This window comes from Schistocerca americana, chromosome 1 (assembly GCF_021461395.2).
Source record: "Schistocerca americana isolate TAMUIC-IGC-003095 chromosome 1, iqSchAmer2.1, whole genome shotgun sequence".
NCBI classification, from domain to species: Eukaryota; Metazoa; Arthropoda; class Insecta; order Orthoptera; family Acrididae; genus Schistocerca; species Schistocerca americana.
Window position 1 is genome coordinate 452,558,938 of NC_060119.1, and position 72,089 is coordinate 452,631,026.

Sequence of the window (72,089 nt, forward strand, 5' to 3'; positions counted from 1 at the left end):
CGATATTATGACGACTGTGATATCCCGATCGCAAAGCACACGACTTTGGAACTCAATGGGACATTAAGACCACTGAACCTACAGAAGGGGCAAATGATCAGGTGAAGTCTGTCGCTAGGTTGTTGACGGCCGAATTGTTTACAGCTACCTTAGTTCTCAGGCCAGGGTGACACTCTTATAGTTGACGGAGAGATTTTATTAGTAACGTTTTCTACGTTTGCTCCCTAATTGCGTTGTAGGGTATGTAAACGTATAGCTGTTGGTGATGTTGGGAGTGGGGGGGGAGGGGTGATCTATGTGTCCTTTTCAGCAGTCATCACAGTCCATTGCTTCCACAGATACGTATGAATTACAGAAATTAAAATCCACGTGACGGCTTTATATTAACCATTTTTGTATTTATAAATAGCCATTAGCATTTTTCCTTCAGTTGTTACAGCGACGAATGTATCGGCACACTTTTTTCGTTTATTGTTTTGATGCTATGATTTGCCTTTGGGGTATTTTCTATAACTTTTGTTGTTCTGTTCTCCTCAGTTAGATGAAATACGATACTGATAATTGCGGAGCCAGTTTTTTCAGTATGCAGCTAATAATATCAATTTTAAACTTGCCATAAGCGTTTCGTCTTTATTGTTCGAAAAGTACCATCAGATTTCCTCAAATATATATATATATATATATATATATATATATATATATATATATATATATGTGTGTGTGTGTGTGTGTGTGTGCTCTGTCTGATTCGTACGAGACACTCCTCTTTCAACATAGACACAGTTTATTCAAATTTTTACTTACCAGGTTTGTAGCTGTTTCTCTACGAGAGTGCTCATTTTGCTAGTTTTAAAGCCGCCCTTCTGCTTTCAGTCTTTTGAGTATCACTATCACAGCACTGGGAATATAAACTCGTATTTTCTTCATGTTTTACTATGAATGTTATTGCCGACTACTGAATGTTGTGTCATTGTCAACTGTCGAAGGTACCTCTGCTATCTGTGATCTGTATGAAATTATGAAAATAAAATGCGTAATATAACACACAAAAAGGTAGGAACAATGGATATCACATACACGTAGGATACAGGCTCAGTTAAAAAATTAAAACACAGCTACAGACCACATAAAACATACCCAGAACGCATGAAGCTCAAAAGCTCCCAACCGACAAATACCCACAATACACAAACGCAATGTTGACACCACACAGAAAGAAACGGCATGGTGTACTATGAGTTACACATACAAACTAACATACAGAGTGGCAAACATACTAAGGCAGCAGGGTTTCAACATAGCATTCAAAACCGTGTATATCATCCAAACAAAAGTATCCCTAACAAAAATCGAGAAGGGTAAATTCCCAGGAGGAGGAATTTATAAATTTTTTGCCAATGTCGTGATGCGCTAAACACAGAAATATCATGTGTGAATTTTTAAACACGTTACAATAAAGTTATCAGGGTACTGGAGGCATGAAACAAACCATTCAACTTTCTGTGAGCACTTAAAACAAGACAATATCATCCTACGAATATATAACAAGACATGAAAATAATCAGGATGAATAACCACAATAAATGTCTTATCAAAAACCAGGATAACCAACACATCCAGAAAACTATCGCAAAAAACCAAAGGATGATTAACTACCAAACAAATGCAAACAAAAATTCTCAACTAAAAGTTATGAAAGAAATGAAATGATAACATACAAATGTTAAATAAAGAATTAAAGGTGCACATATGCATCTAAATGTACGAGTATACCAATTCCGAGACATACGTACAGAGGTCACAGGTATCACCAAAGCAATAATATTGAATTGTTGGCTATAAAATCAGAAACACGAACAAAATTTGTGTTCATATTCTAAGAGCTGTAATTCTAAACAGGGTATCTGACGATCAGCTGTAAAATCAGACAAGCGAGCACTAATGTACAGCAACAGCTACAACACTTGAAAGGAAAAATTTGGGCTAGCATTACGTTACAGTAGTACTACGTCATAGTAAGTGAAAAAAGACCAGAGGTATTTATAGTATGAAAGTACAGTATCTAGAAATAGTATACGCATAATTATCTATGTATTTCACGAGTCTGATGATGTTTCCCAAAAAATAGAGGTGAATCACATAGAAGGACATGAAGTGATAATTATCAACGGTTATCCTTAGGGACTCTGTTCAATGATTTGAAGGCCACTAGAGCGGAATCAGTAGCATCACAACTACACTAAACGGAGACGTGCTTGTGTCATTTACCCGTGTCTGAGCGGCTCCGTCAACTATTGATGCTAATTATGATGTTTGCGGCTATAATCAGCTAAATACCTTTTTTGTTGATCTGTAAGACACTCAGTTGGTGAATTTTTAACTCATTTTACGAGTGGGCTTCAACTGACACATATCGTCCCTCGTAACGACCAACGCGTAACAACAGAGGCGCAGAGTCAGGAGAGAGTGCCTGGTCCAGATTTCCGGGGACACACTTTGCTACGTTGTGCACAATAGGTGCATCGCAGTGTCGGTGTGAACTGCTACGGCAACTGGAAACGTACTACGAAGTTGAAGTGCACATATCAGTGCGATTGTTGTGGTCAAAACAATTCTGGCAGCATTTGCACCATGTGCAATGTTGCATCCAGCCATGGCGCCAACAATCCGATCAAGACCGCAGAGACAATTATGATGCTGATCGGGAAGAAAGCTGTTGATATAAACCACAGACTACAGTATCCAGGTAGTCTAAGAAATGATTCGCAGCAATCAAAGATTTCATCATCAATGATAAGATCTGCTGCATTTGTATTTTATTTTTTTTTTTTTAATTTCCTAAATAGAAAACGAAATCCGGTTTCTGCACGTGTGTCCCTTGTTGGAGTGCACATGCAAAATTATAAATATATAATGACGCCTATCCAAACTGTTAGCATTAAAAAAGGCTAAAGAAAAGTTACAATGAAATTCTTAAGATAAAGCCTCATTCATGTACATAAAGTGAGAGAGCATAAAAATCGAATAACAGAGGTTAAATTAGTCTGTGTGTGTCATCTTTTCGGAGATGGTTGCCAAGGGCCAGACCAGTATCAAGCAATAATCTACAGATAGCAATGTGCCCCTGTTTTGACCGGAGCCGTGGTTGGAACCTTCCTACACGTTGATCAGGGGCGCAGGAAATGGCGTAGTAAATCGCCGAAACTGGTTAACAAATAAAATAATAGCCTGGAAATTAGAAGGCTGAAAGGTGTTTGATTTGATATTCTGAGGTTAAATTGGGTTAAAATAGTGTAACACTAGTACAAGACATAAACAGGAGATCCTCTCAGGTCCGAGGACTGCTGGAAAGCTTCTCGCAGGGCAAAACCTACACAAAAAACATCGGTCCCAGATTAAAAAAAGTGGAACCACCCTAATAAATTATGTGACCGAATATCTAATAATCTTCATTCCAGATTTACAAGGGTCTAAGCTCAAGAGCGTGCCAAACATGGATCCGCATAAAGTTGGATAGGGAACGACACGAAAAAGAGGGTATATAGGCATGTGTAAACACTCATTGTGATCCCTGTGTAAACCGGTGTTATATACACTCACGTCAGATCCGTGCCGAGCACACAGCAAAGTTAAAATGCCTGCGGGAGAGACAGTGTAGCCGTAACGTAAGCGGTTGCACTGCCCCACCAATTGACGGCCATAATCTGAGATGTCATAACCGTTATCGTGAGGACTAAGAACTGAAAGATATCCATAAACTCCACTGAAAGCTAACTTCGCTAATTTAGCAGAGAGGCACTAATATTACAGATTACAGCACGTGCCGTAATCCTAGTAGAAACCAAGAAATATACCTAAAAACTTCCTATAACGCCACTGAAGAATTCATGCAGCACCCTGTGAGAGCATAAAATTATCACTAATTTGCACGTATTCAGAACCGTCGGTAAACTAAAGCAAGTGGAACAACCTATAAGGCCCTCTGTAACCAGCCAATCATATAGGTCAAGCAGCTTCTTAAAAATCATCAGGGACGCACTATTTTAACCTCATTTAATCTCTGTTATTCGATTTTTATGGACTAACTTTTTATGTATGCACTTTTTTTTTTCTTAAGAATTATAGTGCAAGGTGAGGCACGTTGTTCAATCTTCGGATAGCTAAGGAAATCTAAGGACACTGTTGGTTAAAAATCGTTGAAGTCTCCCGAAAATGACTGAAGTATGTAAATCGTAATAGATGTTGTTTATGAATAACCTTTCATAGCGCAAGTCAACAGATTCTATTCCATAATTATGTCATAGAAACTTGTGCATTTTGAAGAGCGTACGCAGAGGGTGAGTCATTTCGGAAAGTGTGGTTCTTAATCTCGGATAGAGCTATGTCATAAGGCAAATTCGAGATTGCATACCTATAGGAATATTCTTTCATTACAAAACGCAATGTTGAGATATTCCAATTCGATTACAGTAATGACACACTTATAATTACATTGAGGCTACATTTGCAGTTTTCGCATTTGTGCGTCATTCAGCCACGTACGTAGTTCGTGTACCAAACGCAAACATCCTAAACATTCAGTATTCTCCAGATTTATCTTCCTGGTATGGGATATAGCAATACATACATTGCTCACTTCCACTGTCTTCACCATTTGTCGAGACAAGGGGAACAGAACTTTCGGAATCCGCAGCAGATGGTAGCTCACACGTCGATTTTCTTCATCGCCTACTTATTTTAGCCACCTTCGTGTTCTTCTGGCTGGCCTTTTCTCTGCTTTGATGTTTTCCCCTTTTTGTAGATTCTCTGAGTTCTTCTAAAACTGCCCCCCTGGGTTTTAGTTTGTCTACAGCTGGAGAGCGCATTTTCTGCCTATCCTAGAGCCCAGTTTCTTTTCTAAGTTTCCTACTTTTGCGTCCCTAAAAATGTAGAATTTTGGCACTTGAAACACTTTGCTTAAGAATCCTATTTATAATGGCTCCCATGGCATTACTCATATTTTACCCAGCACATTTTCTTTCCAGTCATCTCCTGAAAACAAAAGAAATCTACAAAGCGGCGCACTTGTCAGATGGTCGAAAATAGGCAACCTTGCAGTATTCGAAATCAGGTACCTGTACCACACGACCGACTGGCTGAACAAGCGAAACATGTAATGAATTATTTCATTTAAAAGCTACTCACATATTACATTAAATATTATATATTACTAACAAATAGGAGTTAAATATCAAACTACTTACAGTGCACCTGTGAAGCTTACGTTTTGTCTACAAAATACCACATTGAAATGTAAGATATTAAAAACGAGATCAACTCTGAGAAAGCGATAAGACTGATGCGCTTGGCCCTTCTTGATTTTTGTGTCGTCAGACTTCTGACGGGTTTGATGCAGCCTTCCACGAATTCCTCTCCTGTGCCAATCTCTTCATCTTAGCATAGCCCATGCAACATACGTTCTCAATTATTTTCTGGATGTATTCCAATCTTTGTCCTGCCCTCTACAGTACCCTCTAGTACCATGGAAGTCATTCCCTCATATCTTAACAGATGCCCTATCATCCTATCCCTTCTCTTTATCAGTGTTTTCCACAAGTTCCTTTCCTCTGCGATTCTGCGCGGAGCCTCCTCATTCCTTACTTTATCAGTCCACCTCATTTTCAACATTCGCCTATGGCACCACATCTCAAATGCTTCGATTCTTTTCTGTTCCGGGTTTCCCACATTCCATATTTCACTACCATACAATGCTGTGCTCCAAACGAATATTTGCAAAAATTTCTTCCTCAAATGAAGGCCTATCATCGATATTAGAGAATTCTCTTATTCAGGAAAGCCATTTTTGCCAGTGCTGCTGTGCTTTTGTCGTCCTCCTTGTTCCCTCCGTCATAGTATATTTTGCTGTCTTCGAGATCTTCAATCCTGACGTTAAGTTTGTCTCGGTTCTCATTTCTGCTGCTTATCATTATTGTTTTTCTTCTATTCACTCTCAATCCATATTCTGTACTTATTAATCTGTTTATTCCTTTCAGCTGATCATGTAATTCTACTTCTCTTTCACTCAGGATAGCATTGTCATCAGCCACCTTGAATTTTAATTCCGCTCCTGAACCTTCCTTTTATTTCTATCGTTGTTTCTTCGGTGTAGAGATTGAACAGTAGAGGCGAAGAACTATATTCCTGTCTTATATCCTTCTTAATCCGACCCCATAGTTGTTGGCTCTGGCACATACTGTATGTTACCCGTCTCTCCATGTAGCCTACCCCTAATTTCTCAGAATTTTGAACATCGTGCACCATTTACAAATCCTATGAACGTCTCTTCATTATTTCTTAGCCTTGCTTCCGTTGCCAATTGCAACGTCAGAACTGCCTCTATGGTGTCTTTTCCTTTCCTAAAGCCAAACTGAACGTAATCTAACACATTGTCAATTTTCTTCTCCATTCTTCTGTATATTATACTTGTAAGCAAGTTGGATGCAGGATTTGTTAAGCTGATTGTGCGATAATTTCGCGTTTGTCAGTTCTTGCAGTCTTCGGAATTGTGTAGATGATATTTTCTCGAAAGTGACATGGTATGTCTCCAGAATCATACATTCTACACGCCAACGTGAATAGTCGTTTCGTTGCCACTTCGTCCAAAATTCTGATGGAATGTTATCTGCCCCTTCTGCATTATTTGGTTTTATGTCGCCCCCCCCCCCCCCCCCCTCTTATTCGCACCCAGTAGAGATATTTAGTGTACTCTTTCCATCCATCCGCTCTCTCCTCTGCACTTAACAGTGGAATTCCAGTTGCGCTCTTAATTGCCACCCTTGCCTTTAATTTCACCGAAGGTTGCTTTTACTACTCGGTCCTTCCGACAGTGATTTATTGTTCGATATCTTCACATTTTTCATGCAGCCATGGCGTCTTAGCTTCCCTGCACTTCTTATGTATTTCATTCCTCAACGACTTGTGTTCCTGCTTCATGGATTTCCTTGAACAGTTTTGTACTTCCAGCTTTCATCGACCAATTGAAGCATTCCTTCTGTTACCCATGGTTTCCTCCCTGTTACCGTCTTTGTACGAGGCGTGTTTTTAAGTAAGTACCGTTTTGAAATTAAAAAAAGACGTGCTAAGATATATCACTAATTTTAATTTTCACATGAAAGCCTGTACCTTAATCTACGCACTGACGCCATTACAGTCTGGTTCTTCCTTGTTTACGTTGTGTACTGAGTGTTTAAGATGCCTCCGATAATCATGAGTCCCGCCGACTGTGAAGTACGGGCTATTATAAGATCTCTTAGTGCTAAAGGCCTAGAAGCGATCGACATTCATCGTGAGATCTGTGCAGTTTACGGAGAAAACATTATTAGTGATGGAATGGTAAGAAAGTGGGTGAGACCAATTAAAGATGGACGCACAAATGTGCATAATGAACAACGGAGTGGGCGTCCTTCGGTCGTTAATGAAAGTTAACGCAAGAAGTGGAATATAAGGTGAGAGGAAACAGACGCGTAACGATTTCCTCCTTGTGGGATGACTTTCCTAATGTTCCTCGTAGTGTTTTGTATGGCATTGTGACCCAGCACTTGAATTACCGAAAATTGTGCGCACTTTAGGTACTGTAAATGTTGACGGATGTGTTCAAAACCAAACGTTTAACAGTACATTGACTTTCCTTGAGCGGTACCACAACGACGGTGATGATTTCTTAAGCCAAATTGTTACGAGCGATGAAACATGGGTGACCTACGTCACACTTGAATCAAAACAACAGTCCATGGAAGTTGAGCAAGGGCATCGTTTTGCTGCAAAACAATACCCGTCCGCATGTGGCGAATCAGACCAAAGATCTTATCACATCTTTTCGATGGGAAATTCTAGATCATCCTCCGTACAGCCCCGATCTTGCGCTCAGTGACTACCATCTGTTCCTGCACTTGAAGAAACACCTGGGCGGTCAGCTTCTTCAAGACGATGAAGAAGTCAAAACAGTGGTGATGCAGTGGTTAACAAGGCAGGCAGCAGACTTCTATGAGGAGCGTATTCAAAAACTGGTACAACGTTATGACAAGTGCCTCAGTATGGACGGAAATTACGTAGAAAAGTAGATTACGGTACAGGTTTTCATGTAAAAATAAAATTATTGAGATATTTTAGCACGTCTTTTTAAAATTTCAAAACGATACTTACTTCAAAAAACACGCCTCGTATCTATGCTTTTCTCTCCATATTCTGTGACTGCTCTCTTTAGAGATGTCCATTCCTCTTCAACTGTATTGCCTACTGAGCTATTCCTTATTGCTGTATCTGTAGCCTTAGAGGGCTTCAAGCGTATCTCGTCATTCCTTAAGATTTCCGTATCACAATTCTTTATGTATTGATTCTTCCTGACTAGTCTCTTAAACTTCGGCCTACTCTTCATCACTACTAAGTTGCGATCTGATTCCATATCTGCCCCTGGGAACGCCTTACAATCTCTGTCTGACCATGATGTAATGTAATTGAAATCTTCCCGTATCTCCCAGGCTTTTCCAAGTATACCTCCTCCTCTTGTGATTCCTGAACAGAGTAAGCTGAAAAACAGAACTCAGTCATGCTCCTCTCCTATTCCTTGTCGCAATGGCATATTCTCCTGTAGCCTTTTCTTATACTCCGTTCCCTGCAACTTCATTCCAGTCCTCCATGAACATTAGATTTTTATATCGCCTTATGTACTGACTATTACCCTTTGAATATCCTTGTATACTTTCTCTTTACCTTTAGCTTGCAATGTCGGCATTTATACTCTAACTATTGGTGATGGTAACCGTCTGACATTTCTCGCCCCAATTGGTAGAATGTTATCCTTTCGTTGGTTATTCGATCTTTTTCTCATGGACACCTCTCCCTTGGCAGTCCCCTTCTGGATATCTGAATGGGGGACTATTTCGGAATCTTTTGCCAATGAAGAGATTATCATGACACTTTCTCCATTACAAACCTCATGTCCTGTGGATGTTGTGTCTTTAATGCAGTGATTTCCATGCCTTATGCATCCTCATGCCGCTGATCATTGGTGATTCTTCCGCTTTTAGGGGCAGTATCCCACCCAAGGACAAGAGAGTGAGCTGAACCTTTGTCGACTCCTCCACCCTCTTTGATAAGGTGTTTAGCAGAACTGGATGACTTCTTTCGCCGAAAGACTTCTTCTGTGCTGATTATAAATCAAAGTTTAAGCGGTGACGGGTTTCGAATCCGGGACGAGGACGTTTTGATTACTAGCCAAATACGCCACCTCTAGATCACGGGTGCACTTGGCAGTTAGTAGGAGACTACTTTCCCCATCGGCAGAACAGTCCAGGCAGCAAATATCCACCTATCCGGAATTAGGTCACCATCCGAAAATCGGGCACCATTCCCTATGTTCTGTTTACCTACTTTAATGCTAAGAACTTGGATAGGCTACATTATTTATTTATAACGCCGTAAAGGCAGCTGTAGATTGTACACAGATACCGAAATCGAGTTGTGCTTACATTTTAGGAAATAAGAACTTTTACAACTATAGCGGTTCTTTATCACTGATTATTAATATGAACAGCTGCTGATGTCAAGAAATACTTGAATAAAGATTTTCCGACGATGAGGAAGTGCACACAGAGTTTCTCGAATTACCCCGAGGCCAGGTTGCGAATTTCTATCTTTAAGTAGCTAAAAAATTATTTGAATTTTCATTCTGTTGTTGCAAGAAACTTAGTGAATAATTTGAAAATATTTTCATGTATCCTCGTCACTTTGAACTATAGTGCAGCAACCAATAAATGTTACTTGGAGTATCATAACAACGGTTGAAAGTCTCCTAGTCGTCCATAAGCTTTGCACAAGAGCCGCTATATCTACGACGCTAGAAACACCATTAACCGGAAGCGGCACTACACTACCGCTTGTTTTCCTTGCTAATTAATTCTGAAAATAAGTCCAGCCAAGTACTGCTGTAAGCCGCTAGCGTACTGCCTTCACACTTGGCTGCAAACAATCCTCTCCGCGGAACATCCTCAACTGAGAATTATACCAGTGGTTGAAAATACCGCTACAGTTGCAATGCTCTTTTATTTAGAACACGACTGGTTTCGGTCTTTTATACGCCCATCTTCAGGTATCGTAACTTGGTGCTGTGACCCCGAGCGCCGCGGTGGACTACAAGGCACGGTGTCTTGACACCGCGGAGCTTGGGGGGACAGCACCAAGTTACGACACCTGAAGATGGATGTATAAGAGCCCGAAACCCGTTGTCTTCTAAATAAAGGAACCTTACAACTTTAGCGATATTTTTAGCCTCTGGCTTCACATTTGGGTTATTTATGCTGACAATGTCCACCCCCGGTAGCTGAGTGGTCAGCGCGAGAGAATGTCAATCCTAAGAGCACGGGTTCGATTCCCGGCTGGGTCGGAGATTTTCTCCGCTCGGGGACTGGGTGATGTGTTGACCTGATCATCATCATTTCATCCCCACTGACGTGCTAGTCACTGAAGTGGCGTCAAATCGAAAGACTTGCATCCGGCGAACGGTCTACGCGATGGGAGGCCATAGTCACACGACATTTATTTATTATATGCTGACAATGTGATACGTCACTTGTCCCACATTTTACTCCGGTTAATTGATGGCAGAGTAGGATGAAGTTAATTCGCAGCAGGAGCACCTGTCGGCGGCATTCGGCGGAACGCACAGTGCAGCCGGCTCTCGGCACGAGTGCGGCCGCCGCGCTGACGGCCCGGCCCTCGACGTCAGATGAGGCTGGCAGCTGGAGTGGCCGCGGTGGATCGCGCGGGCCGCGCTCTAGTGCTGTCCACCTGTCGTGCGAGTCTCTTGGCAACCGGCCGCCACAATTATCGGAGTCGCCGGCCGCGCCGGATATCCGGAGTGCGCGCGTGTTGCGAATAATTAGGCGCATCGGGATTAAAACCGACAGTGCGTGCGCGTCCCTCGCGCTCCTGACCCCGCCAGGACCGGAAATTTACTGCAACTGTTTAGCGGGGCGAGAGAGCGTAGTATTTCCTAAAGCGACCCTTGATTTTGCTTGCCGTTCCGAGTTGGCCCAAACAGCGGGTCTCATTTAGCTGGCCAGTTTGTTCCGAAATTCGTTCCCGAAACCCTCCTCCCCCGCCCCTTTCCGCGTCCCCACTCCGGCAGGAGTATTCGGTGCGCCGGTCGCGAAAACCAATTAACTCCGGCTAGAACTAATTTACAGGCGGGTGGAATACGAATAAATAGGCTATCGTGGCCCGCCGCTGGCGGTGTCGCCGGGCCGCTACCTCGGCGCGCTACATGCCTGCCAATTACAGCCGCAGCGCCCCGCACACTGCGATGCACTGTGGATCGCGTCTGGCTCTCACCGTGCGCTGACCACTATGGAGGCACCGCGCAGGTTGTTGTAAGGCGCAGAGATGGCTCAAAGTAGGCGATAATTACTCTGAAACCATCTTTTACAGTAGCTCAAAACGTAACGCGAACTTCAATGCGAGATGATTTTAATATTTTCCGTAATGAAACTTTGTCCCGAAATCTGACAGATAAAAAAAAAATAAAAAAATAAAATAAAAAAAGCTGGTCATTTGTAAAACATGCTAGCGGAAAGACGCAATTAATACCTTCACCGCACTATAAAAATGGTGATGTTCCTGATGACAGTGCAATTAAAGCAGACTTTCTAAATAGGACTTTCGAAATTCCTTCACCAAGGAAGACGAAGTAAATATTCCAGAGTCAGAACAAAGGACAACTGCTAACATGAGTAACATGGACGTAGATATCCTCGGTGAAACAAAGCAGCTTACATCTCATAATAAACGCAAGGCCTCCGGTCCTGATGGTACACATGTCAAGTTCCTCTCAGAGTATGCTGATGCAATAGCTCCACATTAAGCAATCATATACAACCGATCGCTTCTTGAAAGGTCCGTATGCGAAGACTGAAAAGTTTCGCAAGTCACACCAATACACAAGAAAGGAAGTAGGTGCTGGCCGAGCGGTTCTAGGCACTACAGTCTGGAACATCGCGACCACTTCGGTCGCAGGTTCGAATCCTGCCTCGGGCATGGATGTGTGTAATGTTCTTAGGTTAGTTAGGTTTAAGTAGTTCTAAGTTCTAGGGGACTGATGACCTCAGAAGTTAAGTCCCATAGTGCTCAGAGCCATTTGATCCATTTGAAATAGGTGCCATCTGTTGAATTACAGACCTATGTCGCTAAAGTCGATGCGCAGTAGAATTTTGGAACATATACTGTATTCAAACATTATGAATTATCTCGTAGACAACGCGTTCTTATAGAACATAACTAGGTCTTTATTGTCACGAAGTAATGAGCGCTATCGACTGGGATGTCAAATTTATTCCATATTTTTTAATTTCCAGAAGGCTTTCAACACTATACCTCACCTAAACAAATTGTACCTGTGCATATTTGTCGCAATTGTGCTAGTGGATCCGTGATTTCCTGTCAGGAACGCCACATTAGTAGTCCCTGGCGGAAAGTCTTCCACTAAAATATAAGTAATATCTGGCGTTCCACAACGAAATCTGCTGTTCTTGACCAATTATCGATTTGGGAGACAATCTGAGTAGCACTCTTAGATTGTTTCCATACGATGCTATCATATACCGTTTTATAAAGTCATCAAAAGGATTTAGACAATATGAAAAGTGGCAATTGACTCTAAACCGGTGGGGAGTGGCCCCGCGGTTTGAGGCCCCATGTCACGGATTGAGCGGCCCCTCCCGCCGGAGGTTCGAGCCCTCCCTCGGGCATGGGTGTGTGTGTGTTGTTCTTAGCGTAATTTAGTTTAAGTAGTGTGTAAGTCTAGGGACCGATGACCTGAGCAGTTTGGTCTCTTAGGGATTCACACACACACACACACACACACACACACAAGGTTGACTCTAAATAATGAAAAGTGTGAAGTCGTTCACTTGAGCATCAAAACTAATCTGCTAAATTTCTGTTACAACATAAATCACACAGTTCTAAAGGCTCTACATTCAACTAAATACTCAGGGATTACAATTACCAATAATTTAAGTTGGAATGATCACGTATATAATGTCTCGGTAAAGCAAACCCAAGACTACAATTTATTGACAGAACATCGAGAAAATGCAACAGGTCCACTACAGAGACTGACTATAGTACGTTTGTACGTCCGCTTCTAGAATATTGTTATGTAGTGTGGGATCCACATCAGATAGGATGGACGGACGACATCGAAAACGGTAAAAGCAGGGCAGGTCGTTTTGTACTATCGCGAAATGAGGGAAATACATTAATTTCGGTAATAACAATTAAAACAAATCTGGTATTCTTTGCGGCAGGATCTCTTCAACAAATTTCAATCAGCAACTTTCTCCTCTTTGTGTCCCATTTTCATGGGAGGGAATGATCATCATAATAAAATGAGAAATCAGAGGTCGCACGGAAACAATTAAATATTCGTTTCTCCCGGGCTTTGTTCGAAAGAAGCAACAGTAGAGAAAGAGCCTGAAGGTGGTTCAGTCAATCCTCTGCCAGGCACTTGTTTTTGAATTGCAGGGTAATCATATAGAAGTAGATGTGAGATGTAACAAATCTCTCTACTATAAAGCTGAAATCAAACATCAATAAAAGATTTGGACGAGTACTTATTTAGGCCATGTATCCACTGCAACTCGCAAGTGACCACGGCGTTCTCAATCGTGGTTTCTTTAACAAAGGCGCCTTACCGACCAGAGTACAGACTGCACTTAGAAGTTCTGCACGCTCAGTGCTGGGACATGATTTCGATTTACCAGCATGACACAATTACAAATAAGTTAACTACAAAACATTTTCTTGCAGAATTTCCATGTTAAAGACTGAAGGCGTATGTGTTGCATTGTACATAATTATTTATAAATTGAGTTTACTTTCCGTTATGTGATGTGACTGGTTGAAAGCGTTTGTTACATTTTCGCTGTTCGTACAGTAAAACTGCTGCATCAGGTATGACGTCATAATTTATTACTACTAACGCTACTCACAACACATTGCGAATGCAGTATGCACATATACCATCAAATGCACTGGGAAACGACTGATGCTGTGGAGTATTGGAAATTTGTTGTAAGATCTTATGGGACCAAACTGCTCAGGTCATCGATCCCTAAACTTATACACTACTTAATCTAACTTAAACTAACTCAGGCTAAGGACAACACAAACAGCCATGCCCGAGGAGTAGGGAGCATGGAGTCAGAACAATAATTTCACATAAAGTTTAAGGGCCTGAACGTCGGGGAGCATATGATTCTAAAACAATGCTAGACAAATAAGTTATTGCCAAATGGAAAAAGTGACATTGGCATTTGTTTTCGCTCTCATGAAATTTGACGACTACTTGAAAGGGCAAAGAATTATTATTTTAGCTGGTCTGATACCTTAGCTCTTTATTTAAATGCAGCAACACTGTTTCTCAGAGGACTAGGTAGTCACGTTAGTGGTAGGTATTACTCCTGTTAAGCGTTAACTACGAGACAAAGCACTGCAGTACAACACAGTAACACGCCGATGTTCGTATCTGAATCCTGGACAGGCAGGACAACACTGTACGATGATGGGCACGAATTCTGCTTATAAATGGTCACTGAGACAGACGAAGTGGTGGAGTAATTTCCTAGCACTGCCATAGTCAAATTTATCTTCAGAGATGAGCTGTTTCCTTCTAAAAAATCTTTCATTTAATGGTAGTTAACTGACATATATAAAAAATAGCCTCATTGTATTGGGTGCAGAAGTATAATTTAATATATCTTAACGTTCAGTACGAAGGAGTTAGTCAACATTCATTCAGAACTTTTTGTCTGAAAGGCTCCCGCTTCCTCTGCTTTCATATCAGACCAGGAGCAAATTGGTTAACGATCTCGTTAGATAGTGTGTAGCCGATAAACTTCCTACAATCCTTACAAAAAATATCACGTAAGGTATTGAAGACTTATCAATACGATATATCAGGAAAGCCTTAGTCTCATTTAAAAAAACAAGTTCTCCGTCCAACATTTCGTCACCAAACTCTATTATTTACAGTCTGAAATACAATTCTAAAAACACAATCAAAATTATTCGAATGAGAAGAATCGGATAGGTGTCGAACTGAAATGACTGGCAGGGCAATATTTTAGATATTATAATAATTATTCAAGTAGTGTAACAAACAGAACTAAATTTACACATTTCCTACTAAACATAAGACAAGTGAGAGTGAGCTCGCAGGCCCCAGATAATAGAAGTGCCGTTCTACTTCAGTTTTCCCTACATATTTTACATTCTTCTAAACAAATTTCACAGAAATTAAGTAGTATTGTGATTCCTTAAAAATGTTTACATAGGAATGTCTTTCCCGTAATGTCGGCAGTTCAAGAGTTTACCTTTAACGTACAGGTTTCTTCTGATACGTCACAGTATTCTGTCACTTTAAAAGTAATCATTTAGGGACACTTTTCTGTGTGACGCCAAAAGATACGCCGAAATACAATGTCCAATATATAAAAAATTGCACTGGGAGTAAATACATGTTGGAACAGAAGAAATTAAACAATTGTCTTTGAGGTAGTTCTCTTCCTACACGCTGAGAATGGAGGAACTTGTCTTCATACCTAGGACTCTACAACATAAAGCACTAAGTTTGGGGTACCAAGGTCGCCGAGGCATCGTGCTCACTAAAAGGATCACCTGAAAACGTGTGTCTGAAGGGGGATGCAAAAATGTATTGAGCTAAACCTACAGAAATCTACTCCCTGTCACTGTAACTAAGCAGCATTGCCCGAAATGTATTTTCCGTTGCTAAAACCCATTCAATCTTGTCTTGGGTAACGCTCGACCTTGCAAAACTATTTTAGATGCTCTGTGGCTCATTGTGGTGAATGCATTTAACAGGTTTCTTTACATCACAAAGATGTAGCCGACAACATCCTCGAATAAAACTGAAGCCTTATGGGGAACTTTGGTTACATGTAATGGCGCATCATTTATCTCTCAGTAGTTTGAGAAATATTGTAAGAAAAACGGCGTCATACATGTTAGTTCAATAGCGTATCACCCTGACTATGATGGTCTGGCTGAAAAATTCGCGTGAAGCTTCATGGCGCAAATACTCTAGTAACTCATACTTACAATTAAGCCGCTCTCTTAACTGTGTTTATCTCCATATTTCGGAACACACTTGAAGTTCATAAATGCCCAGCTGCGAAAACACGTGGTTGATCAATAGTCAGATTGGTGGAACATACCGACCTACCATACTGAGTACACCACGCAAAAATGTAAGCTGCGTGTCAGTGTGTTTCGTCAATACTACGACAGGCCAAGTGAATGTGGGTGGGGGGCATGCATCACCTTATTGTTGGGAGACTACGGTTGAGATACAAACGGCAGATCAGGCCAGATGCACTTAAACTAATTACTGCCATAGCATGGGCGTCTCAAGCTACAGAACTGCTCACATGTTTTCTTACTGTATCGATTATGCTAAGAGGCCGCACGCGTAAATGCAAAATCTGTGGGGTACCTGTACAGCAAGCATACGCAGCGGTTTGACCCCGTAATTCCGGTCTGGCGTACAGAGGGCGCTGTCTCAGCCACATTGGTCACATGGGCGGAGCTAGAGTAAAACACCCAGAAGAAGCTTAGGAAACAGAATGGAAGGTTACACACGAAGACGCAGAGTGTCCACGGTGTACTGTAACACCACCAGAGATCCCTTACTCACTACCCGCCGTGACCAGAAGTAACACTCGATGGCTCTTCACACTAAGACGCCAGGACAAACACCGCTGTGTCTCTTCGAAACTGGAGGAATGCGAACACTTCCGGAGTCACTGCCATATTCACCGTCGATGATCACCAGGGATGGAGCGGAACCTCCATTTATCACTGAAGGCCCAATGCGATGTCAAAGCTTACCGATGACACCATCCGTAAGCAGGCTTTGTGATGTGTTAATGGCAGCCTAAGAATGGAACGGTAATTCCCTAGTGCAGCTGCTGTTTTTCACCGATCAATGTTGGAAGATGAAACAGTGTGTGGCAAGCCACTGTCACATCTGGATGCTCCGTAAATTAGGATATTGCAGATTCATCTATCCAGCCAAATGTCAACACACAATAAGGCGCCATTCAAATTGTGTCGGTTACTGATAAACCTGTCTCACATAAGTAAGCGGTATCTCGGTGTCCTTCATTACGATCACTCAACGTATGAAGCTATTCACGCACCTTATGTACTCCTACCGGTAACAAAGCTTAACATGAACAGCAGTTATACACACTGGTGGCCGTCCTACGTGTCGCAGACAATTATTTAACATACCCACACCGACATGTACGTGAACGAAGTCACACCACCCTACAGCCATATCTTCTGTATGCTTTACTTCATTTATGGGCAACGTACGGGGAGGCATGGGCAACTAAAAGAGGTCCAGACGAGTGGACACGACTGTACGTGAATCTATGCAGACAATCACATGCCGTGACGTGCTCACCCATGCCGGCCGGAGTGGCCGTGCGGTTCTAGGCTCTACAGTCTGGAGCCGAGAGACCGCTCCGGTCGCAGGTTCGAATCCTGCCTTGGGCATGGATGTGTGCGATGTCCTTAGGTTAGTTAGGGTTACTTAGTTCTAAGTTCTAGGCGACTGATGACCTAAGAAGTTAAGTCGCATAGTGGTCAGAGCCATTTTGCTCACCCATGTGTACGCCCTCCTCATAATCCGCACCGGCTCAGAGCGTAATGCAGGCTGCGTCACTGAGAGGAGCATTACAAAGGGATGATGGTACTCACAGTTCCAGGTATTCGTTATGGAAAGTTAGGTGTTAACAAAGTCGTGGAAGCAGTGTGGTCAGCTGTTTGCTGGGAATTAATCTGAAAATGGCTTCAGATAGAATCTGTTTTGAACAAATCAAAAAACACTCTGAAAAGCGCCCGCACACCTGAACATGTGGCTGCAGTTCAACAGAAAATGCTTCAGAGTCCTACCAAATCAAACTGACGCCTGTCGCAAGAGACCGGCATACCACTCCGATTATGTGGACGAATACTCCTCCGGAACCTGCAGTCTGGTCGCGGCTCTAGCTGACCACCAAGATCACAGGGTCAGTGTGGAATTATTTTGCGTGGGAAGCCTGCAAGCGCAAGATGTATCGCGACAGCCTTCATAGTCTTCAAGAAGTGCAGCAGAACATTTCGGATGAGACTGCAGCAATTCCAACAGTCCAACTTCAAATCGCCTTCAGTAAATTGTTGACCAGGGACCAAAAGTGCCAAGAAACAACGGAGGTCACTTTCAACATCTGCTATAGTCAGGTTAGTATTGTATTTCCCTTTCCCTTGCTGTGTTATATTGAGCCCTGTAACTCTTTTCTCCGGACCCCTTTTATTTGCCCCAACTGCATATAAATGCTGAGCCTTGCGCATGCTAGTATCGACACCTGCAGCTCATTAAATTTCTGTGGACGGGTTTGCTGGCGTCCTGCGAGATGCTATGTAGCTGCGCACCAAGCAGATTCAACCAAGCGCGTTCTCTCTAGTAGTCTCAATGCTTGTTGCTGTTCCGCGTGGTAAAGAAATATCTCACCGAGGACAGAAGACTGATTCGTTGTGTGATGGATGGCGATCCTGGGGAAACTGGCCTACCATATTTGAAGAATTAATCCTTCCTTCTGCATTGTGGTCAAGGGTTTGCGTCTTCAGAGATCGCATGTTTCTTCTTTTTATTGCTTTTGTTACATGTAAAGTACAGTTTGTGATTCGCAAATAACCGAGAGGAGGCTTTCGTAAAGCGAGTTAATTTGGGTTCTCGCATTTAACGCTGTATAGTTTTGATAAGCGATGCCATATTAGTTTTATAAGCTGGAACATGATAGCTAACAGATCAGTGTACCAGAAAGTGTAGAATATATTCTTATGTATGTTATTATATTTTTATCTAAATCGCTACTGAAGCGTCTTGGAATCGCATATCATCACTTTCATTTCCTTTTAAATCTATCTAAATGTAACTTGGTCTATTTATAATTTATTGAATTTATCACTGTAATTACTTATACACTTGGTAAGCCCACCATAGACTTTAGCTGCTGGGTTCTTCTTCTTATTTCATTTTGTAAAACTATGTAATTTACGAATATGTATATATAGGTTTGTATAGTGACATCTAACGTGCTTACGACACAAACATGCTGCGGCTTGTGTAGTGCATTTTGTCATGAACAGTACCGCTTTTGATGATTTTATCGACACTGTGGCCTATTACAGTATATACCACATTTTAAATACGCGGGACGATTCTACGCTGATTTTGTGTGCATCCTGTGGCAATGCCACTATGGCTGTGGCAATGCCACATGTTAGAACATGAACAGATCTGTTCGTCACATTTTAAGCGCATGTTTCCACATGTATGTCAGTAATACTTTTCATCAGGGCCTATTTGATTGTTTTGAGATGCAGAAAGTGCGCTAATTGTATTTCCTTTTACCCATGTTTTGCTGCAGATCTGCAGATGAGCATCGCTGACCGAATGTGTTAGTCTAAAGGCTTAACAATTTTGTGATCATAGACGAAAATAAAAATTTATATTAGTTTTGGTCCATAATGTGGATCAACGTTCCGAGATACCAGTACAAACCAGAGTTATTTTAAGCCTACCTGTAAAAGGAAAACAGAAATTAGACTTTAATATTGACTGTTCTAGAGAAGTCTTATTTCTGTACTTATTTATAAAAAGAAATTAACCTTTTTAAAATTGTGTGCTTTCTTTTAAAGGCTAATGTGTTGAACTTATTATGTATGAATCCTGCTCGTCTTTCTTCTCTTTTACGTGCTCATGTGTTAAAATAACCACAAAGAATTTCAACATCATTGAGTCACTGAGGCCTGGAAGGGTCTTTTGAGATTTTAGACGGTGCGAATTGTAATTCACGTCTGTTGTTGTCACTTCGTGGCTGTGTGAATTTAAATCTTTCTCTGGGCGTATTTTGAAGAACCATCAGAGGCGAATGAAGGCGCCGAGGAATATGTGGCCTGGGCTCGAGCCGGTCACTTTCTGCCAACACCTGATCGATAACAAAATGTAGTTCTTTCAGCTCCTTCAATTGAGATTTAATGTTGTCAGGGTTTTAGTTGTTGCTTGAGGCTTTCCCGACGGACATGTTGTATATATGGTTCTCAGGCGAGACGTCGGATGTCATAGTGAAAACTCCACAATATTTCGTCAGCGCAACTGGCCGACATCTTCAGGTGCTACGAACACACTGCTAAGGCAGGGCAAGGGCTCCCCATTTATGCCAGTTTTAGGCAGGAAGTGCGCATGCGTGGAGGCGCCAAATTCGATGGCCAATAGCGACGGTATCAACTGATAGCTGGAAGGACAGTAACTCCACCTACAGGATGAAGAACCAAATACTTCGGCGCATGCGCGGAGGCTGCCGCCGCTGTTTGCGCTGCCATCGGCAGCCCCAGCGACCTCTGTCGGAAGCCGCAAGCAGTACAGCGCGTCCACGTAGGCGCCTTGATTATCCTCCCGTTGTCAACAGAATATTTATGTTGCTGGCGAATCGTCGTCCGTCTTATGACTAAAAGTATTCCTCTCTGCTCGAAGCGACTTCAATATGGCCAGTGCTGGATCCCATGCTGAACTAAGATGAAAGCCCGTGTCTCTGTTTACAAGATTCGTCGAGCTACGTATTTCCACTGCTTCCTTAATAACACTGTCCCAGTACGAACTCGTCGATGCGAGAATTTTTCTATGTAGGTAATTCATAGAATGGCCTGTACTGAGACAATGCTCGGCCACTGCAGACTTTTCTGGTTGCTCCAGACGAGTGTAGCGTCGGTGTTCAGTGCATCTCTCTTCTACAGTGCGACAAGTTTGTCCGATGTACGACATGCCGCAGCTACAAGGAATCTCGTAAACACCGGGTCTTCTTAGGCCAAGGCTGAGTTTTGCCGGCGGACGAAAAACACATTTAACTTTATGCCTCTTCAATAGTCTTCCTATTTTTGAAGAGACATCGCCGATGTATGGCAAGATGACCATTCCCTTTTGTTCTTCGCCTTCTTCCACTTCCTCACCTTGGGTAACCCACTTTGGTTGTAAGGCACGGCTAATCTCCCGTTTGGAGTATCCATTTTGTTGGAAAATGGTACGCAGATGGAGTAGCTCATTGGATAAGCTGTCTGAGTCTGATATGGCTCGTGCTCTGTGGACCAACGTCCTCAGTACGCCACTTCGTTGCGAAGGATGGTGACAGCTGGTGGCCTGTAAGTATACGTCCGTATGTGTTGGTTTACGGTACACTGAGTGACCTAACGTGCCATCTTCTTTTCTCCGTACCAACACGTCCAGAAATGGAAGTTCGCCGTTTTTCTCCATCTCCATCGTGAACTTGATGTTGGGATGAAGCGAGTTAAGATGCCCAAGAAAAACATTCAGCGATGCAATGCCGTGAGGCCAGATAACAAAGGTGTCGTCCACATATCGCCAAAAACACGTAGGTTTCAAATCCGACGTCTGGAGCGCTCTTTCCGCGAAGTCTTCCATGAAAAGATTAGCCACAATGGGAGACAGGGGAATACCCTTTGCGACGCCGTCAGTCTGTTCAAAGTATTGTCCATTATATAAAAAGTATGTCGAGGTGAGCACATGTTGGAATAACTCTAAACGTTCCCCATCAAGCTTCTCGCTAATGAGCAACAACGATTCCTGCAATGGTGCTCGAGTAAAAAGTGAGACTACGTCAAAACTCACGAGTATATCTGATGGTGCGAGTCGTAAGTTCTTGAGCCGACGAATAAAGTCTTGTGAGTTACGGATATGATGCTCACACTTTCCTACTAAAGGGCTTAATTGCGCTGCTAGATGTTTCGCGAGATTATACGTTGGTGCCCCGATATTACTCACAATAGGGGTGTTCGTGTTGCCCTCATCATTTTATTATCATCATCATTCGTGACAGTGGGTAGACTGGACTGTGTAAATAAAAAAGTTCTACTGTGTAAAAATTGGAAATTTTTACGGGTGCTCATGACCTCGCAGCTGAGCGCCCCACAAAACCAACCATCAAAGAAGAGTTCTCCCACGCATGTTTCGCGAAATGAGTAAGATCAGAAACCTGGTGAAATTGAGCTTAAATGGAAGTTTATAGACAGTCCCTCTTCCTACGCATGATTACCGAATGGAAGAAGAAGTGGTGAAATAACAGTGGTACAGCACTACAAGGTGGTTTGACGAACAGTGAATAATGCTTCTTGAGAGTCGAACTATCGCTGCATTGTGGACAGTAAACATCAGTCGCTCTAATTCCGTTCTGCGTCTTCTGCTTTTCACAGATTTTTACATCTAAATCTCCAACTGTACTCCACTACCCACGTGATGGTGTGTGGCGGAGGGTAGATTGTGTACTATTGTCACTACTCCCATTCCTGTTAGCGAGATATGTGTAGGAGGAAGCATATATTGGTTGAATCTTCCAGGAACGTATGTTCTCAAATTTTAATAATAAACTTCACCGAGATTCTAAAAATGGTTGAAATGGCTCTGAGCACTATGGGACTCAACTGCTGTGGTCATCAGTCCCCTAGAACTTAGAACTACTTATACCTAACTAACCTAAGGACATCACACACACTCATGCCCGAGGCAGGATTCGAACCTGCGACCGTAGCAGTAGCGCGGCTCCGGACTGGAGCGCCTAGAACCGCACGGCCACCGCGGCTGGCCCGAGATTCTAAACGGCTGTCTTACAGCGTTTGTTACTGGAGCTGACTGATTATCGCTGTGACGGTTTCACGCTTACCACACGCACCCATAATAAAACGCGCTACTCCTTATGGATATTTTCTGTTTCTTCCATTTATGCGATTGGTACGTGTCTCAGATTGAAGCGCAGTATTCAAACATTTTAAAGCTGAATATTCATGTATTGGTCAGACGAGCATTTTTGTAAGCTACCTTCAATGTGGGTGGACTACACTTTCTGAGGATTCTTAAGCAAATATCAGTCTGGCATCTGTCTTAAATGTGACTTATGTGGTACCATTTAATCTATGCATAATTCTAGATATGGTAGCGAAGTGACTGTTTCCGGTGATTCTTCTGCAACGCGTAATCATACATTTAGTGGGTTGTTATACGTATTTACGCAATATATTGTATTTGCCTTTTCTTTATTTTTATTTTTATTTGTAGCCAGTAGATGGACCAAGTGTCGATCCTCTACCTGTCGTCGTGGATTTCGCTACGATTTTATAGCGTTGCGACTTTTCTGTGTGTAACAGCATCAACCTCCAAACGCTATATCTAACATCCGACGTTACCCACTTGATAATTTATATGGAATATATAGAAATGAATGTTTACTTGTTCGTCATATGCGTTCTTGCACCATTTATCCGATTAAGGTGAAACTTATGTCCGTGCTCGTGAAGTTTTCTGAACCACTACCCATAACAATGAAGGTGAAAATGAATGACACAGAAGCTTAACCCAGGGATGTCTAGAGCGATTTCCATCAAATTTTGCATGTACATTACGCATTATTTGTATAATTATTTATATAAAAGTATTGTCGGCGTAATACAGCCCAGGTACCTTAACTACCGCTAGGATTGGGTCGCCGAGTGAGAAGACGTGACACGTAAAAGTAGTCGACAACGCCCGATGTTACAATCAAATACATAGTTTTCGCGGTCACTAGACTTTTTGGTGACAGTCACGATGGAGTTCCACCGTGTGGAATTGGGCAGGAGGTGCAAAGACAGTAAGATATGAGCACATCTAATTAACGCCTGATGGAATTTGTAATAAAACTGGCACATTTGCTCTATGGATTGGGCGTCGGAGTTCAGAAAGAGCTGAATTTTGAACGATTTTTGATGATCACCCCAGAGGACATTTTCGGCTTCCAGAAATGTCGGAACACGTGAGCATTAAACACATTCCAAAATTCTACAACAGACGGGTGTGAGAGATATAGGCCTGTAGTGTTGGGGATTGTTCGACAAACCTGCTACGGCTTGTAACGCACTAAGCACTGAGAGCAAAACGGCGCAGTTGTTGACTGACGGAACGCGGCGTGCTCTCTGGCGCTGCTGCCTCGGAGCACGCGGAGGACAATGGGGAGTGGCCAGCCGGCAGCTGAAGGCGGCGCGGCGCGGCGCTCCATCTGTAAACAGAGATGCGGGCCCGCTCGGTGACACGGGGTATGAGGCGCGTCGCCCGCGCACAATAGGCTGCGCCCCCGCAGCCACTGTGCGCTCACAATGCGCGCCGCCTGCCGTTTACGCTCTCCCTAATAGGTTTATGGCGGCGTGCGTCGGCGCTCGCGCTGAATTATGTTTACATCTCATCCGGCGGGAGCTGTTTGCGGTGCAGCCTCGCTTCCAGGACGCGGCAGGCTGGCGCGCACGGCCTCTAGCGAAGATATGCAGTGCCAGCGACGACGGTGGTGACGGCGAGGAGAGCCTAGAGGTGGAGATCGACTTGGAGTCTACTGTGCTGGTACCGCTGCTACTGCAGTGTAATTACAGTATATATTCGCGCAGCTAGAGACGACTCGTAGATAATATTTGGCCTCGTCGTTCCCTACAGTCAGCGCCGCCCCATGCCGAGTCAGATGCTTTGAGTGTTCAAGATGTGCAGGCTGTGTTAATACAAGACTCCTAGGCTGCCTCCCTGTTGTGCTTGGAACATTTTCATTAGCAGGTATAGTTTCCACATGCGGATGTGGATCTACTGGTAAAAATCTATTCTTCTCATGAGTTCCTAGTTGTATGTAAATTTGCACTTATACACTCCTGGAAATTGAAATAAGAACACCGTGAATTCATTGTCCCAGGAAGAGGAAACTTTATTGACACATTCCTGGGGTCAGATACATCACATGATCACACTGACAGAACCACAGGCACATAGACACAGGCAACAGAGCATGCACAATGTCGGCACTAGTATAGTGTATATCCACCTTTCGCAGCAATGGAGACGATCGTAGAGATGCTGGATGCAGTCCTGTGGAACGGCTTGCCATGCCATTTCCACCTGGCGCCTCAGTTGGACCAGCGTTCGTGCTGGACGTGCAGACCGCGTGAGACGACGCTTCATCCAGTCCCAAACATGCTCAATGGGGGAAACATCCGGAGATCTTGCTGGCCAGGGTAGTTGACTTACACCTTCTAGAGCACGTTGGGTGGCACGGGATACATGCGGACGTGCATTGTCCTGTTGGAACAGCAAGTTCCCTTGCCGGTCTAGGAATGGTAGAACGATGGGTTCGATGACGGTTTGGATGTACCGTGCACTATTCAGTGTCCCCTCGACGATCACCAGTGGTGTACGGCCAGTGTAGGAGATCGCTCCCCACACCATGATGCCGGGTGTTGGCCCTGTGTGCCTCGGTCGTATGCAGTCCTGATTGTGGCGCTCACCTGCACGGCGCCAAACACGCATACGACCATCATTGGCACCAAGGCAGAAGCGACTCTCATCGCTGAAGACGACACGTCTCCATTCGTCCCTCCATTCACGCCTGTCGCGACACCACTGGAGGCGGGCTGCACGATGTTGGGGCGTGAGCGGAAGACGGCCTAACGGTGTGCGGGACCGTAGCCTAGCTTCATGGAGACGGTTGCGAATGGTCCTCGCCGATACCCCAGGAGCAACAGTGTCCCTAATTTGCTGGGAAGTGGCGGTGCGGTCCCCTACGGAACTGCTTAGGATCCTACGGTCTTGGCGTGCATCCGTGCGTCGCTGCGGTCCGGTCCCAGGTCGACGGGCACGTGCACCTTCCGCCGACCACTGGCGACAACATCGATGTACTGTGGAGACCTCACGCCCCACGTGTTGAGCAATTCGGCGGTACGTCCACCCGGCCTCCCGCATGCCCACTATACGCCCTCGCTCAAAGTCCGTCAACTGCACATACGGGTCACGTCCACGCTGTCGCGGCATGCTGCCAGTGTTAAAGACTGCGATGGAGCTCCGTACGCCACGGCAAACTGGCTGACACTGACGGCGGCGGTGCACAAATGCTGCGCAGCTAGCGCCATTCGACGGCCAACACCGCGGTTCCTGGTGTGTCCGCTGTGCCGTGCATGTGATCATTGCTTGTACAGCCCTCTCGCAGTGTCCGGAGCAAGTATGGTGGGTCTGACACACCGGTGTCAATGTGTTCTTTTTTCCATTTCCAGGAGTGTATGTTTCATGACTAGTTAAACTCTAAACTGTCAATTTTGTAGCGCCTAAAACCGTCTATTTCGACGTTAAAGCTTATTTTTGCCTATTATAGCTTAAAATCTGAAAAGGTACCTATTTCTTTATCGTAACAAAATTCTTGTATTTTCAGAAGATAAGAATTGCTTACAAGAATCGAAAGTGATATTTGGAAAGAGGGGGCGGGGAGGAGAGGGGAGGAATATCTGTAACTTATAGAATGGTGGTCAAATGCCTGATCCCATGAAGAAAGATAATCATAGGCCTTGAACTGACCTCAGATGAAGAAAATAACTTACGTGGGGAGAGTTAAAGCTGTCTAGTCATTGCAGTAAGAAAACCTGATTTATCTCCTTGGTTATACAGGGACTCTCACTGTAGGAAAGCAAAGCACTTGTCAATTTTTAATTTTTGTTTCTTTACTGAAGGAAGTTTAAAAGAAAATAAATGAAGGATCAAATGAAGTGGGAGAAAAATGGCTCTGAGCACTATGGGACTTAGAACTACTTAAACCTAACTACCCTAAGGACATCACACACATCCATGTCCGAGGCAGGATTCGAACCTGCGACCGTAGCGGTCGCGCGGTTCCAGACTGTAGCGCCTAGAACCGCTCGGCTACTGCGGCCGGAGAAGTGGGACAAAAAGTACGGGCAAAAATGCGAAAGATTATGCAGAAGAACACCGGCCTGAAGGACTTGCGCTCAGGAGCACACATACTTAGTGCAAAATCGAGCTCCCCTGATTGCAGCATCCCAGTTACACACGTGCCACAGCAAAAGGACGCCTTCGTCACGCCCGTTGATGCAAAACATTCTTTATCGGCATGTAAATTAATGCTGACTGACAATAGCCTTAGTCTTTTTCTGAAAACTTACAAAAGATTTTAGTTATTTACTCTGAAGTCAGCTATGATCTGAATGTTTGAATTCACTGACTTATCGAGCATTTATTAAATTACGTATTAAGCGTATTTCAGCTTATAGCTTTGTGCCTTATATAGTATTTTTATCTTGGAGAAACTAAAAAGTTTGGGGTCAAGTTGAACATTAAAGTAGTGTCTTTTTTCTGTGTTCCGCAACTGTGAATTTTTTCATTTTCCTCGTTTCTAATCAATAATAATATGCTTATATGTCAACACTGTGTATTTTACATTACATTTAGTTTTTCTGCGTAATACTTTTTACGGTCTATTTTAGGCTTTATTTTGAATTGAGCTACTGAAAGAGCCTATTTTAGGTGCCTGAAATGCAGTTTTTGCGGCCTCAGTCTATTTTATGACCTTCAGTCATGAAAAACTGAGATTGAAATAATATTGATCTTTAATATTAACTAATATGCCGTTCATAACGCACTGATTTTTAAGAGCTGCGACTGATTAGATACAAGTCCTAGAACACTGCTTCAATATCCTTCCTCTTCATTTTAACACGACCTTGAGTTTCGATGGTCAATTGAATTATGGTAATTTTGCGTTGTTTGAGTGCATTATGGTATTAGCTTTGTAAACACGTTACGTATGTAAGACAATAATACAAAATTGCCTAAGTCACTAAATCAAAATTATAGATTTTTCAATACGTTTTATGTGTAATGGCGATCAAGAAGTAATGGCGATCAAGAAGTTTCCGCCTGAGAGAATTGCTGCAGCCTATATGCAATGTAACAGTACTCTGATACGAGTAAATAAAACAGTATCATCCAAAGATCGCGATGCAATACCAAAGTGGCAGTCCACAACGGTGAATGGAAAGAGTTGCAGGAGACACGCCTTCTCTCTCAACACAGAAGTAGACAAAGCCGAGCATAGATTTGTTCTGCTACAGTTCGTGAACTCTAATGATATCACCTAGTGTGATATTCAAGTCTCAGGTGGAACAGTACTTTTCTAAATGTTGTACTTCAAGGAAAGAGTTTGGAATTATGTGTATCAAGTGATGCTTTACTGTTAAAAGATAGTTGTAAATATTCAGCTTATTTCTGTGGCATCTGACTGTATAAAGTTAAGTAAATCTTTTTACCATTAAATTCCTGGAGAAACGTTCAGCTGTCGTTTATTTTGCTCAGTTCACTAGCAGTTTCGGTCAATGATTATTATCCAGCTTAGCTGGCATAAACGGCAGGAAAGCTATACCATAGTTTGAACAAAAGTAATTTGCTCTTTAAGCCCACCGTAGTACGTAAAGAACAATAACTGTCTAAGATAATTTTCGTTAAGAAACAAGCCCACATCGACAGTTAGTAACACACTCATTATTCTTCTAGTGAAGCGAACTAATGTTTGATATGTTATGTTTCCGATCAGCTACCTCCAAGATCAATCAAGGAACTCGCGGTTATGACCGGACTTTTGTAGTTTCTTCAGGCGTAAAGATAAGCACCAGCATGTAGGCAAATGTGTGCCGTAATTGTGGAAACTTGAACTATGGCGACTTTATTACCAACTGTGTCCAAACAGAACCAATACACTGTTAGTCGTTCCTGGGCTGTCGACGGATAAACACCGTTAGCTGTCCATCGGAAAACGAAGGAATTGCATGACTGTCGAAAACTTCTGGAATGGTGCGCCAAGTTTCGTGCTGGTCGCGATTCGAGACAACACGCTGGTCTATCATGGGGGCCAACCTCACCCTTTAGGGACTAGTGAGGGACGCTCGAGCATCCACCCTACAGTCGTCATCTCTTCCTATGCGACTATCGCGCCTTCGGTCCATTGAAGAAGGTCATGAAAGGTCGACGCTTCCGGTCGGACGAGCACGTGCAGCAGACAGTTGCGACTTCGTCATGCAATAGACAACGGTGGTTTACTAAACGGGTATCTTCAACGCGGTGTGTTGATGAAATGATTACCTCAGTGATCACGACGATTTTGCCTGACTGCCAACGGAAACTTTTTGATCGCACCTTAAAGATTTACAGGACAAATATTTGAATTAATAACTTTTAAACACTTCATGAGATTTCAACAAACAATATCTCAGATGATAGCATTGTACAGTAGCTCTACCCCTTAAATCCACTTACCTGTATTTATTTTATTCCCTGATTTATTACGTCTCGCGGGATTAGCCGAGCGGTCTGAGGGCGCTGCAGTCATGGGCTGTGCGGCTGGTACCGGCAGAGGTACGAATCCTCCCTAGGGTGTGGTGTCACCGCCAGACACCACACTTGCTAGGTGGTAGCTTTAAATCGGCCGCGGTCCACTAGTACATGTCGGACCCGCGTGTCGCCACTGTCAGGGATCGCAGACCGAGCGCCACCACAAGGCAGGTCTCGAGATACGGACTAGCACTCGCCCCAGTTGTACGGACGACGTAGCTAGCGACTACCATGGACGAAGCACTGCTCATTAGCCGAGCCAATAGTTAGAATAGCCTTCAGCCAAGTCAATGGCTACGACCTAGCAAGGCGCCATTAGTAACATTGCATGTATCTAAAGAGTCTCACTTGTATCGCCACAATCTCCAGATTTACCAAACGGATGGATTAAAGTTACGTATTCCAGCAGCTACGTACATTTCTTTATAGTATTCATTACGTATCCTGTTTCAGACCTCACGCCATCCAGATTTAGCTTAGCGCGTGCCTTTCGGCTTCCTCTCATTGTGTCTAGGCTGTCTTGTCTAGACACAACATAGGGCATGGGTGTGTGTGTTTGTCCTTAGGATAATTTAGATTAAGTAGTGTGTAAGCTTAGGGACTGATGACCTTAGCAGACATTTGAACATTTTTGATTTATTACGCCTTTTATCTCTTTTTGGTTATTTTTGTCAGAACATCGTATTCTCCTCAATAACACAGCAAATGAATGTAATGTGAATCCCTAATGTCTTATCATACTGAAATGTTGCGATATGTTAGTTTAGTGAGGGAAGTGGTCAAGTTGAGTGAAATGATGTATCCAGAACTAAAGAACGATGTATTCTTTTTGGGGATGACCTTAAACCAATGGGAACGGAGGCAGTAGCAGAAGACCACAGGGGTCAAATGGAGACGGGGTCTCTTTGAGTGAAGAGCTCAAGGGAGTGATTGTGGACACTTTTTTATTCGTTCTCGAGAAAGCAAAACAGTGATACACTGCATTTTTCTTTCGTGTCAATGATAGATACTGGGAGGTGATCAGTTGCCACCACACTAACTTCTGAGGGGACTTAATAATTTGAGAGGTCTGAACATGCTCCAATGTAGAACTCTTTTTCCATTCGCATTACAGAACTAAGAACAGACAGAGTATGAGTTACTATTCATCGTATCATATTTGTGAATTGTCGTGTTGAACTCTGAACTATTTTGATCTGTTGAATATTTTCTGTATTGTAATCACAAAATGGACATATTTTTCACGTATCTATAATGACTAGTTTTGAGGTTTTTCTACCATTCTTGCAAAGCTCTCAACATAACTTCACTGCATAAATCAGGATATTTTCTAACTGTTTTATACTTAATTATCGTATGACCACTCTCCGATTATTGTAGCTTCACTTTGTTGAATAAACACTATTCAACATAAATCTTTATCGTCTCCATCAGTTATATATGTTACGACAGAAGACTTTTATCAAATAACTCACTTATATTTTCTATTTTATTTATGTGTATTTTATTAATTGAAACTGCCAGCCAGTGTATAAACTAGCTGACTGCAGGATCACGCCTACAGATTATTATTTACAACGCATTGGCTGTGGGGTACGAAAGCAGACATTGCAGCTCGACCCAATGACCACATAGAGCTACTCCTTTTAAACAGAGCCATACATAGACCATCTACGAAAGATGCAACAGACATGAGGCAAAGCCGTAACTGGTTTGCTTGTATGAGATGCTGTTTAGAGACCAACTATAACTCCATATATAAACGTTAAGTAGCGACACAACTTCCAGCGCTCATTTTCTTCTGGGTAGACGATACAGCATCGACAAATTTGAGGAAGAACGTCATTCTACTGGGCAGTATTTTAAAATACTTTATTCAGCACTAGTTTTGGGAATGGCCTATTTTCCTTTATAATAGACTTGGACACATGACGAGGACAATGTATCACCATCTGTTATAGATGTACTTGAAATTTCGCCATACACGAAGCTAGTAATGCTGAATAAAGTATTTTAAAGTATATCCTAGTAGAATACTGTCTCTCCGCCTTTGAGTGCTGTAAATAACGCTCAAGGTTATCCATTAGTGCAAGACATAATCTCTCTACCACAGTGCTGTCTGCCAAACAGACAACACATGTGAAACTTCCTGGCAAATTAAAATTGTGTGCCGGACTGAGACTCGAGCCCGGGGCCTTTGCCTTTCTGAGGCAAGTTCTCTACCAGCTGAGCTACCCAAGCACGGGGTAGGAGACGAGGTACTGGCGCAAGTAAAACTGTGAGGACGGGTCGTGAGTCGTACTTGGGTAGCTCAGTTGGTTGTCGGCACGGTACCTCATCTGGTTCGGTTCTCTGCCCCGAACAAATACAACAGCCATTAACGAACAGAATGAAATTTAAAAAGTTGTTAGAATACTTGTAGGAGAAAGGCAAAGGCCCCGAGTTCGAGTCTCGGGCCAGCATACAGTTTTAATCTGCCAGGAAGTTACAAATCAGTGCATCCTCCACTGCAGAGTGAAAATTTCATTTCGGACAACACGTGTGATTGTCATCAATTAACTCACAAAGTAAAAATATCATAATACACCTGATGATGATGGCATACCCAACTAAACGTGTTTCTTTGTTAAGACAATATTAAAAGTAAATGGAGCAGTGGACAAATAGCTGTTAATACTACGAGTAACCTGTGCTTTGGTATAAACCTGACCATGTTGCTCACTCCATTACTTGTCTCATTACGTGAAATATGACAAGTTTCCTCACTTCCACTTTGTTCATGTCAATGATTTATGAAATATACATGATCAATTTAGGGACATACATTCCATCATCAGATGTATCCGAAGCTCAGCTAGAAGTCACTAGTTTATCCGATACATCCTACGCTGTAATGTGTATTCCAGGACCGATCATGCATGTTGTCTGAACGTTCAGCATTAGTAAAGCGAATTATGAGGAAGATTTTAGTGCAACTGAGATGTCATAGTCAACAACGATGAAGTGTTTTTGTCCCTTTTTGTATTATATTGTATTGTGCTGTATGCTTCGTCGATATCAACACTGAACAACATTCCTGGCTATCGAGCGAAAGCTTTGCAACTTCCACGATAACGTCGTCAACACATGAAGTTCGTCACCCATACAAAGATAAATTGTATGTTCGTACAGCGTCCGGATTGTAGCATTATTGGTTGTGTTATAAGACATCGCTTTGTGCTGTACTTTAATTTCTGTGACTTGCATGCTGGGGCATTGTCAGAAAGGTATCATAACGCGCAAACGGACAAACAGCCATCGCTAAAACTAGAAAACCTACACTTCCCACGTTGTCAATGATGTATTGGAAAATGAACTTATTTTTAAAATAGTACTGTGTTTTCTTGCAGTGAACTGTAATGGCGAAAATTGTCAGTTAATACTATGCAACGCAAAAAATGCCCTTCATAGTCAGCACGAACGGGTACAAGTTTACGGACCTAACAGCCACAAGTATAAAAAACGTGACTGTTAAACCATGACTGAAGTGAAACAGTGGTAGAATGGCTCTGAGCACTATGGGACTTAACATTTGAGGTCATCAGTCCCCTAGAACTTAGAACTACTTAAACCTAACTAACCTAAGGACATCACACACATCCATGGCCGAAGCAGGACTCGAACCTGCGACCGTAGCGGTCGCCCGGTACCAGACTGAAGCGACTAGAACCGCTCGACCACACCGGCCGACGAAACAGTAGTAGATAGAGCTGTAATATGACAATTGGCTACGGAACTAATGGACAAGTGGAATCTCATTGAGAAAGCAGTCACTCATTGTTATTTGTACTGCTTTCAAGGATTGTCAAACTGTCATATTTTCACTTGACATTGTTCAGGCCGATGTCGGCTGACGTCTCTGTCCCATATAACTGGCTGTATAAAAATTTCTCCTCGTAGACGAACATTCTCCATGCAAACCAGGGGCGGTAGCTGGAGATATTCGCCGTCAAGCGTTGATACACTCTGTGCCGCTAATGAGCCGCGCCAGGAACGTTTAAAGAGTAAACTGCAGTGTTTATATCGACGCAGAGATTTGCTCGGCTACGACGTATCTTCGACGATTTGCACTTTAACTTGTAGTCTCACAGGTCTTAACTTTTGAACTGACATCTATAATAACAGTGTAACGCTGTCATCTTGTAATAAAAGAGTTCTCAAATAAATTTCTTGACAACAATTCCCAGCATATGCTTTTCAGGCAGAGGTCAAGTCACTGGATTTTTTGCATCAGATATTCGACAATATCATGACCGTTTAGTGAAACATGGTCCTAGCTTAGTCAGAGCACGTACTCCAGATGTGCATGATTCAGCTTTGCAGAACTACTGGCAGCGGAATTCCAACGATACCACCATTTGTTTTCATATCCCGCCTCATCTGACCTCTGTGCGTAAGCATATTGTGCTAGATCACTATAATACGCTATCTAAGGACTCCACGCATACGTAATGTTGAATTCAGCACTAGATGCCACGAAAAGCGGATCCTCCAATATAAAAGGAGGCAGGCAGTTGTATGTTGCCAGTAACAGAAGCAGTTACAGCGGAATGGGTACGTCGGGGCAACTCAGCTACTTCGATGATGGACAAGTGATTGGACGTCATCCGAGGAACATATGAATCAGAGAAATTCCAGTCCTTCCAAAACTGCCCAAGTCGACTGTTGCTGACGTGTCTGTGAAGTTGCGAAGAGACGGTAACAGCTAAACCAAGATCACAGATAGAGACCGTCGACCGTTGCGAAAGGTGACTGCAAAAAAATCGCATGATTTAAGCAAAAGGAATCACTCATGAGCTACAAAGCCCAGCTAGTTCAATGATTCGTTGTAGGGAGGTGAAACAACATGGTACAAAACAGAGCAGCTCCTCGTAAGCCATACATTTCCCACACATTTCTACAGTCATTGCTGAGGTTGTGTAAGTAGCGACGCAGTAGAAGGCTGGAAGAGAGTGATTCGGAAAGATGAGTTACGCTGTAAACTGTGGCAATGCAATGGAATTGTTTGAGGTTGGCAAATAACTGGAGAACGTTACGTGCCGCCATGTGTAGTGCATACAGTTAAATATAGAGGAGGTTGTGTTGTGGTAGTGGCGTGTTTTTCGTGGTTAGGGTGCGGGCACTTTATTGTACGTGAGAAAATGCTCAGTGCGGAAGCATATGTTCTCAGAATTGTGTAAGAAAATGCTCAGTGCGGAAGCATATGTTTTCAGAATTGTGTACTGAATACAGTAGAGGAACAGTTCGGATTACAGCGTCTAGCACCACTACCTTCTCTTGTTTCGAATAGAACAAGAATTCAAGCCGTCATAAAGTTGCTAATACACCAATAAGTGTCCTGATACTTCTGATTATGTAGTGTATTTCCCACCCCCACAAAAGCAAAAAAAGTCCACCTCGACCTACGATGTCTGTCTTTTCATTTCAATAAACTTTACCAGCAGCCGTGTACTTCAGGTTATTCTATTTTATTTAGAACGCAACCAGTTTCGGCAATTCATTTTGCCATCTTCAGGCTCCACACGCTGTTTTTGAATCAACGAGCTTATCGTATAGCGCCATAAAACTGGACATCGTGAATTCCAATTGTTGTGCAACTGATTCATGCGAAAGCGTGACAACAACTGACCGTGGCGAAAACTAATGTCACACTTTCGTATGAATCAGTTGATTGGGATTCACGACATCCAGCTTTTTGGCGTATACGATAAGCTCGTTGATTCTAGATGGCAAAATGAGTTTTCAAAACTGGTTGCGTTCGAAATAAAATAAAATAACCTTAAGTATACGGCTGTTGGTAAAGTTTATTGAATTGAAAATTACGTACCAGCCGACGTCCCCTGGCCATAATGGACCGACAGAGACTATGACGTCTGTGGCCCCTCTGCGTCGTAAAATGGGCTCTACCGGCAATAATATATAAGTGTACTGCTTCATTTTAACGAAATATTTAATAATATATACAAGTTTCCAAAGTAAGAGAAGCAAAACCTTTTGTGATACCTGACCCTTGAATGAAGTCAGACAATCCCTATAAGTCAGTTTTGGTTAATAAAAAGAAACTGTATTGTGACGGTCCACATGTCGCTTTCTCTGCAGTGTTGCCACTAATCTGCGATATGTGACCAAGAAAATTCAACTCCAGTCGGTGTCCTCTATACTGAAACTGACATTGTAATCTTGTGATTAAAACACAAGAATGAGCCACATTCTCGAAATCTGTTGTTGATTCATCGAATTCATATCTTGTGCCTTATGTTTCACTTTGTTCGTTATTTTTGCTCTGTAGTCCGCAATCAACAGCAACTTGTTGCAAACCATGCGATGTGATCGTCTCTGAAATAACATGTTGTCAAGGAATTACCTTATTGTACACTCCAATGGTATCCCGTATACGTTGCAGATTCTAACCAGGTTTTGTGTTACCACTTGATCGCCAGTTCCCCACGTTCCGGTAAGTTAAATCATTACACTAAATAAAATATTGTGGAAGCGAACGCAATTAGTGAACACTATACATTCGTGTAGCTCCATACTTCATCACAGCCCCACTCCTCAATTTTGTTTCTAGACAATGTACTAATACCTTTTTTTTCTGTAAAAGCTGAGGGGAAGTAATTGGCGGTTGTAGGGACTAAAATATTTGTTAGAAGTCAACGCAACTTTATTACAAGAAAACCTGAACTCCAGCGTAACAAGAAACGTACTTGATGTAAGGAAATAGCAATGATTAAATAAGTAGAAGGTGTGGATACAGCCTAAACTTTGGGCAAAGAAAACTTCCTTAGAACAAAACGGCAGTGACGTGTTCAGTAACTACAATAAGAAATCTGGTCTAACAGGTGCTGCACAAGCATCAAGTGAGCCGACGTACCTCAACGTTCCACATCAAGAATCCCATAGCGTGGAGCAATATTCCAGGATGGAGGTGGACAAGTCTAGTGTCTCTAGCTGATTTGTTGTAACTTCTGAGTATATTGCAATAAAAACACAGTCTTCGGTTTACCTTCTGCAGAACATTTTCTAAGTGACGATTCCAATTTAAGTTGGGTTGTTTGCAACTGAAATTTCTATGTATTTAGTTGAATCAACAACCATTAAATTTATTTTATTTATCGTGTGACCTATATCAAATGGATTTTTTTTACTGCTCTTGTTTGAGGTCCTTGTATCATCAACACATCCATACATTGTTATCATCGTTTACAAAAATATCATCAAACAGCTACTCGTCTACATTGTATTTTTATGACGAAAAATCAAAACAAATTGATTCAAGCAAAGTATCTGCCTAAACAGAAGAAGATTCTTTGAAGTACGTTTCGCAGCACTGTACTTGATAATGGCCACATGGACGATATTGTAATAATGTGTTTTATAAACAAACAACTTTTACAATCAAAGGCTACTTTTAAAAAACTTACATGAATGTGAACCCAGCTAAAGATAATGAGAAACGCTACGCGTCAGGGAGCCTCCTCTTCCCCTTCTCCTTCCCCTTCTTCTCCTCTCTATTTCTCGCACTCTCTTGTATAATACAGCAGCACTCTACAGCAGTTGATCAATACTGTGTATCAATAACAAAACGCTGCTACGGTCTTGAGGCACTGTTGACTGTTAGCAGCCTTGTAATACGTTCAGAATTAAAAATTGAACACGTATAAGTGATGAGAGTTGGGTACGTATAATGACCTAAAATGTATCTTAAAGTTTCTAACTTATGCAACCATGGTTTGTTCTCTCAGTGGACTGCAGGTGATTTCGTATTATTAGTCTTGTTGCATTTAGATGAAACTAAGATCTTTATTGCCGTTATGCATCACAGGTACATCTACATCTGTCTAAATCATACTCCGCAAGCCGCCTAATGGTGTGTGGTGGCGGATACTTCTGATACCACTAACTGTTCCACTCGCAAGTGGCGGGTGGGAAGAATGGTTGCCGCTGAGCCTCCATATTTCTCTCTTTTTCTAGTTGTGGTCATTATGCGAAAAGTATGTGGGAAGAAATAATATGTTGCTCGGTACTTCCTGGAAAGTGGTCTCTCGAAATTTCAATAGTAAACCTCTCGGTGATGCACAATGCCTCTACGGAACGACTGCCAGTGGAGTTTTTTGAGCATTTCGATAATGCTCTCGCCCAGACTAAGTGATCCCATGAATATTGGCCGCTCTTTTTTAGATCTTCTCTTTCTACCAGTTCTACCTGGTAAGGAATCCGTATTGATGAACAAAACTGAAGAATCGGTGGAACTAGCGGCTTATAAGACATTTCTCTCCTGGACGAGATACAGTTCCTAAAGGTCCTTGCTATGCGTCTCAGTCTGCCATCGGCCCTTCCTACTGTTTCTTTCATGTGGTCACTCAAGGCCGCTATGAATGGTTACTTTACCGCAGATACTGTGTCCAGCAGCTTCTCATCAATACTATACCTGTACAGTAGTGGATTTCTAAATTCAGTGCTTGGTGCATGCAAACATTGTGAATCATTATCAACATAGAGAAACGTAGGTGAGGTACGTGTTCTGCAGCGTAGTCATGTGTTGGTGGTGAAGTCGAATGTTGCACTGCTTTTGAGTCTCTGGTAACAAACGGCTACGAACCATTATTTCTGGATTAAACTTCCTCGCAGATTAAAACTGTGTGCCGGGCCGAGACTCGAACTCGGGACTTTGCCTTTCGAGGGCAAGTGCTCTACCAACTGAGCTACCCAAGCACGACTCACGACCCGTCCTCACAGCTTCAATTCTGCCAGTACCTCGTCTCCTACGTTCCACACTTCACAGAAGCTCTTCTGCGAACCTTGCAGAACTAGCACTCCTGGATGAAAATATATTGCGGAGACATGGCTTAGCCATAGCCTGGGGGATGTTTCCAGAATGAGATTTTCACTCTGCAGCGGAGTTTGCGCTGATATGAAACTTCCTGGCCGAATAAAACTGTGTGCCGGAGTGCTAGCTCTGCAAGGTTTGCAGAAGAGCTTCTGTGTAGCTTGGAAGGTAGAAGACGAGGTACTGGCAGAATTGAAGCTGTGAGGGCGGGTCGTGAGTCGCGTTTGGGTAGCTCAGTTGGTAGAGCACCTGTCCGCGAAAGGCAAAGGTCCCGAGTACGAGTCTCGGTCCGGCACACAGTTTTAATCTGCGCGGAAGTTTCATATCAGCGCACACTCCGCTGCAGAGTGAAAATCTCGTTCTGGATAATTTCTGGAGGTCCAGTCTACATGACGTCTTCCGATTAGACTACGTTGTGGTACTAATATTTTTCATCTTTTCATCTCTGCGCTTTGCAGTCCTCAACAACTGATACTACGTTATAAAATTAAAACAGGACGCAAAAATTTCGATTGACCATGAATAAAGTGAATTACATCCGTTTATTAAAAGCATCATCGAGAATATTCCGCAGTAATTAAATGTGTGATGGAACTGGTTTTAGTTTATTATGCTGTATTTGAGCAACATCTGAATATCAACTTAAGAAAATGTTCCTCGATGGCGTTTATTTCTATGTGTTTTTCTGTGAAAACATGAGATCTTGAAAATTTCATAATTTAGTGGTTTTCCTACAGTCGATTTATATTTTTATATGTTCATAATTGTACATTTTAACATGGACTTAGATTTTAGTTTTGTTTTAGTTGAGTAACTGAACCAAAAGTGTTTCGAATATCAGCAGCTACTTCGTTCCAACTCAACCAGTCATAAAGTAATTACGGGACCAGAATAGTCAATTGGACACTGACGCTACTGCCTCTCACGACGTTGATTGGAGCGTGCGTTGTATCAGTTCCCCCACAGCGAGGACTCAGAAGTGTAACCAAATCAACATCATACTTTATTTAACAGGAACTCACACAGTTGCCTGATGCGGTTTCTCGATGGTGCTGTGTTGACTCCGGGCGGCGAAGCTCGCCTCACCCTAACTCAAAGCTGCGTGTCGGCGGCGCACAGACATCAACAGTCCAGCAGGCAGAGTCGCGGCTTCAGCAGCCTGATGGCGCATGGCAGCGTCGGCCGCCCCACCGACAGCGAAGCGCCTAAGCACCGGACGCCAACAGCTCTGTATTTTTAATAAGCAATTGTGTTACTTCTTGTTTACTTTTTATAGAGTTCCGCCTCACATTTGAGGATTGCCTTGTCAGTATGCACGCCGCACGCTGGCGAACGGGCAGTGTCCGTATGTAATTTACACTGAGGTGACATAAGGCATGGTATGCGTCCCAATATCGTGTCGGACCTCTTTTCGTTTGGCGTAGTGTAGCAACTCGCCGTGTCATGGACTCAAAAACTCGTTGGAAGTCCTCTGCAGAAATATTGAGCGATGCTGCCTCTATAGCAGTCCATAATTGCAAAAGTGTTGCCGGTGCAGGATTTTGTGCACGAACTGACCTCGCGCTTATGTACCATAAACGTTCGATGGGATTCATGTCGAGCCATGTGGGTGGCCAGACCTTTCACCCGAACTGTCTGCAATGTTCTTCACCGCGAATAGTTGTGGCCCAGTGACATGGCTCCTTGTGATCCATCCATATTTGGATGCAAGAAGTCCATTAATGGCTGGAAATGACCTCCCAGTAGCTGAACACAACCATTTCCAGTCAATGATCGGTTCATTTTTACCAGAGGACCAAGCCCATTACATTGTAAACACAGTCCACACCATTATAGAGCCACCACCAGCTTACACAGTGCTATGCTTGCAGATTGGGTCCATGGCTTTATGGCGTCTGCACAACACTGGTATCCTACCATCACCTCTTACCAACTGAAATTGGGACATCTGACAAGGCCACAGTTTTCATGCCGCCTTAGGGCCCAACAAGCGCTAGAGAGGCGCTGTACGCTACTTCGTGCAGGTATCAAAGGCACTGGCCTCGGTCGCCTTCTGCCATAGCCCATTAACGCCAAATTCCACCGCACTGTCCTAACGGGTACTTTCGCGGTATGTTCTACATTTATTTATGAGGACATTCCACGTAGTGTTACTTGCCTGTTAGCACTGTCAACTCTACACAACCGCAGCTGCTCTCGATTGTTAAGAGGAGGCCGTCAGACACTGCGTTGTCTGTGTTGAGAGGTAATTCCTAAAAGTTGGTATCCTCGACACTCTCTCGACAATCTCTCGACACTGTGGATCTTGGAAACTTGAATGTCCGATGCACATTGCTCCAACTACCATTCAGCGCTCAAAGTCTGTTAATTCCCGTCGTGAGGCCATAGTCTCGTCGAAAACCTCTTTCACATGAATCACCTGAGTATAAATGACAGCTTCGCCAGCGCACTTCCATTTTATACGTTGTGTACGCGATGCGACCGCCATTTGTATACGTGCAAATTGCTATCCCACGACTTTGCAATACTGGTTACAGGTGACTTTGACCTACCGAGTACAGATTGGGATGTCTATGGATTCATCGCACCATGTACAGACAGACAGTCATGCCAAATACTTCTGAACACGTTTTCTGAAAATTGTCTTGAGCAGTTAGCTCGGCAACCCACACGCAATGGAAATCTCTTAGACCGTGTAGTTACAAATAGGCCGGACCTTACCGACAGTATTAGTATACAAAGGATTAGCGATCACGATGTCACTGTAGCAACTACGATTGCGAAAGTTCCCGTGTATAGACTGGGATGTCTATGGACTCACTGCGTGGGGTGCAGACTAGTAAGATGGGTGTAGGGGAATTATGGTCAAATTTTAAGCAGACTGTAAATCGTGGTCTGGAGAGTACGTGCGTCGTAAGTGGATAAACGATGGAAAAGATTCACCATCGTTTTATAACGAAATTCGTAGAATACATGGAAGCAGAGGTGATGCACTCTAGTTTCAAAAGGGCACACAAACGATGACAAGTCGTAGTAGAAATTCATGCGCCTATGAAAAGATCTATGCCCGAAGCATACAACAATTACCACCGTCACACCTTAGCAAAAGATCTGGCAGAGTACACGAGAAAATTACGGTCGTATGTGAACTCGATAAGGGGGTCTAAGGCTTCCGTTCAGTCCCTTGGCGACCACTCTGGTGTGGCTGTGGAAAATAGCAAATCGAAAGCCGAAGATTTAAATTTCACGTTCAAGAAATCGTTCACGGTGGAGAACCATACAGAGATACCGTCATTTGACCATCGGACAGCCTCCCGTATGGGCGACGCAGAAATATGCTTACCTGGCGTAGAGAAGCAATACAAGAATATGGAAACAAGTAAATCACCAGGTCCAGAGGGAATCCCAGTTCGAATTTACAAAGATTACATTACTGCATTGGCCCCTTTTCTTGCTTACAATTATCGCGAATCTCCGGCCCAGCATAAAGTCCCAAACGACTGGAAAAAAGAGCAGGTGACTCCAGTATGCAAGGAAGGTAAAAGAACGGACCCGTAAAATTACCGATCAGTATCCCTAATTTCTGTTTGCTACAGAATCCTTGAACACATTCTCAGTCCGTAAACTTTCTTGAGGCTAAGAAGCTTATGTCCAAGAATCAGCATGGTTTTACAAAGCATTGCTCATACGAATTTCAGCCTGCTCTTTTCTCACGGGATATCTTGAGAACTATGGATGAAGGGCAACGGGCACTACATTTCCGGAAAGCATTACAGACGGTGCCCCTTTGCAGGCGGTTAACGAAGGTACGAGCATATCTAATACGTTCGCAGATATGTGACTGGCTCAAATACATTTTAAATAATAGAATCCTGTATGCTGCTCTCGACGGCGAGTGTTCATCAGGGACAAGGATATCGTCAGGAGTGCTCCAGGCAAGTGTGGTAGGAATGTGTTGAGAATGAAATTTTTACTCTGCAGCGGAGTGTGCGCTGATATGAAACTTCCTGGCAGATTAAAACTGTATGCCGGACCGAGACACGAAATCCGGTAGCTCAGATGGTAGAGCACTTGCCCGCGAAAGGCAAAGGTCCCGAGTTCAAGTCTCGGTCTGGCACACGGTTTTAATCTGCCAGTAAGTTTTGTATCAGCGCATACTCCGCTGCACAGTGGAAAATTTTATTCTGGAAACTTCCCTCAGGCTGTGGCACAGCCATGTCTCCGCAGATCCTTTCTTCCAGGAGTGCTATTTCTGCAAGTTTCGCAGGAGTGCTTCTGTGAAGTTTGGAAGGTAGGAAAAGAGGTACTGACAGAATTGGAGCTTTGAGGACGGGTCGTGTGTCGTGCTTGGGTAGCTCAGATGGTAGAGCACTTGCCCGTGAAAGGCAAAGGTCCCGAGTTCGAGTCTCGGTCCGTCACACGGTTTTAATCTACTAGGAAGTTTCAGGACCAATGTTGTTCCCCATGTACATAAATGATTCGGCGGACAGGTTGGGCAGTAGTTTGCGGTTGTTTGCTGATGATGCCGTGGTGTACGGTAAGATGTCGAAGTTCAGTGACCGTAGGAAATTTACAGTTCGTCTGATAAATGGCAGCTAGCCTTAAATGTGCTAAAATGTAAATTAATCCTGATGAGTAGGAAGCACAAACCGGTAATGTTCGATTACAGTATTACTAGTGTTCAGCTTGACACAGTCAAGACGTTTAAATATCTGGGCGTAACATTGCAAAGAGATATAAGTTGGAACGAGCATGTGAAAACTGTGATAGGGAAGCAAATGTCCGACTTCGGTTTACTGGGAGAATTTTGGGACAGAGTGGTTCACCTGTAAAGGAGACCGCATGTAGGACGCCGGTACGACCTATTCTTGAGTCCTCCTCGAGTGTTTGGGATCCGTGCCAGGTCGGATTGAAGGAAAACATGGAAGCATTTCAGAGTCGGGGTGTTAGATTTGTTACCGGTGGGATCGAACAAAACGTAAGTGCTACGGAAATATATTGGGAACTCAAGTAGGAATCCCTGGAAGTCAGGCGGCGTTCCTTTCAGGAAACACTATTGAGGAAATTTAAAGAACCGGCATTTGAAACTGACTGCCGAACAATTCTTCTCCCGCCAACATACGTCGCGTGTAAGGATCAAGAATATAAGATATAGAAATTAGGGGTCATACGGGGGAGTATAGACAGTAGTTTTTTCGTCGCTGTCTGCGAGTGGAACAAGAGGGAAAATGACAATGGTACAAGAGACCATCCGCCACGCACCTTGCGATGGCTTGCGGAGTATTTCTGTACTGTAGATGTAGATGTATATGTTTGGTCACCTCAGTGTATGGTTTCATTTCTGTGGCCTCTCACACTGATGGCCGTTTGGTGATTCCTCTTCAGTGCATTTTTTGTTGTTTTTACTGTATGAAGACTAAATATTTGACCTTCCTGGTGTATTTTCATTTAAAGTCAATTCTTAATATTTATACAAATATTATTTAAAATCCTAAAGACTTCTGGTTTGTATCAGGCATCCTCTTACTGTTTATGGGCATTGATAATGTAAGGAATATAAAATCTTAAGGATAGCTCCATGGAGGACTTCGTTTCCAAAAGGTTTCTGTTCCAGAGCTGCTTTCTACGTTCTGGTAACTGATTTGGTACGTACATGGCCCCTTGAGAGCGGTTCTGATGTTCTTGGTTTCGGTAGCGTAATCTCGTGTCTCAGCTAGTTGCCAAATGCTTGATGTTTAATTTGGCTTATCTTGGTTGCCGACTAAGGCGAGCTAGTGATAACTGTTTAAAACTTGTATTTAAACACATTGTTACCTGTGAAAGCTCTTAATTAATTGATGTACTTCTCTATTCCGTTGCCTTTCAGTGGATCTAATAGCATTAATTTTTTCATATTTTATTGTTTGTTCCCTCTTTATTCGGAGTGATTGCCATATCGGAAAGATCAACAGGGTGTAAACTACTTTTTTAAAGCGTCCGCCTGCAAGATTAATTGAGCTAAGACTCCTTGTTTTTTTTATATTTGATCTTTTGGTTATATAGACTAATTGAAACTGTATAAATTTATTTGAGCCGGCAGCTTACCACCCACGAACCTGGCTCCCTGCAGTTTCAATAACATAAACATGATATACCTCTCATTCTACTGCACTACAAGTCGTAAACATGTAAAAATAACACGAGTCACACTTGCTTCAACTGGTGATATATGCAAGATACACTGAGGATATTGTAAAGAGCTGTACTTCATAGTGAACCTCTATTTAATTACATTGTGTAATTATCCGTACATTACGCAAGTATGAAAGCCCTCTAGGATAGCTTTGTAAGTTTATCATGTTTATATCATAATGTCTGTCCCTTGTTTCTAATCTCCTAATGCAGTAGCTAGTTATTTTTATTGTGTATTCTGAAGATGTCTATTGCACAGCCGAGACTGGTAATTGTTCAACAAATTTCGCGACAAAGGCATTTAAGTACAAAGATTGTGTGCATCACTTGATCGTTCTCCAGATTGTCATTTTACGTCAAACTGTATTCTACAGACCTTACTCTGGTCACTGATGACAGCAGAATGCGAGGCCACTCTCCAGAGTCGATTCTTTCATGCCACCGGACTACCCATGCTTGGTGGCGTGGTTGTGTCTTGCTATTAGTGGTAGCCTGGTCATAAGCACCCTTGTCTTTTGCAAGCAGACGCTTCCCATCGGTCCGTGGCGACACAGCAGGTACAATATGTGCCCGTATTTAGCCCCAGGATGAAGTTCGAGCAGCCACTGTTGCTTGCTGTTGCAACATAATGCAACAAAATCTTTTTCTCCTAACGATGTACGAGTGACGATTATTAAGATAAAAATATAAATAAACGGTTAACACCCTCAAGTACTGTGCTGGGATGCACCCGCACATAATCAGATGTTTCGAGTTCCGGTCCGGCACAAATTTTCATTTCCATTGTTCCACCACATAGCTGACGGTTCTCACTATTCGCGAAAGGGAGTACATTTCATATAGACCAAGGCTGAATCCCTACAGCAGACTAACGACCGTTGTTTCGGAACACCGACGCGTCTGAGTGTGGCATTTAAAGAGGTTTTCGATCGTTAATGGGCAGTTGCTGGGCGGGTGAATAAGCTTCACCTCAGAAGATGTGATACACAGACAGTCAGGGTACGGTAATACAGAACAGAGTTCGCACGATTCACCGGTGGATGTCACACGCAGTTTTCACCCGTTAGGATAACTGATGAAACTGCAGTGAGGAAGGTATTCTGACCACAAAGTTAAAATAAAATTGATCGGCCATGTCGCGAAACCCAATACTGCCGTATACACACTATCAAAAAGTATGTTTAGCTACGTTATTTATCTCGCACATGACAGAGGTTAAGTGAAATTGGTTTATTCATTGGATGTTAATAACACTTGTAATCGTAGCATACATGGAGCTTCATTATTAGAACAAACACTCAATGCAAATTCTCTTAGCATGCAACGACATCCGTTCGACGATGTAACAATGTGCAACAAATTGGATTGCACTTGTGGTGGAGTTCTGGCCCTTTACGATGCGATAGCCGTTCATTAGTAGTCACCGTTGGCCATGAATTATTTATAACCCCTCATTAAAAGCGCGTTCTCCGTCTACGCATTCCCCAATTGATTACGCATTATGCATGAACGCTCGTTAAGTCTTCATTCTGAATCAGCAAGAAATTTGGTTCCTTCTCCGTTCCCACAGAAGACTAGCGCATTTCGATAGAAGATCGTTCATAAGAACATTTTTGTAGCTACCTACCAGTAGAGCTGTATACCTTCATTGCAAGTGTTGATATAAAATGCGGTTTCTGCCCAAGAATTTACACTCACTTTGGAGAAGAAGTTACACTTATGTGTATGATGTGACACGTGAGGGAAAGAAACATATGTAAATGAGTCTTCTTTTGGACTGAGTTCGACAACGGATTACATAAAGAAGTTACTAATGATCTGTCATTCGTTTGGTATTGCTCTCAGCTCATGCTTAAACCTTTTTCATTCCTTTTCTCGGTTTCCTTCTCAACTGCTCACTATAACTATTTGTGATTGTGATATTACTTCTTCTGAAAACCCTTAAAGTATTTGTTTTTAGTTTATAACTTCCTATTTTCGACTAATGTTTTCCGAATTTTTTAAAAATAATTAATGGATGCTTTTATTTATTGATTTGTTTACTGTAATTGGAGATATTGCGTTTCCCTTGATTGTGGTAAATGCATCTTGCTACGGAGATGGCTATGTCATTCTGTGTAATGCTACTTTTTTCAGATACTTATTTTCTCATGTTAAAGTAGATAAGCATACTAAACTGACCTTCTGACAATGGCAAGCATGACATTGCGTTACGATTGATTAGTTAACTGTCATTTTTTCTTTGTAAATGTTTATTTAATCTACAAAATCACAATCACTATGCTACATAGCCGGTTTCGTTATTACAGGCACCATCCTTGTATTGTTTTACGATGACACTACTTAATAAAGAAACCACTGCGTGTTCGAACATCTTGTTGTTGTTGTTGTTGTTGTGGTCTTCAGTCCTGAGACTGGTTTGATGCAGTTCTCCATGCTACTCTATCCTGTGCAAGCTTCTTCATCTACCAGTACTTACTGCAGCCTACGTCCTTCTGAATCTGCTTAGTGTATTCATCTCTTGGTCTCCCTCTATGATTTTTACCCTCCACACTGCCCTCCAATGCTAAATTTGTGATCCCTTGATGCCTTAGAACATGTCCTACTAACCGGTCCCGGTGTTCGAACATATGCACTGTCAAAACTTAATTTTGTTTCCAGCTACAGCTGATAAGCTGAGTTGATTGATTTCCGTGTGATATTTTTATTCATTGATTTTATTTTTCCGACACCTGCTCGTGATAGTGGTCTATTCAAAACATTTAACATGCGTTCTGTCTGGAATGTTGAGAAATGAACGCTTTTTTTATTCGTAGATTTTCCCAAAGCCTTTATTTTTCTGATGTTTACAGAAAACGAGTAGAATAAGACGTATAGCAGTTTACCCTCAGCCATAGGGCTGTAATTGTTCTCTTTTATATTCCCGAATATGGAATATTAATCCTATGAAACTGGTAGCATTGTAAATGAAGTATGTTGTGGAATAAGCGAAAATTTATTTACTGTAACTGACTACAATAAATTAATAATTCTCATGCGCCCTATGACGTCTATAAATTTCTAAGTTTGTAGTAAATGGTGAATGAAAACATGTTTGGATTTTTTATTTATTGCAGACTCTTCAGGACCATTTCGGTTAAGATCTGTGGAAGTATAACTGTCCTTCGGTAAAAAATATACTAGATAAAACTAAGGAAAACTAGAAAGTAAAAGCGCACGATAACGTTGTGGAAGGAGAAGACGAAAATCATCATAGCAGTGTTTTAACATCACAATCCACTTCTTAACCTGGGTTAAAGTTGAGTGTAAGATACGTTATATGCTTACAGAGAATAACGTATGACAATTACTATCTAGTAATGGAACATTTCCGCTGTGTATACATTTATTCGAATGTTTTTGGAGTGTGCGTTAGATCAGATTTGGCTTTGTTTGGCTTCTTAGTGTTTAATTTTCGTTGCTCCCAGGCTTCCTTCATCCTTCAAGTGTGTAGTCCCTGGTCTTCATGGGTCCACTTCCTTCCAGTTTTTGACATTTTCTTTACTGAAATCATGCCTTTTGTGCTGTTTCCCTAAAAAGTGTTCATTCATCTATTAAGTCAATTCTAATTCTAGTGTTTTTCATATCTTTGTAAATTTCCGTGCTTTATTCATAGCTGTTTAGTAAGTTGAAGCTTCATTAGAAAGTTATTATCCAATTTGTATATGTTGAAGCATCCCCTTAGAAAAATTTATGAATTTTGTGCTGGTAAACCACTTATGTTATTTGATTTTCAAACAGCTGAGCAAAACTGAACGTACTCAGACATTTCTCTCTTTAGTTATTCTGATAAACACTAAACTGACACACAATATTTTTAGCGCAACGCAATCTGACTTTCAATAATCCCTACAGAAGAGTGGCCTTCACTAACAATAACCTATAACTTTCATGAATCACTTACCTCACAAAAATCTTTGTTACTCGAACTACTGCAATACAGCGAGCGCCAATACTGCCAGCTAAATGAAAGGTTCTGACTACTGAAGGCACTAACTACTGGTAGGCGTAGTTGGCAAGTGAAAGATTTTGGTGTAGAACAAACAATGTACCTACCTTAATAATGTTCAAAAGTCATCATACATATATATATATATATATATATATATATATATATATATATATATGTATATCAGTTCATGATATACAGTATCAAAAATTTACTTTTTCTGATGGACGCACGTCCAGATCGTCCGCTGTCAAAATTATGCCATCTCTCTCCCCACATCCACCAATGCTGGCTGCTCACCTCCAACTGCGCAACGCTACGCGCTGTTCACATCCAACTGCCCAACACTACAACAGCAAATAATCCAACAATACAAACCAGCCACAGACTGCACACAGCACAGTCAGTGATTTTCATACAGAGCGCTACGTGACGTTACCTAAACAGCATACTTACAATGTGTCCATGAAACTACAGTCTTTCTTTTTATCTCTTAGCTTTGTAATTTACAAATAGAGCTTTTCAAAGTTAAAACTGACGTCAAAGTGACTGCTTTAGGCATCAGTGCTGTTGCTGACGGTAATGAGAACAAAAATGTTTTCTCGGTTCCATTTCTAGGCCCTATTTCTTATAAAATTCGTTGTCTTCTTATTAAAAAAAATACGGATGCAAAGTTACCTTTACCACTAACAACAGTTTGCAAAAAAATCTTACTCATAATCTCAAGTCCAGCGTTGCTCCTATACACAATTCAGGAGTGTGTAAAATCATTTTCGATACGTGGCCTGTTTATTATATATTGTGGTCCATTGATCGGTACCGGGCCAAATATCTCACGAAATAAAGGCCAAACGAAAAAACTGCAAAGAACGAAACTTTTCTAGCTTGAAGGGGGAAACCATACGGCGCTGTGGTTGCCCCTGCTAGATGGCACTGCCATAGGTCAAACGGATATCAACTACGTTTTCTTAAATAGGAACCCCCATTTTTATTACATACTCGTGTAGTACGTAAAGATATGGGAATGTTTTAGTTGGACCACTTCTTTTGCTTTGTGACAGATGGCGCTGTAATAGTCACAAACGTATAAGTACGTGGTATCACGTAACATTCCGTCAGTGCGGACGGTATTTGCTTCGTGATACGTTACCCGTGTTAAAATGGACCGTTTACCAATTGCGGAAAAGGTCGATATCTTTTTGATGTATGGCTATTGTGATCAAAATGCCCAACGGGCGTGTGCCATGTATGCTGCTCGGTATCCTGGACGACAATGTCCGGACCATTCGCCGGATAGTTACGTTATTTAAGGAAACAGGAAGTGTTCAGCCACATGTGAAACGTCAACCACAACCTGCAGCAAATGATGATGCCCAAGTAGATGTTTTAGCTGCTGTCGCGGCTAATCCGCACATCAGTAGCAGACAATTACGCGAGAATCGGAAGATCTTCTAGTGCCAGAAACAAAGAACATTTATCGGGAAAAAGAGGCACCGATGAACAGAATTCCATTTTTTCTGATCATCTATTAATTTCCGGGCACAAGCCGAAAAGCGCTGAAGGAAGTTAAATTTTCCATAGAGAAAAGGAAGGTCATAGGCTCGACGTACTCGAAGAGTTAGAAATTTTCAAGCGTATTTCTAAGAACGATGCCTCATCCTGAATGAACAGCTACAATTACGCAACAGAAATTTTTTCTGTGGTTTTCATTCAATATTCGCGGAATTTTGATTCCTAATTGTTCTACTGTATATTCTGTCTCTAATTCCGAAACATCGTTTTCTTGGAATCTCAGAGAGGTATACAACTATGGTTACCTTAATGTAGATATATCTTGGATTGAACAGCTAGTTGTATAAATTTTCTATATTATTCTGTGCTTTACGTAATAGTAATTTCTTTAAAGCCTAATAAATAGCTCTAACGCTTCATCTGTTTGATTATTGTGTATTTTCAAAAATACATTGAGATCTCATTCTTTGTAATCTGTTTTTATAACTAAATGACGTTTTCTCAATTATTTCAAATGGGCACATGTAACTGTCGCCGGCCGCGGTGGTCTAGTGGTTCTAGGCGCGCAGTCCGGAACCGCGGGGCTGCTACGGTCGCAGGTTCGAATCCTGCCTCGGGCATGGCTGTGTGTGATGTCCTTAGGTTAGTTAGGTTTAATTAGTTCTAAGTTCTAGGGGACTTATGACCACAGCAGTTGAGTCCCAAAGTGCTCAGAGCCATTTGAACCATTTGAACCATGTAACTGTCCGCGCCCAACAGGCGGCCAACTTGTGTAGTTTTCGTGGCAGCACTGTCCGATCATTCTGATGTTGTTCCCAGCTAGGCATACGTGACAAGGCTGGAAACTGTTTTATTTCATTTTTGACTTGAGCGTAGCTGCACTAAATTTGTTGCAACAGATTGTTCGATAGTGTAGCCGCACCGAAGCTTTAGCAATGAGTTCAGTGTTGGTCGACACGGTGCTGTCACCTCTTGCCTAACAATAATAAAGTGATCCAACAACTTCGGGATGATAGGAACAGTGAGACTTGGAACAACTCGTGGAAGTGCTCAGACAGTTAGAACAGCGGAAAACATCGAGAAAGTTCGACAAGCTGTTAGGCCAACCCTCGGTGTTCAGCAGTACGACGTACCTTTTGGGCATTTCAGATAGGTCAGCTCCTCGTAATTTTCTCTTTGACCTCCACTTCCATAATTTTAAAATAATGCTCAGGGACTACAGAGAGATCCCTACATAGTGAGGAAGGAACTCTGTGGTGCGGATTAGCTCCATTTGGCTTCACTGCACCCTACTTTTATTGAGAAAATGGGCGTATTGTGGTTTTCAACTAACAACGTTATCTATTGATGTTACGAGAATTTTAACGAGACGATATCAGACTGACTTCGATAATACTTGCTTTCAGCGGGATGGGGCTATTTTCAATTCATCAAGGCCACCCATCGCTTTTGTAAAGGAACATTTTCCAGGTTACCTTATTTCTTTCCGTTGGTATTTGGAATGGCCTCGTATATCTCTAGATATTTCTCCTTGATATTATTTCTTATAAGGCTTGCTGTGCTGGTACTGCGAACGGCTGAAAGCAAGGGGAAACTACAGCCGTAATTTTTCCCGAGGGCATGCAGCTTTACTGTATGATTACATGATGATGGCGTCCTCTTGGGTAAAATATTCCGGAGGTAAAATAGTCCCCCATTCGGATCTCCGGGCGGGGACTACTCAAGAGGATGTCGTTATCAGGAGAAAGAAAACTGGCGTTCTACGGATCGGAGCGTGGAATGTCAGATCCCTTAATCGGGCAGGTAGGTTAGAAAATTTAAAAAGGGAAATGGATAGGTTGAAGTTAGATATAGTGGGAATTAGTGAAGTTCGGTGGCAGGAGGAACAAGACTTCTGGTCAGGTGACTACAGGGTTATAAACACAAAATCAAATAGGGGTAATGCAGGAGTAGGTTTAATAATGAATAGGAAAATAGGAATGCGGGTAAGCTACTACAAACAGCATAGTGAACGCATTATTGTGGCGAAGATAGATACGAAGCCCATGCCTACTACAGTAGTACAAGTTTATATGCCAACTAGCTCTGCAGATGACGAAGAAATTGAAGAAATGTATGATGAAATAAAAGAAATTATTCAGATTGTGAAGGGAGACGAAAATTTAATAGTCATGGGTGACTGGAATTCGAGTGTAGGAAAAGGGAGAGAAGGAAACATAGTAGGTGAATATGGATTGGGGGACAGAAATGAAAGAGGAAGCCGCCTGGTCGAATTTTGCACAGAGCACAACATAATCATAACTAACACTTGGTTTAAGAATCATGAAAGAAGGTTGTATACATGGAAGAACCCTGGAGATACTAAAAGGTATCAGATAGATTATATAATGGTAAGACAGAGATTTAGGAACCAGGTTTTAAATTGTAAGACATTTCCAGGGGCAGATGTGGACTCTGACCACAATCTATTGGTTATGACCTGTAGATTAAAACTGAAGAAACTGCAAAAAGGTGGGAATTTAAGGAGATGGGACCTGGATAAACTAAAAGAACCAGAGGTTGTACAGAGATTCAGGGAGAGCATAAGGGAGCAATTGACAGGAATGGGGGAAATAAATACAGTAGAAGAAGAATGGGTAGCTTTGAGGGATGAAGTAGTGAAGGCAGCAGAGGATCAAGTAGGTAAAAAGACGAGGGTTGGTAGAAATCCTTGGGTAACAGAAGAAATATTGAATTTAATTGATGAAAGGAGAAAATATAAAAATGCAGTAAGTGAAACAGGCAAAAAGGAATACAAACGTCTCAAAAATGAGATCGACAGAAAGTGCAAAATGGCTAAGCAGGGATGGCTAGAGGGCAAATGTAAGGATGTAGAGGCCTATCTCACTAGGGGTAAGATAGATACCGCCTACAGGAAAATTAGAGAGACCTTTGGAGATAAGAGAACGACTTGTATGAATATCAAGAGCTCAGATGGAAACCCAGTTCTAAGCAAAGAAGGGAAAGCAGAAAGGTGGAAGGAGTATATAGAGGGTCTATACAAGGGCGATGTACTTGAGGACAATATTATGGAAATGGAAGAGGATGTAGATGAAGATGAAATGGGAGATATGATACTGCGTGAAGAGTTTGACAGAGCACTGAAAGACCTGAGTCGAAACAAAGCCCCCGGAGTAGACAATATTCCATTGGAACTACTGACGGCCGTGGGAGAGCCAGTCCTGACAAAACTCTACCATCTGGTGAGGAAGATGTATGAGACAAGCGAAATACCCTCAGACTTCAAGAAGAACATAATAATTCCAATCCCAAAGAAAGCAGGTGTTGACAGATGTGAAAATTACCGAACTATCAGCTTAATAAGTCACAGCTGCAAAATACTAACACGAATTCTTTACAGACGAATGGAAAAACTAGTAGAAGCCAACCTTGGGGAAGATCAGTTTGGATTCCGTAGAAACACTGGAACACGTGAGGCAATACTGACCTTACGACTTATCTTAGAAGAAAGATTAAGGAAAGGCAAACCTACGTTTCTAGCATTTGTAGACTTAGAGAAAGCTTTTGACAATGTTGACTGGAATACTCTCTTTCAAATTCTAAAGGTGGCAGGGGTAAAATACAGGGAGCGAAAGGCTATTTACAATTTGTACAGAAACCAGATGGCAGTTATAAGAGTCGAGGGACATGAAAGGGAAGCAGTGGTTGGGAAGGGAGTAAGACAGGGTTGTAGCCTCTCCCCGATGTTGTTCAATCTGTATATTGAGCAAGCAGTAATGGAAACAAAAGAAAAATTCGGAGTAGGTATTAAAATCCATGGAGAAGAAATAAAAACTTTGAGGTTCGCCGATGACATTGTAATTCTGTCAGAGACAGCAAAGGACTTGGAAGAGCAGTTGAATGGACTGGACAGTGTCTTGAAAGGAGGATATAAGATGAACATCAACAAAAGCAAAACAAGGATAATGGAATGTAGTCTAATTAAGTCGGGTGATGCTGAGGGAATTAGATTAGGGAATGAGGCACTTAAAGTAGTGAAGGAGTTTTGCTATTTGGGGAGCAAAATAACTGATGATGGTCGAAGTAGAGAGGATATAAAAGGTAGGCTGGCAATGGCAAGGAAAGCGTTTCTGAAGAAGAGAAATTTGTTAACATCCAGTATTGATTTAAGTGTCAGGAAGTCATTTCTGAAAGTATTCGTATGGAGTGTAGCCATGTATGGAAGTGAAACATGGACGATAAATAGTTTGGATAAGAAGAGAATAGAGGCTTTCGAAATGTGGTGCTACAGAAGAATGCTGAAGATTAGATGGGTAGATCACATAACTAATGAGGAAGTATTGAATAGGATTGGGGAGAAGAGAAGTTTGTGGCACAACTTGACCAGAAGAAGGGATCGGTTGGTAGGACATGTTCTGAGGCATCAAGGGATCACCAATTTAGTATTGGAGGGCAGCGTGGAGGGTAAAAATCGTAGAGGGAGACCAAGAGATGAATACACTAAGCAGATTCAGAAGGATGTAGGTTGCAGTAGGTACTGGGAGATGAAAAAGCTTGCACAGGATAGAGTAGCATGGAGAGCTGCATCAAACCAGTCTCAGGACTGAAGACCACATCAACAACAACAAGGCTACCTGAAAGTTCGAGTTTTCATTGAAAACCCACGGATCCTTGAAGCTCTTTCAGAAGCAATTAGTCGAGAAATTCGAAAATAAGCCGCTTGCTATCTTGAAAGTTGCAAGGAAAACTTTTCCACTCGCTTGTAGTAATTCTGGACAACAACGGCCGCCTCTTGGATGATGTTATTTTTCGCACCTGAACTGCAATGCATTCTTGTTTAGGCTTTATGTTTATTAAAAGGCATTTTTTTGTAATATTTGAGAACTATAAAAATGAAATTTATTAAGAAAATAAATGCGTTAGAATTTTTTGAGAAGTATAACATCTCCCTACTGGTTTCTGTACATAACTGCAGAACTACCAATAGAGAGAAACCACCAGTTAATAAACAGTATTTTGCAATCTGAAGCTGAAGTTTACTTTATTCAAGGACTTGTTTCACTAGCGTTGTCCTTATCTGGTCAGTCTATTTGTGTATGGTGGCTAACTATGGTGAGCAACTGTTATGACATGGTGCGACTCATTAGCCACTATGACTCTATTACACTAACCAAAAACTGACAGCACTGAAGAAACTACTAGCTGAATCAACTCATATTGCGAACATATCCTCTTCTTTCAAATACTTACATCTGTGGAGCACCATCCGCACAAAATACATACAAGAAGAAAAGTTTTGCATCACCCATTTATTTCGAAATGGGGCACACTAAACAAAAAGTGCCTTTGGGATTATGCATGTGCAGAGTGGTCACAAACAGTTTGGAAAGCTTGTAAGCGTGTTACAAGCTAGGTTGTGCTGAGAAATAGCTGTTAAGAAAAAAAATTCGATTCTTTGCGCTGTTTCCTGGTTAATTATCGAATTATCGTTGAAAGCTAATCACGTCACTGCACGCCCAAACCCAAACAACCTGCCGGCGACGGTGTCGCCAAACTTGTTCTTTGTTTGGTTTTCTAAAATCAAACAAGAGAGTGATCCAAACACCCGACGTGAGACATATGTAATGATCGAACACGAGCCAAAGCTTGAGCGGTCTCGAGAGCTATGAGAACAACTGACACTAATTGTATCTTACTAATGTTGGAATCTCCATGACATCCCTGTGCAGCGACCGTTGGATTTTCAGGAATGAAGAACACTGATCAGTTGTGAACAGTCTGAATTTTATTGCCGATCGATTTCAAGTGTAGAATACGCACTATCACTACAAAAATCGGTACAAAAGGCAAAAAAATCAGTAAGTACCAGTTTTTACAACAAGTGTCGCACACCCATGCAAGATATGTTTAAAAGAGGACGTGCCATAAAACACCTAGTGTGGTCTGAATAGCCATTCAAATTGTGGTCAACATGAGCCTGAACTTTATGTGAATATGACCGTACTAGATGTTTTATGATACGTCGTGTTTTACATACATCTTGCATGGTTGTGTGAAACTGGTTGTAAGTAGTCTCACTTTACTTATTTTTTGTCTTTTGTACTGTCCTTAGAATGGATGACAGCTATTCTATAGCTGAAATCTATCTGCAGTAAAATTCAGATTGTTCGCGCCTGATTGTTTCTGGCGTGCCACTTGAATTTGCGTCTGCAACAGCCGGATTAACTAATTTCAGTGCTGATTATCTCGAAAACGGCGCAACGTACCGAATTTTTCTTTTAACAGTTATTTCTCAACACAGCTTACACTGCAACATCATTACAAGTTTTTCATACTCTTTGTGACTAAGCTTATATTCATCTGCAGTGTGTCCGAATCACCAAATCAAAAAGCAATCATTTGTGTAACGACAAAATTATCTATTTTCCAAGACTTTTTTTCCACAGAACATAAAACGTGTGGAGCGTCCTTTTTCTCGAATGCAGGCTTGAAATCGTCGTAGTGTAGTATCGCTGAGATTGTCAAGCCAGCCCTGTTCGAAATGGTTCCCGTTTCAATGGTCATTACGTGTAAGTCGCGCAGAGTGCGTGGTCATAGTCGACGTCCAAAAACCGTATCAACCAATCCAGCACAAGTTCGATTGGTCTCATCTCCGGGAAAAGACAGCCCACTCCATCCTAGCAAGCTGAAGGAATCTGCTCATATCGCAGCTCCGTTATCAACGTATCACAGTACATAGCAAGAGTCCGGACTCGGCCCTCTTATAAAAACCAGAAATTTATTCAGCGAACAAACTGGGACGCGGTAAGTTATTAAAGTAACACAATGTGCTGACTTCTAGTTCACAGAATTCTAAAATTTTGCAAATGACATCGTAGTCACATTTGACTACAAATGTTATATATTTGTACAACCGATAATTTCAATTTTGGCCGTGTGTCCACTATCAAGACGAAATTTAAAAATGTTGCTTATACATGTCGTCGTGATATCCACATGTTGGGTCTTCTAACGATGCTAACATCTTCAACGTGACTACTCGTGTACCTTGGCTACGTGATACCTGTTGTAGTTGTCAGGAGAACATTTTGGTTTAAAAGATCCCCACCAGGTGCCCAGCTGTCACGCAGATAGTGTACACGAGTAAAGATTTGGTGTAATACAAGTTAAATGTGTTAGTGACGTTAAAAGATCCAACACAAATAAACTTCAGAAGATTTTTAGATTATGACAAGTGCTTAAGTACAGTTATACCACTCATTCACTGGACATGTGACCCAAATTACTGTCATGCAAGTAAGTACGTTTTACGGCTAAAGGCGATTGTGATATCATTTACAAAGTGAGTTAAGCAGGAACATGAACTTTAATACTGATGAAAATCTGCTCCAACTAGTCATACTTCTCCTAGGACCCACGCGAAAGTCGGTTGCTGAGTGTGGTGCGAGCTCGCGACACATGTGGCCATGAACTGAGACAAACACGTCTTCACCCATGGTGAAGCGGGTCTTCCTCGTGAAGGAAGACAGTTTACAACACAGTTTTTTTTAGTGTAATACACAAGCTGAACCTGAACTCCACCGCTCCTTCAAAGTAGTGAAGTGGTAGTCTCTGAGTATTTTTGGCAAAAGGCACCTGTGACATAGGGTAATTATGTAATTGCGACTTACTCAGTTTTTTATACCAATACCAATCTCGACTTGTAATAACATTGTAACCTGCGTACGGCCATCTCCGTGACATCCCTAAATAGCATCGGGCAAATGCCGGGATGGTTCCTCTGAAAGGACACGGCCGACTTCCTTCCCCATCCTTCCCTGATCCACTGGCAGTGATGACCTCGCTGTTTGGTCCCTTCCTCCGAATTAACCAACCAGTAAACTTGTAATTTATACTATTCACATAAATAATACACCACAAATATTCTGTTTGAAATATTCTAGTCTTCGGGTGCCCCTACATTGTTTATTCTTCATTTCTCTTCTCATCCTCAAATTAACTGTTGTTATTTAGGGTAGCAGACGTGTCACCAAAGTATCTTTGGTGTTTTCCTGTCGTATATGTTCGTAAAAATTACTTTTCTCATCTATTCTTGCTAGTACCTCTTGGTTACGTACCATTTCTTGTCCACTCTATTTTCACATATTTCTGCTGAGTGAACACTACACCGACAAAATTTTGGTTGTTCAGGCATACTACCTGAGTATTTTAGTATCAGCGATCCATGGTTTCCGGTGTCGTTAAAGGTTAACCATGTGATGTATTTGGTTATTACCACAATTGCCTTCTTTACTGTGAAAGTGCCTTCATAGCCGTGAAAATCTTTGATATGCAAACATCAACACGTAATACAGAGTAATGTGCCAATTTACAGATGCAAATGTAGAGTGTTATGTTTCCCGTCACTAAGGAAACAGCTCAGCGTAGTGGCGATATGCCGCTCTTAAAACGCCTTCAGTCAACAAATACACGCGGTGCATATCTGCTAGCTCTCCAGCTATGGCTGTAGCCCCACTTCTGTGCACTGATGTCAACGTATATTAACACTAGAGGTAAACAAACTCGTGGTGCAGCCAATCAGTATTGAATCCGAGCCTGAGGGCTAAGAGTAAAGCGGAAAATGCTATTGTCACATCGCGGGCGAATGGAGCATCTATGTTTCTAAACAAAACAAGCAATTCTCACCATTGACATTTTCACTCATGCGCAGAAATTTTCAGTGTACTGAAATGGGGGTAATAACTCAAACGGAATACAATTACTCAGTAACGAACCAACGGAGGCCGCAGGTCCCTGATATGAAAATACTCGGTACACATCCGTCAGATGTCACTGAATTTTGTCAGTCGGACTGTAATTCGAGCTGTATATTGACGTATTTCAATAATACTGCAAAATCAGTGTACATGCATCCACAAACATTTTGCATCTCCCCGATAAGTTGTGCAGCCGTGTTGCTATTATAAAATTATTTAAAAACAGTCTTGATCGCTGCCGATGTTAACTTCTGATCGGTTTCAGCCATTTGATTATGGGCCATCATCAGAGTTTGCACTGTAACAACAAAGCAAATGTGCTATATTACATAGAGAAGACAATGATGTACAAGTATAAAACGGTGCATCATTACCCATGTAGATGACAGCGATGGCCCCTGTGGAGGTCCCAGTCACTGTAGTAACTGATGCTCATGGCTAAGCACCTACGAGTTATATAGGCTAGAGAGAGACAGCTCCAGAACCTATCACCACCAGCCAATGAGGAACGATTTACATATCCGTTTGAGTTATCATTTTCAAAGATTTATGTTTTAAATTTAATTAATCAAGAAACGAGTTTACGTTCTTTTATGGTTCGTAATCTATATTACAGCCAGCCTCATAAAACGCATTAAAATATAGTGTAATTCGTTAAATGAGGTCCAGAGTGTCGTCTGGAGAATATAATTAGTACTCTAAGGTCGCTAATTCTGTAGTTACTACTATTTATTCGTAATAACCACAAATGTATGGCGTATTAATACGAACATTATAGATATTGACATAATTATGTTATTAGTCATTTATTTAAATCCTTAAGAAGCAATATAACCAACTAAATGCATCTGTGAATATGTGTGCCACTTCTCGGTGCCTGTAATAACGTATTAGGATGCCGTTTACATGGAGACATCCAGGTTGACATGTCTATCAGTTGTCAAATATGTACTTGAAACTTGTGTAACACTGGAGGTCGATATTACTCACGAAAGATAAAAGCGGCATTCTTCAGAGAAGTGGCACCAGTTTTGCCTGATTATATTATTGCGAATAGTCTGAAGTAAATCACTGTTCAAAAGAGGAAACAATCTGTTATAAATAATTTATAAACGTTTGGAGCTTAGAATCAAAATATATCTAAGAAGAGTAGTAAAAACGTAGACATTATGTTAAAATTGTATACATGTTATTCGTAAAATCGTTGATATTACTGGTGCTACTGTTCCACGTTTTATATCAGCAGACGATCACAACTGTTAGAATAATGGCATACACTTGTAAGATTTGTCTTCTATTTGATCCTAAAAATCGTGAATTTGGCTGTAACATGAAAGCTTAAAAATCAAATAGAACCATAGGTAGTTGGAGGAGCAAGTATCGTATACTTCAAAAGACATTTTCAATTAATTCAAAACAGGTCTCTTCACGAAAAATTAACTGTTAATTTAAAAAGAGCTAGTCTGCTACTCCTAGGGCGAACAAAAATTTATAATTTTTCTAACATACTGAAATTGTGATTGCTCCTGTACAAATCAGATGGTCACACCTGGCGTAGTTTGTAAACATGCACAAATGTTACCAAGAGCGCTTCGTAAGGGTAGAATGCTCGACTCAAATGGACTGCAACATGTCAGTGGACAGTAAAGATCCTAAGGGGACGCATTAGAGCCGTCTATGAAATATTGGAGTGAACATGCGTCATTCCTCGAGTGACTATCGCGACGAAAGATCAGGTCAGTTTCTTCAAGTTACGCGCAGAAGTCTTGACATACAGAGGAGTGGCTCAACTTGTGCACTGTAGTTAAAGTGATGTGGTGTGGACATGGAATCAGTTCCTGTCGGCAGGTAGTATTGATAATATTGAAATGCTTAGCAACAAGCGGCTACACGGGTAGCAGGGGTTGTGTGGCGTGGGCTGGGCGGTTTTTTAGGTTAGATGGCCTTGGGCAAGTACAGAAAGGGCAACAGCCTCAACGGGTGCGGGGCAAAGTCAGGACATGCGGGGACCAAGCAGCAATCGGTATTGTAATTGTCAACTGTCGAAGCTGCGTTGGTAAAGTACCGGAACTTCAAGCGCTGATAGAAAGCACCGAAGCTGAAATCGTTATAGGTACAGAAAGCTGGCTTAAGCAAGAGATAAATTCTGCCGAAATTTTTACAAAGGTGCACACGGTGTTTAGAAAGGATAGATTGCATGCAACCGGTGGTGGAGTGTTCATCGCTGTTAGTAGTAGTTTATCCTGTAGTGAAGTAGAAGTGGATAGTTCCTGTGAATTATTATGGGTGGAGGTTACACTAAACAACCGAACTAGGTTAATAATTGGCTCCTTTTACCGACCTCCCGACTCAGCAGCATTAGTGGCAGAACAACTGAGAGAAAATTTGGAATACATTTCACATAAATTTTCTCAGCATGTTATAGTCTTAGGTGGAGATTTCAATTTACCAGATATAGACTGGGACACTCAGATGTTTAGGACGGGTGGTAGGGACAGAGCATCGAGTGACATTATACTGAGTGCACTATCCGAAAATTACGTCGAGCAATTAAACAGAGAACCGACTCGTGGAGATAACATCTTGGACCTACTGATAACAAACAGACCCGAACTTTTCGAATCTGTATGTACAGAACAGGGAATCAGTGATCATAAGGCCGTTGCAGCATCCCTGAATATGGAAGTTAATAGGAATATAAAAAAAGGGAGGAAGGTTTATCTGTTTAGCAAGAGTAATAGAAGGCAGATTTCAGACTACCTAACAGATCAAAACGAAAATTTCTGCTCCGACACTGACAATGTTGAGTGTTTATGGAAAAAGTTCAAGGCAATCGTAAAATGCGTTTTAGACAGGTACGTGCCGAGTAAAACTGTGAGGGACGGGAAAAACCCACCGTGGTACAACAACAAAGTTAGGAAACTACTGCGAAAGCAAAGAGAGCTCCACTCCAAGTTTAAACGCAGCCAAAACCTCTCAGACAAACTGAAGCTAAACGATGTCAAAGTTAGCGTAAGGAGGGCTATGCGTGAAGCGTTCATTGAATTCGAAAGTAAAATTCTATGTACCGACTTGACAGAAAATCCTAGGAAGTTCTGGTCTTACGTTAAATCAGTAAGTGGCTCGAAACAGCATATCCAGACACTACGGGATGATGATGGCATTGAAACAGAGGATGACACGCGTAAAGCTGAAATACTAAACACCTTTTTCCAAAGCTGTTTCACAAAGGAAGACCGCACTGCAGTTCCTTCTCTAAATCCTCGCACAAACGAAAAAATGGCTGACATCGAAATAAGTGTCCAAGGAATAGAAAAGCAACTGGAATCACTCAATAGAGGAAAGTCCACTGGACCTGACGGGATACCAATTCGATTCTACACAGAGTACGCGAAAGAACTTGCCCCCCTTCTAACAGCCGTGTACCGCAAGTCTCTAGAGGAACGGAGGGTTCCAAATGATTGGAAAAGAGCACAGATAGTCCCAGTCTTCAAGAAGGGTCGTCGAGCAGATGCGCAAAACTATAGACCTATATCTCTTACGTCGATCTCTTGTAGAATTTTAGAACATGTTTTTTGCTCGCGTATCATGTCATTTCTGGAAACCCAGAATCTACTATGTAGGAATCAACATGGATTCCGGAAACAGCGATCGTGTGAGACCCAACTCGCCTTATTTGTTCATGAGACCCAGAAAATATTAGATACAGGCTCCCAGGTAGATGCTATTTTTCTTGACTTCCGGAAGGCGTTCGATACAGTTCCGCACTGTCGCCTGATAAACAAAGTAAGAGCCTACGGAATATCAGACCAGCTGTGTGGCTGGATTGAAGAGTTTTTAGCAAACAGAACACAGCATGTTGTTATCAATGGAGAGACGTCTACAGACGTTAAAGTAACCTCTGGCGTGCCGCAGGGGAGTGTTATGGGACCATTGCTTTTCACAATATATATAAATGACTTAGTAGATAGTGTCGGAAGTTCCATGCGGCTTTTCGCGGATGATGCCGTAGTATACAGAGAAGTTGCTGCATTAGAAAATTGTAGCGAAATACAGGAAGATCTGCAGCGGATAGGCACTTGGTGCAGGGAGTGGCAACTGACCCTTAACATAGACAAATGTAATGTATTGCGAATACATAGAAAGAAGGATCCTTTATTGTATGATTATATGATAGCGGAACAAACACTGGTAGCAGTTACTTCTGTAAAATATCTGGGAGTATGCGTACGGAACGATTTGAAGTGGAATGATCATATAAAACTAATTGTTGGTAAGGCGGGTACCAGGTTGAGATTCATTGGGAGAGTGCTTAGAAAATGTAGTCCATCAACAAAGGAGGTGGCTTACAAAACACTCGTTCGACCTATACTTGAGTATTGCTCATCAGTGTGGGATCCGTACCAGGTCGGGTTGACGGAGGAGATAGAGAAGATCCAAAGAAGAGCGGCGCGTTTCGTCACTGGGTTATTTGGTAACCGTGATAGCGTTACGGAGATGTTTAATAAACTCAAGTGGCAGACTCTGCAAGAGAGACGCTCTGCATCGCGGTGTAGCTTGCTCGCCAGGTTTCGAGAGGGTGCGTTTCTGGATGAGGTATCGAATATATTGCTTCCCCCTACTTATACTTACCGAGGAGATCACGAATGTAAAATTAGAGAGATTAGAGCGCGCACGGAGGCTTTCAGACAGTCGTTCTTCCCGCGAACCATACGCGACTGGAACAGGAAAGGGAGGTAATGACAGTGGCATGTAAAGTGCCCTCCGCCACACACCGTTGGGTGGCTTGCGGAGTATCAATGTAGATGTAGATGTAGAACAGCCGAAATTTTGTCGATTAGATGTTCACTCCGTATAAATGTGTTCAAAATTCAGTGGACCAAAAATCTATGTAATAAAGAGGTATCAGGAAGAATAGGTAACGAAAAATTTTCTGCAAACACAAATGTCAAGAAAACATGAAAGTTAGTTTGCTAAGACACCAGTTCATAACAAGAGGAATGGAGAGTAAACATTTTGAGGGCACCCGTAGAACAGAATATGTCACAATATTTTGGTTGTATTATGTAATAGAATTGTATAGATGAGAAGGTTACTACAGGGTAAGAATGTAATAGCGGTGGAAAAGTGAGTAAATCATACTTACATCATTAGTCTGCAACGAGTAATCGTTCATCACAGGTGCATTTTACCAAAAATTGTTAGTGGGTTTTTAACAATCTGGGTAAAAGCAGATGAGCTACATAGCTTAGAAAAACCTAAGGGAAATTATATCATAGTTTTCTAAAGCATTTGAACCACAAATTCAGATTCCTCAGTCTGCTAAATTCAGAAACGAAGACCTAAATGTTCCGCCATCAGTTACATTTTTCTTGAAAGGAGGTTGGTTTTCTTCAGGATTCCAGTACACTATGTTATTGCCCACTCTTTCGGATAAAAAATCCTATTTTCACATGATCTCCGTTCAATGTGACTGCCTCACACCACCGTGCTCTTAGGCCCTGTACGCCTGCATGGTAGAACTATACTGGTCGACGTCTGAGCCAACGTCTTGCTGCATTAATTACCTCCACATCAAGTACTGATTCCCTTGGAGTCCATCCTTTATTGGACCAAACAGAGGAAGTCGGTAGATGCGGGATCTGGACTGTAGAGTGGATGACCTCATCTCGGGTGTGCAGTCTAGTCTAAGATGTTGCGTATTATGGAGATAGATTAGTTCGTTTGCGGTTTTGTGGCAACGAATACCGTGAAGTCGTTTTATAACACTCCCCGTCTGCTATCTACTGTACCATAACCTCAATGCCAGAAGCAGGTTGTAACATAAAACAATTTTGTAAAAGTAACTATGGTACAAAGCAACAGAGCAGTGTTACCCTCTGAGAGGAATTTTGTTAAGTTGACCGTATTGTTCCTAATGGAAGTGGCTTATCGGAAATGAAAGTCAGAATTACGTTAATATTGGAATAGTGCCAAACAAAATTTTGCCTAGCTATACTGTTTATAGAATAAGGGTAACGGTCGCCAGCCTAATTAGGCAAGAGAAAGATTAACATTCTCGTTTATGAAAGTAGGTATAAGTAACTATAATGGACAACACAACAGACACACCCTAGACTTAGCAACACGCGAGTGCAATGAACTCTAACACACATATGTTTTAAGATTGAAGCTAACAGTTAGAGCAGCAGGAACTATTTTCAAAATTATAACAGGTACAGAAAAACACTATCACTTTCAGGGTTTACACTAACTGAGTGGTCTTTATACTGTTAATATGCACACAAGAGAGACAAACACTTGGCATACATGAGAATGTAACGTTTCACAACTGCAGCTTTCTCACTTTTACTACAACGAAACACAATGTTGACAAAATTGCAAGGAACTGACTCTCCTTTTTAGAATTTACTACCGACAACAACGTGATCATTTACTTTATAAGACTCAGCCTAAAGTTTGAAGTAGGTAACAGCACTTTAAATAACAGTTTCAATATGAAAATTATCATTGGACAAATAACATTTGCCTTAACTCACTCTGTTACCACATTAGCTTTAACTACCTTTCTAATAAGTTCAAGAGGCATTATTTAACAAAGCTCTAGGCTTCAACGTACTTTCAGTAAGGACACTCGGTAATCACTTTACTTCAAACGGAGAGGACCCTGAGAGGTGTTATGATGAGGAGTAAAATCAAGGTACGTAAATAAATTCCGATATGAATTACCTTATATTTCAGCACACTAACACATCCATTAGGCTGATCCTTCACTGTACATCAATATAGTATTACGTTACAGTGATTGCGCAATGTGGTGGCAACTGCATGTTGGTAGGTGGAATTACAGGTAGAATTGCCGGACTTTATCGTATCTTCATGGCGACGATTCATACAAATTCCAGAATAGATCCAGCTATTTATCCACCCATCCGAGGCATTGGAAAGAAGCAGTAAAAGCCTCTCTCTGAATCAGCATGATATGCACCTTTACATTGACAGTGCACAGACTGGTAGCTCCTTTCCGACTGGTGGCTCGTCTCCGACTGACTATCAGTTCCACCTTTTCCACCTAGGCCAACCACAATTTGCGCGCGCTACACAGTTCCGTTCCCGAGGGGAACCACTACATCGTTTACATACAGAATAACTAAGAGCCCTAAGTGAGGATCAGCAGTTTACATAACAGCAAACAAATACATTAAATAAAACAGAACATTTTCACATATTGACACTTCTACAAAAAATTATTCACACAAAATTACAATTACATACAATAAGTTCTGTTCCCTCCAAATGGGACAAAGAATACAAATTGCAGATACACTACTTTGCATAGAATCAAATCACAACATCAAAGGTTTGACAAAGAAAAGAATACACAATTTTATGCTATCGATTTGAACACATTCACAGGCGATCAACAATGTAACATTAAATAAAACAAAATGAATCCATACAGCATAAGAGCTGTGGTGTTACACATGCCCCATGTTTCGTTGAAGTTTCCCATCAGGGATACTTCAAGGAAACATCCATAACACCTAAGTGGTGCTGGCTGCAAAAAAAAAAAAATTATTCCATCCAACTTCAGTTGGGAAAAAAAAAACACACACACACACATTACAAATATACAGTATATACACTAAGAAATTGCATGTATTTCTTCCAAAATATTTTCAAAGTAAAATATCTAAAGCAATTTTCAATTTCACACTGGTTTAAGGAAACTAATTTTGCACCATTACACAAGATATCTTTAAGCATGTTCTTTTCATACACACACAGTTCAATTAATAGGCAATCAGTACACAAACTCATCTACATATAAGTAGAATAGGAAAAGCCTTTAAATAATATGAAAAAAAATTTAAACACATATACAATAACACAGGACATTCTAAGTTAGCAAAACATAATTTTGTCTCTCAATAATTATAGAGGAATGTAAAATTTCACAGACACACAAGCATATTAATGATCACAGTATATTTTACAAGGTTCAGCAATTAATGAAATATTGAAAATTTCAGTTTGCATCCGGATATGCACAATTATTTATACAAACAACTATGAGAAACCTTTTCCAACTGACTCATTAAATACCAAAGTAATTTTGCAAGGTTGTTTCAAAATAATTAACTTTAAAGCTGCTCTTCATTAATAGCAGTCCAAAATATTTGTTACACATAAACACACTAACATATTCACAGCCTATCTTTAATCATCACTACTGTGTTTCAAAACAAGGCAGTCCAAAACTTTACGTTATTTCAAAAAACCTAGTATCAAAAACATCTACATCCATTTAAATAAGATTCCTTTTACATTTTATAATAACTTTTCACTGACTTCAATAAGAATAGTCAGTTTATAACATATTGCTCAAAAGAAACCTAACTTAATTCACTGCTTGCCTCAGCACTAGCAGTCCATGTTACACATTCTACCCATTATTGGTTTAGCAGTCTTTTTACATACACATTTAGACACAAAAACACAATTTAGATTAAGAATACACAAAAAAACACATTTTTAAATTGACACACTGCCCCATCCTCTAGGTTTGGCAGTTCATGACCACTTATCAGCTCCTTGCCCCACAATGGCAAGTCCTTTGGTTACTGCTCACATCGTATATTTTGTAGTCCTTAGCATCAGGACCACAGCATTTTTATTATTTTGTCTTGTTTTACTGCCCATCAACATATTTTTGAGCAGTTTATTGTCATCATTTCCAGGTTTTTTATCATTCTGACACACTTTTGGTAAAATTTGCATTAGTGGTATAAAACATGAAACCTGTAACTTTGAAACAGCAATTAGACACTGGTAACAAAACCATTTCTTTTCATATGACACAATCAGGTAACATATACATTAATCGAGAAAGAATTAAATGTCATATTAAGGATCAAGTTAGGATAAAGTATTTCTTACTACTCCTTTATCATTGCTTTTCCACACACAGTTAGGTCATTACATACATCAAGATCAGGACAATAATTTCATATCCTATTGCAAGTGATTTCTGCCAACTCTTTTGCTGGCACTAGACACATACCTCACATCTACTTTACACATACCTTAGCCAGGTTCATCTCCTCAGTTTTAAACACATATACAGTTTTTCAACACCATATTTGCCCCTTTCTTTTTCAAAAACATTTACATTTCATTATATTATGGCATTCATTTACCTTTTCTTTTCAATATTCTTACCTTTTCTCATCCTTATTTCTCTTTCCAATTACTTTTTAATTTCATTTTTCCTTTACAGTACCCACTATATTTTCATTATTCTTTGCCATTTTCTAGTGTACCCATATTATTTTTCCATTTACTTGTCCACAAACAATACACAATATCTTACATCATTGCCACACTATTCAATACACTCTGATAGAGAAGAAGGAAAGAAGATAGTAAAAGTTCTGAATGATGAAGAGGAAGGTTGGCAGCACGAAAAGAAATGGAAGTAGTGCTAGCAACGACTCGGGTCCCTGGTGCTCGTCAGGCACCTGACAATGCAAAGAGTGCATTGCCCCCTGAGGGTTAATAACCCTCTTCTGAGGACATGTATCTTTAAGTAAACCACATACTGCAAACATAAGCCCTTTCTGAATTTTAAGTATATTAGAAATTAATTATTATCTTGAAGAGTTCTTTGCACTTTCATTAAGTTACCATAAGCATATTTATTCATAAAGTTTTCATGTTTCTCACACTACATGACCCTCTCATCATAATTAGACTGGCAACAGTAAGTGTTCAATTGAAAATAAACATTTCCTAAGCAAAGTTAAACAGTACACTATAATAAATAAGCAACAACCTCCAACAGGCCTCAAGATCAACAAAACAACAATCCACTTTCAGGTAACACTCAGATATAATAATAATAATAATAATAAAGTCATGCATTATATTAACAACATATATACAAATACAGCACCCTGCCTCCAGTCTCTTTATTAACAAGGCGGTCTTTTATGGTTCATAAAACAGTTACTAAGTCTGGTGGCTTTTTAGGCCTCCTACTTTCTACATCTTTCACTAACCTATTCAGATCTTGCCAACGTTTTGTTTCATCAGGTGGCTTTTTAGGTTTTGGAATTTCAAAGTCTTTAGCAATGTACAACATCTCCTGCTCCGCTATTATTTCATCAGGTGGTTCTTTATGTTCCTGTAATTTACACTCAGTTAAAACATTTGTTAAGGCTTGCCCCAGTATAGTATCATCTGGAGGTTCCTGCAAATTATGCCCCTGTGTTACATTACTAAATAATTCATTCGGTTTTGGCCCAGTTATACTTCCTGTATCTTGCTTTGGAAAAATGTCACTAATTTTCTCATACCCTCTTTCAGTAAAAGTATATTCACTTTCATTTACATCTGAGAATTCATCTTCACTGGAGTCATCACTACTCTTTTCCTCACCATCAGAATTACTTAAGTACTCGACTTTTGAACAATAGGGAAAGTTGGTATATTCATTCTTATCTGTATTCATATACCCTTCATTATCTGAACTACTACTGATTTCATTTTCGTCATCAGATTCCAGGAGGAAAGCAACTTTTAGACAGTGAGGCAGATTATCACTAGATGTTTCAGCCACTTCGTTTTTTGACTCATTTTCTACACAATGCACATCGTTTGGACAGTCAGACACTTCTGTTATATCACTTTGAACGATTTCAGCCTTAACTTCATACTTAGTATAATCGTCATGTACTTCGATAACTTTCATTCCATTTTCCCCTTTGTTATCATTCTCAGGTAATCGTGCGAAATACTTACTAGACCCTTCTGCATTAGAATCATAAAACACTTTTCCATCAACAACAATTTCATCTGCACTGTTCATAATGTCATGATTACTAACGTCCTCCTCTACCTCATTTTTGCCTATTATTAATTGTGCACACGTCTTTTGCGTGGCATATTCTACCTCCCTTTCCTCTTTATTCATCACAACCTCCCCCACATTTACGTCTTTTACTTCATACACATCATTAACAGTACAAATGTTCTCCTTTCCACTCGCCTTTTCTGGCTCCCTTTCATTCTTTAAAAAAGTCTTTTCACACGATTCCGATACCGAGTTATCATTATCATATGACATATTAACTTTATTTTCATCTCTACATTCATCTACTACTGAAACCGGCCATCGGAAGTGTCCGATCCCGCCTCTTCTGTCTCTCTCTACGGCAGCCATCTTGTTCCGACGTCTGCCATTTGTGTCTGCTGCCAAGTGCAATGTACGCTGCTTCGGCAACGGCTGGCCCGAGCACGAACGGTCACGTGACTTCGCACTGGGAACGCCACTATGTATCATTCCGCGCCCGTCTGCTATAGGCGCGCCCTTAACCATCCTGCCCCGTAGTTCACGTTTTTCCTTCTCGAATCTAATATTTGGCATCTTTTCTTTGGGCCCAAAACCGGTTTCCGCGTGAATCCGGCCCGTAACACACGCGGTTTTCAGTTTTCCATTTCTTCTCTATTTTGGAAATTCCGCGTCATGTATCCTCTACCGCGCGTAGTGTAATTTCCCCTGCCTCTCGCCCGACCTCTTTGAATCGTGTTTACACGATATCTTTCGTTTTCAGGTTGTTCATTTTGGTCATTACTTTCTCGCAAATAATTATTGTTATTATGGGGACGGTACTCGCGATTTCTTCGCCAGTGATCTTCATCTTCTACCCTTTCCAAGAACGCAGAAAAACTACTGTGTGTACTCCCAACATATCGTTTCGAATCCTCAGGCAGTTTCTGCCAAAGAACCCAAACGATCTCAGCTTCAGTTCTTCTAGCCTTCAAATGTATCAGTTTTCTGTACCATGATTCGCAGAATTCTTTCATGGTTTGCCTACCTCTGATGTCATACAACCTGGCCATTAGAAATTCACGCCACAACTGGTCTTGTTTTTGTTCTGACCAGTATTCGTCAATAAATTTTTGTTTAAACGTTTCAAAATACATCTGGTTAGTATCCAGATTCAACCCCCATCTTTTTGCTTCTCCCGTTAGTGCACTAATTACAACATTAATTTTTTCCTGATCAGACAAATATTCAGGAAAATTTCTTTCGCAATTCTTTACAAAGTCTAGGGGGTGCCAGCCGTTATGTCTCTTCGCTGGGTCGAATTTTTCCTCGCCCTCTAATATTTTACTGAGAGGCATTCTTTCAGTAAAATGTGTAGGTCCGGTTTGTATTTTCCTTTCCAAGTCATACACTTTGCCTTGGATTTGTGAAGTGTTATGTTCACACTTCTTTTCGCAAGTAAGAATCTGTTTGGTTAAAGCTCTGCTTGTTTCTGTTACAGATTGTTTAATCTGTGCAAATTCCGCGTTACATTCGGTTTGTATTTCGGATTTAATACCGAATACCTTTTCGTCAACCTTAGTACAGACTAAGGGTTCAATTTGATCTTGAATTTTAATTACTTCAGAGTCAAATCTTTCGTTAATGTCATCAATTTGTCCTTGCATGTTGGCAATATTGCCATTGATGACAGTAATTTCGCTTTTAAGGTTTTTAATTTCATTACTCACAATGTCTACTTTTACATCAACTTTCTCAATCTGTTTACTAATATCACTACCCTGTGCTGCAATTTGTGCATTAATATTGTCACCCTGTGCTGCAATTTGTGCAGACAATATTTTTAACAATTCTATCATATCTGAATTCTTTTCACTTTTAGGTTCTGCTACATTTTCGTGTTCAAGTTCTACTTTCCTTTCAGTTTTTGGTGAATCAAACATATCCCGCGATTCATTAACATAACCACTGTCTTCGACATCGCCCATATTGTCTTGCTTAGTACGCGCGACACACATAGCTTCAATTTGTTTATTGACGTCTGCGTGATAACGTACGTAATTTAACTCGCGCGTCATGCCATCTGTTGGTGTGCTGCTTGAACTGCTCTCGGTTGCATTCTGCTCTCGCGGGTCTAGATTTATTTCTAGTTTCCTGTCCATTTTAGCTATTATTAAGTACTGACACGTTTTATTTTTAATTTAAACTGAACTTTCACTACTAGTTCTGTCAAGTAATGTACAGGTTCGTGCCGCTGGACGTTTTATGTTCACTCAATGTTTGTAAAATGCTAACTACTTATAATTTTTTTTTCCGTCTGTAGGTGCAAACTGAACAACGTCCTGTCACGCGGCGCCACGTATAACACTCCCCGTCTGCTATCTACTGTACCATAACCTCAATGCCAGAAGCAGGTTGTAACATAAAACAATTTTGTAAAAGTAACTATGGTACAAAGCAACAGAGCAGTGTTACCCTCTGAGAGGAATTTTGTTAAGTTGACCGTATTGTTCCTAATGGAAGTGGCTTATCGGAAATGAAAGTCAGAATTACGTTAATATTGGAATAGTGCCAAACAAAATTTTGCCTAGCTATACTGTTTATAGAATAAGGGAAAC

The 72,089-nt window shown here is 41.5% G+C and overlaps 1 non-coding gene across 1 annotated transcript; it reads right to left on the bottom strand.

Moving 5' to 3' along the window:
• Positions 1 to 38,025: 38,025 nt before the first annotated feature.
• Trnas-cga lies at positions 38,026 to 38,099 on the bottom strand. Its single transcript has one exon. It is a non-coding gene; the product is annotated as a tRNA-Ser (tRNA).
• Positions 38,100 to 72,089: the final 33,990 nt, after the last annotated feature.